The following is a 72,089-nucleotide window of genomic DNA, read 5'->3' as shown; positions in this document are numbered from 1 at the left end:
CTATGTCTCGAAACCTAATGTAATCTTTCTTGCTAGGTTCTGAATTTTCTTGGAACACATAAATCTTTTATTCCTTCCAATTTCTCCCTTTTGGAATGGGACTCCCTATGCTATGCCTGTCCCACTATTGTGTTTTGGAAGCAGATAACATGTTTTCTAGTTTAGAAAGTCCACAGATGGAGAAGAGTTTTGCCCCAGGTTGGATCATACCCAGAATATCACCCATCCGGGCTACTTAGACAATTAGATGATGAGATTCGGGAATTTTGAAGTGATGATACTTAAATGAGACTTTAAGAGTTGATGTCATAGTAGGTTCTAGCGTTGTTGGGGTGGGGTGAATATATTGCACATGTAAGACACATGTCAATTTTTGGGGACTTCCAAGGGTAGACCATAGTGCATTGAATGGTACCCCAAAAGATGTGTTGAATGTGACCTTATTTGGACTAGGCTATTTGGAGATGTAATTAGTTAAGATGAAGTGATACTAGATTATAGTAGGTCTTAAATTCAATGACTAGTCTCCTTACCGGGAAAGAAGAGTTTGGAGACACACAGACACACAGCAGGAAGAAGGCCATGTGAAGATGGAGGCAGAAGTTGGGATGTTGCAGCTACAAGCTGAGGAAAGCCAAAGACTTCCAACAGTCCCCCAAAGCCCAGAAGAGTAAAGGATGGATTCTTCCCTAGAACCTTCAAAAGAAGCACAGCCCTCCCATCACCTGGATTTCAGACCTATATCCTCCAGAACTGTGAGAGAATAAGTTTCTGTTCTTTTAAGTCACCCAGTTTGTCGTAATTTGTTATGACAGCCCTAAGAAATTAGTGCATGTGGTAATTATCACCACAATCAAGATACAAAATAGTTCCATCACCCCCAAAACCTCCCTTATGCTGACCCATTTCAATTACATCCCTACCTCTCCCCTAAGTCTTATTAACTAGTGATCTGTTCTGTCTCACCATAGTTTCATGACAGTCTTAAAATGTCATGAAAATGGAATCATACTATCATGAAAATAGAATCATATAGTACCTTTGAGACTGGCTTTTATTTTGATTCAGCATAATGCCTTTGAGATTTATCACATTGATACATATATCAGTAATTAATTCCTTTTTATGGCTGACTAGCATTCTGTTTTATAAAAATAGCATAGTTTGTTTATCTATTCACCCATTGAAAAACATTTGGGTTATTTTCAGTGTTCAGTAATTATGGAAAAGCTACTATAAACATTTGTGTACAGGTTTTTTTGTGTGTGCAAACATAAGTTTCCACTTTCCAAGGTAAATATGTAGGAATGCAATTGCTGGGTTGTATGGTGAGTGTATGTTTAGCTTTATAAGAAACCACCAAATCATTTCTCAGAATATGTGCCATTTGCATTCACAGGAATATATGGGAGTTTTAGTTGCTCTGTATTTTCCTCAGCATAGGGATGTGATTGTCAAAATTTGTGTTTGTTTTTTAGCCATTCTGGTAAGTATGTAGTGGCATCTCACCACAGTTTCAGTTTTCATTACTGTAATGGTAATGAATTTTAACAACTTTTCATGTGCTTATTTGCCATTTGTATATTCTCTTCGGTGAAGTGTCTGTTCATGTATTTTAACTGATTTTAATTGAACATTTTCCCCTTTACTCTTTTATTTGAGAGTTAGTTATATATTCTGCATACAAATTCTTTGTCACATCTGTGATTTGCAAATACTTTCAGTCTGTAGCTTGTCTTTTCAGGCTCTTAACAGTGTCTTTTAAAAAGCAAAACTTTTGAATTTGATATAATTTAATATTATTTTCTTTTATGGATCATGCTTTTGGTGTTATCTCTAAGTTCAGATCATAGAATTTGCCTCCTATATTTTCTTCTAATAGTTTTATAGTTTTACATTTTATATTTAGACCTAGGATCCATTTTGAGTTAACTTTTATAAGGTACAAAGTTTTTGTCAGGGTTGTTTTTTGCATATAGATGTCTATTTGTTACAACATAATTTATTGAAAGACTATCATTCCCCATTCAACTTCTTTTGAGCCTGTCATCGATAATAAAATTGTTCTATTTGTGTGAGTTTATTTCTGGACTCTATTCTGTTCCATTGTTTTATTTATCTGTCCTTTTATCAATATCTCACTGTCTCAATTACTACAGTAATCAAGATTACTATATAGTAAGTTTTAACATTGGATAGTGTGATTCCTCCAAGTTTATTCTTCATTTTAAAAATTATTTTAGTTGTTTTTAGCCTTTTCATATAAATTTTAATCTACAAATTTTCTGTTGAGATTTTAATTGGAATTGGGTAAAGTCTTTATATAAATTTGGAGAGAAGTAACATCTTTATCAGTCTTCCAATCCATGAACATGGTGTGTATCTTTATATATTTAGATATTTAAAAGTTTACTTCATTAGAGTTTATAGTTTTTAGCATAAAAATTTTATAGGTATTTCATTACATTCATACTTAAATATTTTATGTTTTGGAGCTATTTGGAATGATTTTTTTTCGTTAAAAATTCAATTGCTCATTCTGGTATACAGAAATATGATAGAGTTTTCTTTGTGTTGACATTGTAACCTATGCCCTTGCTACACTTATCTATTTATTCTGTATTTTTTGTAGATTCTTTGAGATACTCTACATGGAGAGTCATACCATCTGCAAATATAAACACTTTTATTTCTTCCTTTCTAATTATTCTGACTCATTTATTTTCCTTGCTTTATTGCAGTGGCTAGAACTTCTAATACAGTGTTTAATAGAAGCTGTGAGAAAGGACAACCTTGCCTTGTTCCTGATCTTAGTGATAAAGCATTCATGCTTACGCTATAAAGTATGATGCTAGCTGTAGAATTTTTATTGATGCTTCTATTAAATTGAGGATGTTCTCTACTGTTTCTAATTTGATGAGAAGTTTTATCATGTTTGGATGTTGAATTTTGTCAATTTTTTTCTTGTATCAATTAATATGATAATATTTTTTATATCAAGTCTTAATATAATAAATGACATTAATTTATTTTAGAATATTGAATCAGCCTTACTTTCCTAGGATTAACCCTCTTGATCATGGTGGAACTTAAAAAATACATATTGCTATTTTTGATTTGCTAAGAATTTGTTTAGGATTTTTGTTGGTATACTCATGAGGGATATTGGTCTATGTTTTTCTTTTTTGGTTTTATTTTGTTTGTAATACAAATAAAACAATATATTTATGGGGTACAGTGTAATGTTTTACTATATATATAAATTTTATAATTTTTTAGTTTGTTATAAAGCCCATCCTGGCCTCGTAGAATAAAATGGGATGTATTCTCTTATTTTCTAGAAAACAATATGTATAATTTGTATAATTTTCTTCTCTTTAGAGTTCACTCTTGAAACTTGGAGATTTCTTTTTTTGAAAGGTTTTAAACTATTAATTTCATGTATAAATAATAACAGTATGAGTTTTCTATTTAATCTTGGGTGAGTTTTAGTATTTTGTGGTTTCAAAGTACTGATCTAGTTTTTTAAGTTGTTGAATATATGTGCGTAGAGTTGTTGTAGTATTCACTTATTATTCTTTTACTATCTGCAAGATCTGTGGTGATATCTCCTATTCTATTTTTATCATTGGCAATTTGTATGTTCTCTCTCTTTTGTTTGTCAATCTTGCTAGAGGGTTTTTAGATTTTAAAAAAATCTTATTGCTATTTTCATTGCATATTTAGATCAGTCTTTTTTTCCTGTCCTCTGTGTGTGTGTGTGTGTGTGTGTGTGTGTGTGTGTGTGTGTGTGTGTCTGCTTTCTTTCTTCAACCTTCTGCAGGGTTATTTGAGCCTTTTGTTTAAATATAACATTTTTAATTTTCTGATTTATTTTTGACTTTATCTTTTTGCATAATTTCTTCTTAGTTGTTTTTTTTTTTAATTGCAAAAGATGTACTTAACCTTTGATAGTCTAGTTAGAATCAATACTTCACCACTTAAAGAGGAATTTGCAATCTTTTCATCTTATAGGTTCCGTTACCCTCCCCTTTTTATGTTGTAGTTGTTTTATGGATTATATCCCTATGCATAAAAAATCCCATCAGATGATGTTTTTGCTTTTGAGTATTACATTTATTTTAAAGAACTCAAGACGTGAATAGTCTGTTATATTTACCTAGATGTGTACTATTTCTGTTGATCTTCATTTATTTATCATTATTTACTTAGGATTGTTCCAGGTTTCCCTCTGATAACACTTCCATTCTGTTTGAATGACTTCCTTTAGTAATTGTTTAAAGTGGATGTGCTGACAAGATCCTCTTTGTTTTTCTTCACTTGAGAATGTATTAATTTCACCTTTATTTCTGAATGATATTTTTCCTAGAAACACAACTCTCAGTTGACTATTATTTTCTTTATTTTTTTTCTTTGGGGCTTGTTAGGCTACTTTATTATGCAAGTCTATGTCTTTGATTAAATTTGAGACATTTCTGGGTAATATTTCTTCAAGTTTTTTTTTCTAATCCACATTCCTTCTCTTTTCATCTGGAGAATGTTAGTCTTTTGTATCACCTACAGGTCTCTGAGTCTCTGTCAACATTTTCTTTATCTTTTCCCTCTTTTTTCTGATTAAATAATATTTATTTATCATCCAGTTCACTGACTCTTTCCTCATTCCCCATCTCTTGCCTTGGCACCTGGGTGGCTTGCCACCCACACTCATTCATCTCCATTCTGCTACTGAGCACATCTAGAGAAATTTTTACTCTGGTTATTGTATTTTGAAGTTCTAAACATTTTATTTGGTCCTTCTTTATAATTTCTATTACTTTTCATGCAAAAAGTTTTTAAATTTTTTCCATAGGTTATTGGGGTACAGGTGGTGTTTGGTTATACAAGTAAGTTCTATAATGTGATTTGTGAGATTTTGGTTCATCCATCACCTGAGCGGTGTACACTATACCCTATTTGTAGTCTTTTATTCCTTGCCCTTTTCCTACCCTTCCCCTTAAGTCCCCAAAGTCCATTGTATCATTCTTATGTTTTGCATCCTCATAGCTTAGCTCTCACATATCAGTGAGAACATATGATGTTTGTTTTTCCATTCCTGAGTTACTTCACTTAGAATAATAGTCTCCAATCTCATCCAGGTTGCTGCAAATGCCACTAATTCATTCCTTTTTATGGCTGAGTAGTATTCCATCGTATATATACCACAGTTTCTTTACTTGCTTGTTGATTGATGGGCATTTGGGTTGGTTCCATGATTTTGTAATTGTGAACTGTGCTGCTATAAACGTGTGTGCAAGTTTCTTTTTCATATAATGACTTCTTTTCCTATGAGTAGATATCTAGTAGTGGGATTGCTGGATCAAATGGTAGTTCTACTTTTAGTTCTTTAAGGAATCTCCACACTGTTTTCCATAGTAGCTGTAGTAGTTTACATTCCCACCAGCAGTGTGGAAAGTGTTTCCTGATCACCACATCCACACCAACATCTACTGTTTTTGATTTTTTGATTATGGCCATTCTTGCAGGAGTAAGGTAGTATTGCATTTTGGTTTTGATTTTCATTTCCCAGATCGTTAGTGATGTTGAGAATTTTTTCATGTTTGTTGGCCGTTTGTATATCTTCTGTTGAGAATTGTCTATTCATGTCCTTAGCCCACTTTTTGATGGATTGTTTGTTTTTTTCTTGCTGATTTGTTTGAGTTTGTTGTAGATTCTGGATATTAGACCTTTGCTTTATGTACAGATTGTGAAGATTTTCTCCCACTGTGAGACTTTATATTTTTGTATTTGTTTCATGATTGTTATTCCATACTTTTCAGAGCACTTTCATAATAGCTACAGAAAGCCTTTCTCTTATTATTCTGATACCTCTGTCATCTCTACATTGGTGTCTGTTGACTGATGTTTCCCACCTGGGTTGACTTTTTTGGTATTGTAAATAATTTTGGATTCTTCCCTGGACATTTAAAATATTTTGTTATGAGACTCTGGGTCTTGTTTAAATTTTTTAAAAAGTTCTTATTTTTATTCTAGCAGGCCATTTACTCAGTTGAGTTTAGGCCAGCTCTGGCCAGCCTCCTTTAGGCTATGGTTTTAATGCCCTTTCCATTTTCCAAGCCTTTGCAGTACTGTTGGGATTTGTCCAACATATGCATCACTAAGTGGCCAGTGCAACTTCAGTGTGAGCTCAGGAGTTCATAAACGACTTTATGGGGTTGACTTCTCAGTGTCCTCCTTCTTCATGATGTCTCACAGGCTCTCCAGTTTCCTGAGCTCCCTATTTTTTGTCTTCTAACTGGAAAGCTGTGGCCTTATTCACTCTGGGTGGAAGGGTATTACTACTGTATACGTCCCACAATTGTGCCCATGTCTATGCAAGCAACAGGAGACTGATGGGAAAAAAAGCAATGGGAGTTTGCCCCTCAGGGTTTTAGGTACCTGCCCCTGTAATTGTCACTGACTCTGTTACTATGGGGTTATCTGAAGACAGGGATATGAGACAACAAAAAGAAAAAGTGGGGAATTTCCTCTGCTGTCTCTGAGGGATTAGCTCCTTTCTTGTTTCTCAAACTAGAACCAGAGGATTTATCCTAGAAATTTCTCTGAGCTCCGGGGCCCAATTCTAGATTCGGGGATGCCTCAGCTCTGGGTCAGGAGATCTACCAGAGGAAAAATGGGAAATTTACCACTTAGGTAGCTTAGAATTTAGAATTCTGGTCTTCCTTCCCAATTTGCTTGCTACTATTTCCTTATTAGAGTCCTCAAATATCTGCTCCATGCATTTCATGCTGGTTTTATTGCTGCATTCAGTGGGAAAGACAGGGTGGAGTGTTCTTGCTCCATCTTACCTGGAACCAGACCATTCTTTTCATGCTCACAGGCCCCTTGCACATGTGGAAGTATAGTGCTCGCTGCGTTGAAGCATAGGTGGCTGTTGCTACTAGACTAGTCATTGAATTTTATGAAGGGATGTGGGCAAGAGTGGCCCTCTGTGAGTTAAAGGCACACCATTTGCACTTGTATTTCAAGTGCAAAGCAGCTTGTGCAGCTCTTCCCTAGAACTAAGCTCATTTTTTCTTTTCTCACACGGTCTTGGAAAGCAGTGACCACCCATGCCTCGATTATCACATGGAGATGTTTTCTTTCTTTCTTTCTTTCTTTTTTTTTTTTGAGAGATGGAGTCTCGCTCCATCACCTAGGCTGGAGTGCAATGGCATGATCTTGGCTCACTGCAGCCTCTGCCTCCCAGGTTCAAACTAGTCTCCTGCCTCAGCCTCCTGAGTAGCTGGGACTACAGACATGTGTCACCATGCCCGGATAATTTCTATATTTTTATTAGAGATGGGGTTTCTCCATGTTGGCCAGGCTGGTCTTGAACTCCTGACCTCAGGTGATTCACCTGCCTCGGCCTCCCAAAGTGCTGGCTGGGATTACAGGTGTGAGCCAGCGTGCCTGGCCGAGATGGTTTTCAATTACAAATTAAAATATATGTATATGAAATTCAGCTTATCTATTGATTCATTTTGTGTGCCTAGATTTTTACAGTTTGTTTAATTGAGATGTAATTCACAAACTATAAAATTTATCCTTGTATAGTGTACAATTCAATGTGTTTTCATATATTCACCCTGGGTCTATTTGTGCAGGCTGTCAGGGAACCAGAGCTCTGAGACCAGTTGCCTTTAGCTGCAGTCATCCTTGTTTGTTTATTCTTGTGTTCTCACAAATATTAGCATTTCCTATTTATAATTTAAAGTGTAAAAGGCTGGGAGTGTCACTCTAAATCTCCTTCAAAGTGCCTTCCCACTGTGCATCTCCATGTCTCCATGGACCTGTGTTTTCTGCCTTCTGGTTGATTTCTCTTTCTGCTGTGCCTTCATGGCATTGTGTGTGGTGCCACATTGCAGGTGAAAGAGTAATGGCCTGGGCTGACCCAAGTACACTGATAAACAAGTAGGCAAAACCTAGTGAAGCTGCAGATTCCCAAGCTGCTGTGATCTACCCACCCCACTACTCGGTCTACATTGAGGGAAGTTCCAGTGCAGACATGTAATGAGACACACAAGTGAATGCACAGTACAGCATGGTCTGCAAGAGCACGCGTCCCTCAGTGAGCAGAGAGCTCTCTTCAGACACTGGCAGACTGTGCCACAAACAAGAGGAATGAACCCAGCACAGGTATCACAATGGGTACATTTGAGAAACATCGAATAAGCAAGAAAAGCAAGTTACTGAATATGTTCATTATATCAAAGACAGTAGGGGTGGAAAACAATAGTCTATATTGTTACGGAGAGTTGCAAAGTCTTCAAAGAAGGGGAACATGCATGTCAAAGCTGCAAAGTAATTTTCGGAAGGTGGTCACCTTTGTGGAGGGTAGGAGAGGAATGGGTCATGTAGGGCATCCAGGAATATAACTGGTGTGCCACACATTGCAATGAAACAATGACATCATGGCAGAAGGTTTGATGAATTGCAGGCTGGGTTCTGGTCACACAGGCACTTCTTGTGCTACTCTTTTTTTTTTTTTTAAACTTTTTTTGGAAACATTAAAAAACAAAACTAAGCAATGAACTGAAGGGCTCCATGTCAAGCACTTAGCCCTCGTCCCAGCACATGAAGCTCCCATTGAACTTGAACTGCTCACTGCATCTTCCCAGACCTCCTAGAAGTTCATGATTTCACAGATGAGAGACAGGAGTGCTGTGGGGTTGTGTGGAGGGTCTAAGGTTGCACACAGAGTCACAGGCAAAACCAGATGTAACCCACATCTCTCTGAAGCCAGAGTGGGACCCTCAACACCACTCTGGTCCACAGGTTCTTGGGATGCTCCTGAGGCTGAGGGACCAAATAATGGGTGACATCAGTCCCTCTCATGGCCAGCCCTCTGGGATTGTCTAACCAGGGTGAGTGGTTAACAGTAGGCACTGCCATCCCCTGCATGGGGCTGTGCTGTTTTCTCAGTCCCAGGCGTGCTTCTGCTAAAGAGCAGCAGGGCGTTTGCCTCTGGCTATTGTGCAACATGATCTTGATTCCTCTTTTAAGGGGAGCTTTTAAGACGAGCTTACTCATGTCAGCCAAAGCCCAGCATCAGACTGAACCATGACAAGCCCCTCTGGACAAACCTGCCAGGGCATCTCAGAGAATCAGTCCCCAGCCTCAGTGGCACTTGGTGCAGACCTGTCAAGTGTCCCACAAAAGCTGGGAGCCTTGTGATGTCCCCCACTGCCCACATGGCCTCCAGCCGCTGTGTTCTCCCCAGGATCTGAGGGCCCGATTCATGTCCGGTCCCCTAGCAACTGGTGCGCGGCCCCGGACAAGTCATTCCCTCTTAAAATGCTCTGGTTTCTTTGTTTGTGTAATGAATGGGTGCAGTCAGCAGACTCTTGTGTCTCTACCACCTTCAGTATTTTATGGTGAGGAGCAAGCAAGCAAGAAAGGTTATTAGCAAGCAGGAAGCACAGAGGAAGGTGGTGTGTGCGTGTATTGTGATGTGTGTGTTTTGTGTGTGCTGTGTGTGTATGGTATGTGGTTGTGAGCTGTGTGTGCTGTGGTGGTCTATGGGTGTTTTGTGGATGGGATGCGTAGAATGTGTGTGTTGTGTATGTTGTATGTTGTGGTGTGTGTGTTGTAGTATGTGTGTTTTGTTGTGTTGAGGGGTGTGAGGTGTGTGTTGTGAACTGTGTGTGGTTTGTGTGCCGTGTTTTGTGTGTTGTATATGTGTTGTATGTGTGAGATGTGTGTGTGTTTTGGTGTGTGTTGTGTTGTGTGGTATGTGTATTGGGAGCTGTGTGTGGTGAATATTTGTAAAACTTGCACACAACAGGAAGTGCCTTCTGGATCTCAAACCTGATTGCTGGCTACCAGAGGAAGGGAAGTGTCTGATTAATTCAAAGGTCTTTTGTGAAAGTTGAAGATGCAAAAGGCTTGGGGTGAGAGGAAGCTTCACTGAGAATAAACCTGAGTTCCTAAAAATCCAGAGTGCCAGCACCCAGCTCAAGATTGATTCTGGATGCCCCGCCCTACAAAAGTCTGTGCTGTAGGTTCAGTAGGAGGAACACTGCCCTACATCATTCGGGAGACACAGTTCACTGTGCTCAGTCTTGCTGCCCAGTCAGTGTCTCCAGACATGCATGCGTGGGTAAAGGGCTGGGCAACTGAGAGGTGAGAGAAGTCCACTTGCCAAGCAAGCCCCCAAGTGTCTAGGCAAATCCTCACACGGTAGAGCAATCCGTAATCACCTGGAAGACAGGCATGGGCCTAAATAAATCATTTCCATCTCAAGTTTGGTCTTTTCCAGGAAGGAAGAGGCGCAGTCTCGCCATTGCCAGCCACAGAGCAGCCGGCCGGTGCATCACCGAGGCCGGCTCCGTCAGCTCGGTCAGCTCGGGTGGGCTTATTTCTTTGAGTGGAGGCACCACTCAGTTCTCAGTTCAAAGGAAAAAGAATGAGTGGACAATGTTGCTGTTGTTGTCTGCACAGAATGCTAGGGGAGTGAAAGGTGTTTAAATAGAGGAAGGGAAAGTGCAGAACAGCTGCCAGGGCAGAGCAGATGCTGGGAGGGCGGGAAGAGGTGAGAAGGCTGGGGTACAGGATTGCTCCCGAGACCCGCCCAGGCACCGGATGCACCTACAGCCTGAGAGGAGCAGGGGGCGGGGTGCCGAGAGGAGAGGGATTTCAGATCCCCTGCGCCCTGTGGACGTCAGAAAGCAGGACTTTCTCTTCCGAAACCTGGGCTAGTTCTCAGGTGCAACAGGCCCTGGGTGTGATGCTCTGACCAGGCGCCCCGGGTGTAAGTACTCAGGCTTCTCGTGCTTCCTCTTCATACTACACCTTTTGGAACCCAAGAACCTCGCCGCTGCTCCTTCTGGCAATGGAAATGTCAGAAAGCAAAGGAAATTTAAGCTCCACTCAGAGAAAAGAGAAGATACCAAAAAGTCCAGGGCAACAGACTGTGGTAAGATGAATGTGTCATATATGCTGATGGGGCTGAAACAATGATCTGGAATGCCAGGGCATGGTAATCAGAGAGTGGGGTCCATGATGAGACCCTGTCAGGGCAGGGCTGGAGTTACTGCTCATGGAAGTCTGGGAGTGGAAGGCCGAGGTGGGTGCAGGACAAGGTCCTGGGAGAAAAGAAGGTTAAGAAGAAAAGGAGGTCAGATAGGACAGGCTTGTAGACAAGAATTAAGGTAGCCAGAGTTTTGGAGAAAATGACAGAGGCACTGGAGCTAGAATCACCCAGGAAAGAAGGGGAGTGGCCCGGGGGAGGGCAGAGCAGCAGCAATGCGCAGTAATGGGCGAGGGACTCCACTAACAGAAGAGCGGTTCAGCCAGGAGCAATTGTCAGCGAGAAACAGGAGTGCACCTGCATCCTCTGCAGGTCGAGGGGTGCGGGAGCCGGAGCAAAACAAATTACAGTGGAGAGGCAGCAGCACCCTCTGGGGGGACCCATCCCCTTCAGAGTAGGAGTCAGCAAACTGCTGCTCAGGGGCCACATCCAGCTACCCGTTTTTGTAAACAAAGATTTATTGGAGCATGGTTGCCCCCATTCATTGGCAGTGGGTTTTGCTATTTATGGGATCAGAGTTTTCTCAGTATTATGCTCTGAGAGGGTTACTGCAATAAGTAAGATGACTATTTTTTCTTAGCAGAAAGGTCATATGATTGTGAGAGGTGAAGCCAGCTGGGATTCTGGGTCAGGTGGGGACTTGGAGAACTTTTCTGTCTAGCTAAAGGATTGTAAACGCACCAATCAGCACTCTCTGTCTAGCTAAAGGATTGTAAACGCACCAATCAGCACTCTGTGTCTAGCTAAAGGATTGTAAATACACCAATGAGCACTCGTAAAAATGCGCCAATCAGCACTCTGTGTCTAGCTAAAGGTTTGTAAAAGCACCAATCAGCACTCTGTAAAAACAGACCAATCAGCACTCTGTAAAATAGGCCAATCAGCTCTCTGTAAAATGGACCAATCAGCAGGTTGTGGGCGGGGCCAAATAAGGGAATAAAAGCTGGCCACCCGGGCAAGCAGCAGCAATGTGCTGAGGTCATGTTCCGTGGTGTGGAAGCTTTGTTCTTTTGCTGTTCACAATAAATCTTGCGGCTGCCCACTCTTTGGGTCCGCACTAGCTTTATGAGCTGTAATGCTCACTGTGAAGGTCTGCGGCTTCACTCCTGAAGTCAGCGAGACCACGAACCCACCAGAAGGAAGCAACAACTCCGGAAGCACCACCTTTAAGAGCTGTAACACTCACTGTGGAAAGTCTGCAGCTTCACTCCTGAAGTCAGCGAGACCACAAACCCACTGTAAGGAAGAAATTCCAGACACATCTAAACATTGGAAGGAACGAACTCCAGACACGCCATCTTTAAGAACTGTAACACTCACTGCGAGGGTCTGTGGCTTCATGCTTGAAGTCAGCCGGACCAGGAACCCACTGGAAAGAACCAATTCCGGACACAATCGTATGTAAAATTTTACTTCCTGACGTGGGAGTTCATGAAAATGAATTTAAACCTAATTTTAATTATGCTTCTATTCTTACCCCCTCCTGTTGCCATTCTGTCCTATACATGACCCCAAACCAACAAACACTTGAATTGTTTATTTTTAATTACACCACGAGGCTACATTTTTATTGTTTTACAAGGCATAGGTAAAAAGCAAGGAGTTGAAAGCAAGTGGACTGGTGCGGGGAGGTGGAACTGGAGCTCACTGCAGTCAGAACCGTGGGTTGGAGGTTTTGCTTCTGTCTCTGCCAGAAGCCATCTCTCTTAACTGTGGACAGATCTTGTTCCTGAATGTGCGCTTTCAATATTTCTTCCTGAAGTCTGATATTTGCTATAGATTTTATTTTTTTCTGTGGCTGTAGATACCCTTTATATGGTTAATAAAATTATTGTCTATTACTATTTTGCTAAGTTAAAGAAAAGCATGACTTGAAATGTATCACATACTTTTCTCTGTACCTACAAATATGAAGAAATGAACTCACCATTGGTTTATTAATGTTGTGAATGACATTGATTTTGCTCCTAATGTTTAACCAATCTGTGTTCCTGATCATGATCAAACCTGGTCTTTATTCTTCTTCCCCTTCTTTTCTTTTACCTGCTCCTGCTGCTTCTCATCCTTCTCCTTTTCCTCCTTCTTCTTTGAATATTATTACATTAAGTTTGCTAATTATTTAGTGTGCGATTTTTGGGTTTACATACTTTTCTTTCTTGTACTGCTCTTCACTCTTTAAAAAATGTTTATTTTGAAATGTTAGATTTCTGGGAGAGTTATAAAGATAGTACAGAGAATTCTCACATAACCCTTCACTCAGCTTCCTCTCATTCATCTGACATGACCGTGGTACATTAAGATTAAGAAATTGGCTAGGCGTGGTGGCTCATGCCTGTAATCCCAGCACTTTGGGAGGCCAAGGCGGGTGGATCATCTGAGGTCAGGAGTTCGAGACCAGCCTGGCCAACATGGTGAAACCCCATCTTTACTAAAAATACCAAAATTAGCTGGGCGTGGTGATGCGCACATGTAATCCCAGCTACTTGAGAGGCTAAGACAGGAGAATCGCTTGAACCCAGGAGAGAGAGGTTGCAGTGAACTGAGATCACGCCACTGCACTCCAGCCTGGGTGACAGAGCAAGACTTCATCTCAAAAAAAAAAAAAAAAAGAAAAAGAAAGGTTAAGAGATTAACAATGGTACAACGCCGTTAACTAACTGCAAACTTTATTCAGATTTCTGCATTTTTTTCCTCTAAGATCTTTTTTCTGTTCTGGGATCCCAATCTAGTATACCTTGTTGCATTTAGCCATCATGTTTCTTTATTCTCGTCCAATCTGTGATAGTTTTATGGTTTTTCCTTTTTTAATGACTTTAATTTTTTAAAGAGTAATGATCAGGTGTTTTGAAGAATGGCTGTCCATTTGGGCTTGTCTGTTATTTTCTCATAATTAGACTGGGCTTACAGATTTTAGGGGGAAATGTCATAGAAGCGAACTTCTCTTCTTCACATATTATATCAGAGTGTCATTACCGGCATGTTAACTTTGATCACTGGCTGCAATGTTGTCTTACAGAGTTTTGTTCAGGTTTTTCTAGCCTGGTAAAATAAGTTAGGGAGTATATCTTCTCTTTCTTTTACTGTAGAAGAGTTAGTGTAAGGCTAGATCATTTAAACATTCTAGAATTCACTGTAGAACCATCTGAAGTTGGAGTTTTCTTTGTTAGAACATTTTAAATTTCTGATTGGATTTCTTTAAAAGTTTTAGGACTATGTGTTTTCTCTTTCTGCACTTGTCAATTTTGGCAGGTTATTTTCCCTTGAAATTACTCTTTTCAACTAAATTGTGTATTTATTGACATAAAAGTTGGTTACAATATCTCCTTGTTGTCTTCTTAACGGGGACAGGATCTCAAATAATGTGTTCTTTTTCATTTGTGATATTGATTATGCCATCTCTCTTGTTAAACAGTTTTGCCTGAGGTTTTGAGTTTTATTATTAGTTTTTGCAAAGAATAAACTTTCTGATTTCTTTTGGCTCTCTATCGTTCTATTATTTATTTTCTGTTTCGTTATTTCTGCACTCATTTTTTATTATTTGCTTCTTTAAGCTTATTTTAGTGTTCTTTTTTAATCTTTGGGGACATACGTTTAGATTGTTAATTTTTAGCTGTTCTTTTCACACACGCACACCATACACACACACACCATACACACACACACCATACACACACACGGTAAAATTCATGTCCTACTAGGAATTATTCTAAATTCATTACTCAGTTTTGATATGTAGTGTTTTGTTTGTAATCTAGTTCAAAATATTTTCTGTGACCCTTACATTTTCTTCTTTGACCCATCTAATATTTAGAAGCATGTTTCTTAATTTTCAAATACATTAAATATGCCTGATTTTAAAAATGTATTTCTAGCATGATTACACTGTGATTGGAGAACTTTCCCTGAATGATTTCAGTTCTTTAAATATTTAAAGGACTTCTTAATGGTCTTGTATACGGTTAATTTTTTAAGAAGCTCACATGAGTTTTAACAACAGAATGTACTCTAGAATTTTTGGATGCGTTGTTCCTAGGTCAAGTTTATGAATCATGTTGCTCAGATTTTAGGTAAGATCTGTATTTTTTGTGTGTTTTATTGTTACTTAATGAGAGATACGTATTATAATCTTCCACTCTTATTGTGAGTTTGTCAGTTTCTTCTCATGGTTCTGTCAATTTTTGTTACATATTTTTAGGCCATGTGAATTACGTACATATACATTTAGTATCTTCCTTGTTTAGCAAATCATTTATCGTTATAAAACAACTGTATTCATCTCGAGTAATTCTTTGGCCTTCTTTAGAATTCTTTGCATCTATTCTCTTCTGATGTTAAATAGAACTACCCCAACTTTCTTTTGGTGAGTTATGTATGCTATCTGCACAGTTATTTACTCTTACAACTTTCAATATGTACCCAGTAAATTTAGGCATGTCTTCTTCGCACAGCACAGCATTTGATTTTGATATTTAAATCTAGTGATTGATATTTCACTCAAACATCCAGTCTACTTACCATTATTGTACTTACTAATATATTACAGGGTAAACCAACCGTCTAATTATGTGTTTTCTATTTGTCTAGTTTTATGCCTTTTCTCTTTCTTGCCTTCTTTTTTGGGTTGATTATTTTTTTCTTTACTCACAGTAACACCCACTCTTTTTGGTGTACAGTTACATGAGATTGGCGAATGCATGCACTTATGTAACCACAAGGCAGCGTCATCGCAAAACTCTCCCCTGCGCTGCCCATTTGCACTCAGTCATCTCCTCATCTCCACTCTCTGGCAATAACCACTGTGTTTGTGTTCCTCTAATTTTGAATTTTCCAGAATGTCATATAAATCAAATCATAGTTGAGCATGGTTTCTGTCAGTTATAACGATGTGTTTGAAATTCATTCATGGTGTGTGTGTGTGTGTGTGTGCGTGTGTAATAATAATCCATTCCTTTTTATTGCCAAAGAGTATCGGCCAATAACATTAACTTTGGATGCACCACAGCTTTTTTACCCAGTTACTAGTTAAAGAACATTCAGTTGTCTAAGCTATATTCCAGGACCAGGCACCCCCTGAGGGGATATCTTGGAGAGAAAATAATGAGGAAAATAGGGGATTCCCATGTACACTCGTTTAGCCTCAGGAGCCCTTTTGTTGGTTTCTCAGGCCTAACACACAGAATCCATGAATTCTTAACCACCAATGTTGAACAGTCTATGATTAGCACTGCCTTTGGATCCATGTTGTAAGAGAAAAGAGAAAAAGCAAAACTAGAAAACACCTCCTTTTAGGCTACTTTTCCGTGTTTTGACTCTCCCCACAATTGGTTGATTTTTGTTTGCTAGATATTTTAGTTGTAATCCATGATTTTTGTAGCTGTAGAGGTCTAATCCTAGCTAGAAGGAGCTTTCCTAGTTGATTAATTTTATGATTTTATAATGCTTCTTCCTGGTAGTTTTGAAGTGTTATTTTTTTTTTTTAGTCATCCTGTAGTATTTCCTAGAAATTACAATAAGCCTTCTTAATTTATAAAATTCAAATATTAATTGATAATTGTACTCTAGTCCTGTGAAGCAAAAGCACACTCAGACATTTCAGTTCTATTTGTCCTTTTCCTGATTTCTATGCTCTTGTTGTCATGTATTTTAATTTCACCTGTATAATCTACATCCTAAAAATGTTAGTGTTCTTGTTTTAATACAGTGTTCATTTCAATATAGTCTCACAATTCTTTTGATCCCTTTCTGCATCTTCGGTTTTTCATCTGTGATAATGCTCCTTCTGCCTGAAGTACATACTTTTTTACATTTTTTAGTGTTCTATTCTATTGTATTTAGTATTCTATTCTAATAAATCAGTTATTTCAGTTTTTGTTCATCTGAAAACTTCATGTTACCTTATTTTTTACCAACCAGTCAAGTGTCCTGTGTAAAATGAAAAACACGCATTGATTGTAGTAGATTCTGGCTAATGTTATGTAGAATAATATAAGATTATTTTTTCTGTGGAATAAGCCTCATATTTTTGATCCTTTAAATTGAATTGCAAGAGCCAGATGATGTGATCTATATATTTCTTTTTTGTAATATATTGATATATCAAATTATTTAAGCAATCTCAGTTTCTTTTCTTTTGCCTTCTCACTTTGGTTCATTTCATAAAATAGGTGTTATTTTCAGTTTTGCTGGTACAAAGTTAATTCATGATTGCTTTATGTTTTTTGCACCACGTCATTTTCAATATTTATTCATTTCCCATCGTTTATATGCTGCAAAGTGTTATCACTAACAATGTATTTTTCTGTTTGCTTGCTCTTAAATGTGTAGACTTCTAGTTAGGTGTGGTGTTTTTTACATGAACAGTGAATAATGACTTTATAGGTTTCCTCATCATTCTCTTCGAATACCATTGTGGATCCTAAGGTTCAAGTCTTGATACCAGTTTAGTGGGTGGAGGGAGGGAACTAAAGCTTTGATTAATTTTTGGAAAGGAAATTTGCATCTCTGTCTGTGTCTTTTCTCCTCTGGGTTTGGCAAATCTCATTTTTTTTTTTTTTTTTAGTACCAGTCTTGACATGGCTGAGTCCCATTCCTGGTGGAGGGTGGAGAAGCATATTCCTTTTTCTCTTTGGAGAGGAGCTAACTCCCCACCTTGCCTGTTGCCTTCTCCTGCTGTCTGCATAAATGGAGAACTCTTGCAGTCCTGGGAAACTGTCCTGGGAGACAAAGTCTCATAGACCTGAGCCTTTTCATCACTACCCACAGGTTCCACTGCAATGGCCGTCAAAGCCATCTCAGATGTAACTCAGATGTAATTTTCATTTTCTCCTCTACCCTCCAGTTTGGGTGTGCATTGGAGTCTCAGATCTTCCTTCGTATCCCTTGGGTCCATACTGCTTCTTCAGTGTGGTGAAGTTGCAAAAAGTTCCAAGAGTTCTTAGTAAACCTGGTCCCATTTTCACTGTTCCTAATAAAAATTCTATTGAGTTTTGGAATTTTTTGACTTCCAGTCTTAACATTTCAGTTTGCACATTTTCCTTATAGGATTCATAATTAACATATAATTTATTTTTTTGTATGAAGGTGGGAGAATAAAACTTACCTCCTAGATTTACTATATTTTCCAAGGACTTTGTTTTAGGTGACTTTTAGAAATTTTTTCTCTCTTTATTCTTTATTTCGTTAGTCGTTTTTACTGATCAAGTAATCCATGCTTATATAAAACAATGTAGAAAGTCAGAAATAGTGTAAATCAGAAAATATTATCTTAGACTTTGTTGTTTAGTAAAGAATCTATCTGGTCTTTGTCCTTAGTTCATGGGAGGCAGCCCCTAAACCTTTGGAATCTTCCAAGTGGTAAGAATGTGTATTATTCATTGGAGGCCCCTGGGATAACACCTGAGTTTAGACTATTAGAGTAACCCCTGGTGGGCCCCCTCTGTAGCTTCAGGTCAGGTCAGAAAGACCAACAAAGTGATTAGAGGGTTGGTGCTTTAAGCCACATCACATCATCCCAACCTCTGGAGAGGAAAGCTGGAGACTGAGTCAATCACATGGGCAGTGATTCAATCATGTCTAGCTAATGAAATCACAATAAAAACTCTGGACACTGAAGCTGGGGTAGGCTTTTCTGGTTGATGGTACACATCAGTGTGCACAGAGGGTGCCTTGTCCTGAGGACATGGAAGCTTCACATTTGGGACCTTTCCAAGGGTCATCCTACAGGTCTCTTTTTTTTGGCTGGTTCTTATTTACATACTTCTTTTTTCTGTAATAAAACTATAATCATAAGTATATCACTTTCTTGAGTTCTGTGAGTTGTTTTCTGAATTATTGAACCTCAGTGGATGGTGGAAGGCTCTGGATTTGTAGCCAGTTGGTTAGGGTTGCCTGGGAACCCCCAAGCTTGTGGCTGGCATCTAAAGTGGGGGCAGTCTTGTGCTAACTGTGCCCTTAACCTGTGAAATTTGAGCCAACTTAGTTAGTGACACGATTGCATTGCAGAATGCCACCCCTCAGATCCCCTACCTATTTACATGTTGAAATACTTTAGTCTTTATGAATTTTTCTTCTTTATAATTGAGATCAGCCCACCCATACAATTTTCATATCCCTTTTCTTGTCATTGGAGACTTCCAATTTGAAATAAGGTGTACAAGACATAACTTTACCTACTTAATTTTATATTTGTAAATTAAATCTTGCTCCTCATCGTTAGACGTTATTTCTTGAACTTATCTTTTATGGCTAATTCCATTTTTCTGATATACTGAAATTTATTTTATTGTCTCCTTATTTGACATTTATGTTGCTCTCAAATTAATTATAAGAATATTTTTACAACTCCTTTGTACATAAAGCTTTTATCACATTTTGTATTTTTCCAATAGATACTTAGTAATAGAGCTATTAATACTTTATTAAAAGGCATATCAGTTTTAAAGCTCTTTGCCAAGACTTTTTAAAATTTGCAAAGTACCTCTTTATTGAGGTATAATAAATGCGTGCATTTGAGATCTGTGCATAGAGGAAAATGCAGAGATCTTAAATATACACTTTGCTGGATTCTGACAAACGTGTACACCTACCTAACTGCAACCCACCACTTGTCAAGATGGAACATTTTCTTCACCCTAGAAATTTCTCCTATGCCTCTTTCCAATCAACACTCACCCCCAACATCCTAGACAAAACCCCTAATTCTAATTTTAATTATTATAGTTTTTGCCTATTCTAAGCTATTAATGGTCATCATAAATACAACTTATATGAACATTCATTTTTTAAAATGAAATTTTTATTGTGCATATTTGAGATTTGCAATATGATGTTATAGGATACATATAGGTAGTAAAATGGTTACGATAGTAAGGCAGATTAACATATCTCTCATCTCACACAGTTACTTTTATATAAACATTCTTGTACAAACCTTTATGCAGACATGTCATTTCCTTTTTCTTGGACCTCAATTAATCTATATATTCCTTCTCTATTTTTTCATTGAGTTGTATTTTTTGAAGAGTCTGGATTCTTTATCTTGCCTTTTCCCAAAGTCTGGAGTTTGCCAATTGTACCTCTAAGATGTTAACATGTTTCTCCATCTCTTATAATTTTTCTAAATGGGTAGATGTGCTCAGAGGTATTTCATTCAGTTTTTTAGGAAGAACTCTTTGTAGGTAGTAGTATTTCTATTAGGAGGCATAAAATAGTATTTCTGATATACCAAAATTTATTTTATTGTTTTCTTATAGTTTGACATTTATGTTGCTCTCAAATTAATTATAAGAATAGTTTTACAATTTCTTTATACATAAATCTTTTATCACACTTTGTATTTTTGCAATAGATACCTAGTAATAGAGCTATCATTACTATTCAGACAGCCACAAAGGGCTGACAGAGCTATTCAGACAGCCACAAAAATGCTGTCTCCTTTTTGTGATATTAGTAGGCATTTATGAACATTGCTTAGAACCACTAATTTATACCACCCTGAAAAGTGGTGATATTTCAATTCTATTTTCTTAATTTATTAGTCAGAATACCCTTGTGAAAAAAAGCTCTTAAGTAACAACCTTTCTGAGAGACGCTAGGGCAGGTGACCACTGGCAAGTGGGACACCACTACCATTAGCAGCACAGTCCTGGTGGCTTCCTCGTCCCAACTGGACTGAGACTCTCTTTCCCCATGGCCCACTGGAGAGCCCCATCCATCCCCTCAATCAGCAGGGATAGCAGTAACCCCAGTAGTACAACACCAAGGAAACAGAAATAAAACTACAAGAATTGGAAAGTAAAATTCTCATTCAAACCAAAGCCCACAAAAGTAAGCCAGCACCTGTATGATACATCTAAAGAGGTGACTAGATACTGAAATAGAAGATGTAAATAGGACCCAGAGCCTCCAAAAGTTGACATGCAGTATGATTCCATTTATATTACATTTTTGAAATAACAATTTTAGAAATGGAGAGCAGATCAGTGATCCAGGGTTAGGGACAAAGGAGGGGAAGACAGGAGCAAGGTAGGTGTGGTTATAAAAGGGCATCAGGAGGGGCTCTTGTGGTGATGGAATTGTCCTGTGTTTTGACTGTAGTGATGGATACATGAATCCACACTTGGGGTTTAATTTTCTAGAATGAAATACACACACACACACACACACACGCTTTTAGAAGTAAAACTGGCAGAAATTACCTGAATTCAGTTGTTGGATCTATGTCATAATATATTGGTTTTATAATATTGTACTATAAATTTCAAAATGTTACCACTGGGGGGAGTTGGCTAAAAGGTACATGGGGTCTCTATGTATTATTTTTTACAAGTGTATGTGAAGCTACAATTATGTCCATAAAATTTTCAGTTACTTCAATCAATGTTACCAAAACTCAGTTTTTTGAAAGAAAAAAAAAAAAAAGAACCAACAGAGCCTTAGCTAGATTGAACAAAAGAAAGAGAAAACACAAATTAGAAATATCAGGAACTAACAAGGGGACATTATTACAGATCTTTCAGACCTTAAAAAAGCTATGACAATATTATGTAGCATTTTATGCAATAAATTCAACTACTTAGATGAAAAGAATAAAATTCTTGATTGACAAATTTACTAAAGTTGACACAATAAGTGACAGAAAACTGACACAACAATTTAAGTTCTAGGTATGTATATTTATGGCCCATGAGAGAGGAGGGTCTCAGACAAGATGAAACAAAAAGGCCTCCAGGACTGGGTTTCTAGTTGAGTGGTATTGCAATTGCCAGTGGTCTCATGCCCCAGTTTCTCTCAGTGTAGGTAAGAAGAGGCCTCATGAATATTCTCCCAGTGTCTCTTCATGAAGAGAAGAGTATGGACCAGGCAGAGAAGTGCATATCACCTGGCCCCTCATTATTAGAGGGCTTCCAAGCAATCTTTTTTGCTGATGGTACCTGACTCCCTTGTGTTGTGAAGAGACTTCTGATAGATCCAGGGGAAGATCTTACCTTAGATGCTCTTTAATGGTAGGTTAGGGGTTGGAAAGTGCCAACTATGGGTCACCTTCTATTGGTGGGAGTCATGAGATATCCTGTCACTGTGCTGTTCTTTTAGTCTGGGGAGTGCAAACCAGTTCTCCTTCCTCTTACTACTTTTTAAAGTTCTCCTTTGGTTGGCTCTTGCATTACTTCCAGACGTATAGTTGTATCTCATGGAGAGGAGCAGGGAAAAATAGTCTGTTTCATCTTTTCCTGATCAGAAGTTGTTTTGATTGATTGTTTCTACTCCTATTTAATTTCTATTTCTTTGATTCCTACTTTTAATTATTTTTCTCTTCGTCCTAACTTTAGGTTTAACTTGCCTTTTTCTCGAACTTTTTGAGTTATAAACGTAGATCATTGATTTAAGCTTTTTTTCTTTCCAATTTAAACACTTCAAGCTATAAATTTCACTCTAAGCACTGCTTTAGTTGTTTCTTACCTACTTTGATATAGTGTGCTTTCATTATAATTCAGTTCTAAATGTTTTCTTATTTCCCTTGTGATTTTTGTCATTGAACCAAGGATTATTTAGAACTGTGCTACTTAATTTCCAAACATTCATAAACTTTCTTGTTATCATTATGTTATTGATTTCTAATTTAATGCCATTTGGTAAGATAAAATATTCTGTTGATTTCATGACTTTGTAATTTATAGAGGCTTGTTGTGGAGCCCAGGAAGTGGTCTATCTTGGTGAATGTTCCATATGCATGTGTAAAGAATGTGCATTCAACAGTTGTTGAATGTAGTGTTCTGAAACATGTCTGCTGGTTATGTTAGTTTATAGTGTCTTCATTATCTACTGCTGCCTAATGAATTACTCTCAAAGTCAGTGACTTAAAAGAACAAATATTTATTATTTCATATAGTTTAGGAGTTTCAGGAATCTAGAAGAAGCTTATCTGGGTGGTGTTGGTTCAGGGTATCATGAGGTTGTAATCCAACTGCAATCCAATGGGGCTGCAGTCAGCTTAAGGCTTGGTTGGGTCCTGAGGACCCACTTCCAAGATGGCTTAGTCATATGGCTATTAAGAGGCCTCAGTTATTTACCACATGGGCCACTCCATGAAGCCACTCGTGATATGCTGATGTCTTCCCCACAGTAAGTCATTTGAGACAGAGAGAGCAAGCAAGATAGAAGCCATAGTGACTTTTTGTGACCTAGTCTCCAAAGTCACAAATTGTCAGTTCCATTACTCTATTCATTAAAAGCAGGTCCAGCCCATACTCTAGGGGAGGGGAATTGGGCTACACATTTTGAAGGAAGGAATATCAATCAATTAACTATCAAGAGAATAATATTATAATTTCCAGTTACAACTGTGTATTTATTTCATCCTTTAGTTCTATTGGATTTTGCTTCATGTATTTTTAAGATCTGTATTAAGCATCTATGCATTGAACATTGTCTTCTTGATAAATTAATTCTTTTTAAAAAATGAAATGTCTATATTTATATGATTTGTATTTTTAATATAAATAATGTAATAGAAATTTTAATATCTTTAATGTAGCTTAAAGAAGCGACCCACATGGTGAGAAACTGAGGCCTCTTGGCAACAGCTATGTCGCTAAACCAACTTGGAAGTGGGTCCTCCAGGCCAACCAAGCCTTAAACTGACTGAAGCTCCACTGGGTTGCAGTTGGACTGCAGTCTCATGGAAGTTTCTGCCCTGGGTACTTTTCTTGTCATCTACTTGATGTGGTATTAACTACTTGGTATATATATTTCATCATTTAAATTTTAACCTAATGGTGTGTTTATGTTTGAAGTTTGTTTTTTATAAATGTAGTTGGGTCTTGTCTTTATTTTTATTTTTAAACCTAGTCTGATAATCTTTGTCAGATTAATTGGAGTATTTAATGTAAACTTAATATAATTATTCATTTAATTGGGTTTAAGTCTACCATCTTGCCATTTATTTTCTATTTGTCCTGTTGAATCTTTGTCCTGTTTCTTTTATTCTGCCTTCTTTTGGGTTTATTATCTTTCAATATTCCACTTTATGATTGCTATTGATATTGAACTATATGTTTTTGTATTGTTTTTAGTGTTTAGAGATTACAATTACACTTTAAACTTTTCTCAGCATACCATTATTTAATAATATACCATTTCTCAAACAACATAAGACTATTAGACCATCATAATTTTATAATTTGACTTACTATGACCTCTAATCTTTGTGCTATTGTTGTAATAATATGTTATAAAACACACAATACAATATTCTTATATATTGCGTGTATGTTATAAAACATAGTGTTCTTACATTGTGTGTATGTTATGCAATACACAATACAATGTTCTTATTTTTTCTTTACAGAATCAATAGTCTTACATGTTTTGAATTTTATCTTTATTATATCTAAACTCACTGATTCACTCTGGTGTTCCTCATTCCTCCCTGCAGATCCGTGCTTTCATCTTGGCTCATTTCCCTTCAGCCTGAAGATCTTCCCTTTAGTATTTCCTTTGGTGTAGACCTGCTGCTGATAATCCTCTCAGCTTCCTTTATTTTCTGAGAATGATATTATTTCATTTTTATTTTTAAAGAATATTTTTGCTTACTGTAAAACTTAGGGTTATAAATATTGTTCTTTCCACACTAAAAAATAATTGTCTTAATTCTGGCATTCCTTGTTTCTAAGGAAAAGTTACTTGCCTTTCCTATTGTTGTTACCCTGAATACAATTTGTTTCCTTTCTGTGTGTACTTTTACCATTTTCTCTTTATTTTTGGTTTTAGAAAGTTTGACTAGGGCATACTTTGTTATAGATTTGTGTGTGTGTGTTTATCTTTCACTGAATTTGTTGAGCTTTTTGAATTGTTGGGTTGATGACTTTAAACAGCATTGGAAAATTTTCATTTATTATCTTCAATTATTTTGCTTCATTATCTCTCTCCCCTTCTGAAAATTTAATTTCATCCTTATTAGACTTTGATGTTGTCTATATCTCTCTGATATGCTAGAATATCTCTTTTCTATCTTGTCCATATTTTTCGTACTTCAATGTGAATGCTTTCTATTAAGATGTTTTTGAGTTCACTAATTTGTTTCTTATTGTCTTATTCAGCCCTTTTTTTAAACCAACTGAATGTATTCTTAATTTTACCTATTTTTTCATTCTAAAATTTCCATTAGGATTTTTAAAAAATAGTTTTTAATTTTTTTGCTTAAATTATCTCTTTTTAAATACTTTTTCATATTTTTCTTTAGTATTTCAGTATATGTATCACAGTTATTTCAAAGTCTTTGTCTGTTAATTTCAGAATCTGTGTCGTCTTTCAGTGTGTCTCTACTACCTGCTTTCTCTCTCTCTCTCTTTTTTTTTTTTTTGAGACAGAACCTCCTTTGTGGCCCAGGCTGGAATGCAGTGGCACAATCTTGGCTCACTGCAACCTCTGCCTCCCGGGTTCAAGTGATTCTCCTGCTTCAGCCTCCCCAGTAGCTGGGATTACAGGCGCCCACCACCACGCCCAGCTAATTTTTGTATTTTGTAGCAGAAATGGGATTTAATCATGTTAGCCAGGCTGGTCTTGAACTCCTTACTTCAGGTAATATGGCTGCCTCAGCCTCCCAAAGTGCTGGGATTACGGGCGTGAGCCACTGTGCCCGGCTTGCTTTCTCTCTTTATTATGGGTCTCATTTTCTTGTTTCTTTGCGTGTCTTATGATTTTTGATTGTATGCTTGACTTTGAATATGAAGAACGGTAGAGAGGACATATCTTTTCCTTTGTCAAGCAGCTAGAGTGAGGAGCTAATCACTTTCCTACAATTATGAAAAGAAGTTGAGCCAGGCCATGGCTGGTTTGCAGTTTATTCGTAGCTCATTCTGGTTTGAAACATCTTCAGGGTGACACCAGGTTCTTCTCGGTAGTAGAAGATTTGGATCTAAATATTTGAAAACAGTGATGTCTCTCTCACTCTCGTCTTTGTGGTCTCACTTCCATCCTCTCAACTGGGAGAATAGGCAGGATAGGTGAGCTAGCTCCATGTCTGAGAGTCCTTCAGATTCCAACCCAACAAGCCAAGCCAGTAAATCTCCTTACCCCAGCAAAGTTGCTCATCTTATGTTCTGCAATTGCCCTCAGAAAGGAAAATGGCCATTGGCTTTTTCTTACCTGGAAAGGGCTTATAAGCCTTCTGGAATTTAGTAAATTTAGACTTCTGTGCATATGCAGATCTCTGATGGGTCTAAGTAAAATACGATATTTTAGAAGTTTATCAGCTTATCTTCTTTTCTCATTGCTTTGGTGAGAGCGATGTCTTGTAGTTGAACATTCTATCTTGAAGCAGACATCTTAGTTATTTAAGTATGATACTCCATTAAGTGACTGTATGATCATTTGTTTAATAGTCCCCTATTGATAAACATTTTGGTCATTTCTAGCGTTTCCTTTTGTAAAACAGCACTACTATGAGTAATCCTGTGGATGTCTTTCCAGATTTTTGCCAGTATATTCTTAGAAGTGACACTGCTGAATTCAGAGGGTAAATGAAGTAGTGATTTAGTTATATCCTCCTCCATAGGATCTGTTTAACTTTGTATTCTCACTAGCTATAGATGAGGAAGCTTCCCCTTTGTCTTGCCCACGTTATAGGTCATCAGTCATTTGGATTTTCTGACAATTTGATACGTGAGAAATGGTAACTCAGTATACTTGGAATTGGCATTTCTATTATGAAAATAGTTAGTTGAACATCTTTCATTATATTCAAAAGTTATTTGCAATTCTTTTTTTGTGGCCTGTCTGTTCAAACCTCTAGCCCATTTTTTTTTTCTGTAGGATTCTTATTCTCTTTTCTTCTTTAAGAAACTTCATATTTTAAGGATATTAATCATTTTTATATAGGTTGCAAATGTTTTTCCCTTTTTGATTTTTTCTTTCTTGTAAGATTAAGCATAGATTTTTATTTATTTATTTTTTTGAGACTGAGTCTCACTCTGTTGCCCAGGCTGGAGGGCAGTGGTGTGATCTCAGCTCACTGCAACCGCTGCCTCCCAGGTTCAAGCGATTCTCCTGCCTCAGCGTCCCGAGTAGCTGGGATTACAGGTGTGTGCCACCATGCCCAGTTAAGCATAGATTTTTGGAGATTTATTTTGTAGTATGATTGTTTAAGACACCAGTTGTCACTTCAAACAGAAAGGTATTGATACAATTTTTTCTTTTCTTTTTTTTTTTTTTTTTTACTTATAACATAGATTACAGACTTATTTTGGTATCCCGGAAGGTTCCCCTTCGTACCTCTCTGTCTATCTTTTGCACATTGTTGATTGGATTGGCCATACTGAATTATGTCTTGAAGATATTACACTGTTTTCTGCCATTTTGTATAAGCTCTCAATGACATTTTCCTTTCTTAGAGCTTCAAATCAAAGTTGAAAGGTCGCCGTTTCTACAAGTCTTGCCTGATGCCTCCAGATTTTTCATTACCTTTTACATGATTTTCTTGTGCTCTATTATTGACCTCTATAATGGAGCTTATTCCACTTTTAAGAAAATTGATTTTATGTCTGTTTCTCCTCTTCAAAGTCAGGGACCAGGCCTTACTTTCTTTTTTTTTTTTTTTTGGGACAGAGTCTCCCTCTGTCGCCCAGGCTGGAGTGCAGTGGCGCGATCTCAGCTCACTGCGAGCTCCACCTCCTGGGTCCACGCCATTCTCCTGCCTCAGCCTTCCGAGTAGCTGAGACTACAGGCGCCTGCCACAACACCCGGCTAATTTTTTGTATTTTTTTGGTAGAGACAGGGTTTCACCGTGTTAGCCAGGATGGTCTCGATCTCCTGAACTCGTGATCCGCCTGCCTTGGCCTCCCAAAGTGCAGGGATTACAGGTGTGAGCCACCGCGCCCGGCCTCTTTCACCTCTAATCCCAATTCTTCCAGATAGGTGCACTATGGATATTTTAACAATGGAGAAAACCCTGTTCATGGGCTATGATGCCTGGGAAGCTGGGCTGCCAAGTGTTTAAACATGCAATGATGGGACCAGGTGCCTCAGTGGCTGGGATCTGGGGTGGACATAGAAGTCATGAGTCCCTGGAGACCAAGCTGGAGCTTATGGCTTTGGAATCAGGATCAGGATGGAATGCTGCTGTGGCCCTCTAGTAGCCAGCCACATAAAAGCAAGACCAGTCATTCATTAAACACTTATTAGATGTCAGTCTTTACACTAGGCATTTCATGTAGTTTATAATATTTAATCCCTACCGCAGTTACATTATGAGGATTTTACAGATGAGGGATCAGACCCAGGAAGCCCTTTCTGAAAATGTCATTTCAATGGGCAATGACAGCATAAGGACCTGTTCATTTGAAGATTTCCTAGCCCTGAGGTGCATGCCCTTCTCCACTGTGCTGCCACGCCTTCATTTAGTATTGTTCTCCAATGCAATTTCAAATAACTCTACTCGATTCAGAGATGATCATTTTTGCTACATAGATGTATGAACTATGCAGTTACTTTCTGAGTTTGAAGACCTGGTATAAGAAAAAGAAACCAGATATTTGATAGAGTCAAACCTGGTAAGGTATTCAAAGGCCAGGGGTTTACAGAAAGTGTGGGAGAGAAAGAGAAGGATGTCTAGGTAAATATTTCAAACTAGAGATTTAAGACAATAAAAACTTCCCTTGTTGTATGAGCATGCCATCTCCTTTTAAAGAGTTGGGTGGAATTTTTGGAGGAAATCCTGTTTCTCAGTAAGGCAACAGAAGAGGTTTCTGATGATCTGAGATACATTTCTTATTCCATTTAAAACAGCCTTTGCCTGAGGATTGTGTATGTTTGGGTGAACTTGTGTATGTGGACATGTGCGAGAGCGTGTGCACGCCTGTGAGTGTATGTACATGAGTGTGTGTTAGTGTCTGAGTGTGAGTGTATGTGAATCTGAATATGAGTTTGAGTGTGTGTGTGTTTGATGCAGGCACAAACTCACATTTTCTCATTTTATCACTTGTTTTTAGTTGAACAAAGTATTAGCTAGAGGCATAATGAAACAATAATGATCAAGATTGGCAAAAATACAAGTATCAATTCAATTTGAAAACAATTTTACTGGCCAAAGATAGGTTGTATTTTGTTGAAATGCAGAAAATAATTTTCACTAATTTTAGGGTGGAAGGGTTCAAAAAATAAAGCTTTTTGTAAAGACTTCTGAATATCCCCCTGAAATCACCCAATTATAAGAGGATGATTTAAAATGTCATTGTTAACTTCAAAAGTTCAGAGGCTTCTGAGCATGCCCCAGAACATGTTGAAGTATGTGAAAAAAAATTAAGAATGAGAGCAAGTAACTTTTCTAACAAGCCGCAGGCAAACAAGCAAAAATCCCAGTTCAACAGGGGCAGGCCATGTAGGCGGAAACCTCAAGCTGTACACAGCCTACTCCCTACCGTAAGGTTTGTAGAGTGTTGATCCACCAAAGTATAGAGATTGGGCTTGGAAGAGCCTCCAAACCTTGCCTAATTTCCAAACGTGTGAGCTTTTTCAATTATAGTTAGCTTGATGAGGAAAAGGTAATTAGGCAAATCCCAAATACTCTGGTAGCACCCTTTGTAGTGTGGCCTGTCCTGGGAGGTGTGGACTCCTGACCTAGAGGGCGTATGAGCTATGTGGCCCTCCCTACCTCTGTCAGCCCTCTGAGCTCAGGCCTAAAATCTGCCTCCTTGGGGTGGTGCTGGCATGATCCTCTAACTTGGGACACATTAACAGGTTTAGGGGCTCTCATCAGGGTGGTGGACACGATGCCTCACCTCCTCACAGGGGATTCAACAAAGAAATAATTCTGAGATCCCTGTAATGAAGCATAGAGATGATTTTATTATGTAGATGTTGACCCCTTTTGCCAATACAGCTTGGTACAATATTTGGGGGTTTCTTGGTGGGTCAGTTTGGTTTACTCATTCAGAGTGGGACTGAGTGGCCTGATCTCATAGGTTGACGATCAGGCTGGCTGTTACCCTCTGCCTGGGCATGGCCCACATAGGGGAACAAAGGCAGAATTTCAGAGGCAACGTACTAATGCTGGGGGTTGGGGGTCTTTCCCGCTGACACTCTCTCTTCCCCTGCTCTGGCCTCCTGGCTGGGCCTCGGGGTGAATCTGCCTCTTCCCCACCTGGTTAATGTGGTTCTGCAAGTGTGTCATTACAGTTCTGTGACTCTGCTCATCCAACCCTATGCTGGGCCTGGGTTTTGGTCTCCATAAGAGGCCCTGTGTGGGCAGACCCCAAGCCAGCAGATGGGACCCCATCTGGGGTGACAGCTTGCAAAGACGGCACCCTGACTCTGGGTCTGCACAGTGTCTGTGTGGTCTGCAGAGCTAAGTCCTTCTCCATTTGTAAGGACACAAAGCGCACAGGAGAGTGAAGACACACTCTGTATATGTTTGCTTTAATGCTTAAAGGCTTGGTTTGGGGCTTGGTGCAGTGGCTCATGCCTCTAATACCAGTATTTTGAGAGGCTGAAGTGTGAGGATCACTTGAGGCCAGGAGTTCAAGACCAGCCTGGGCAACATAGTGAGACTGTGTCTCTCCATGAAAAACAAAACAAACAAAATCTAAACCAAAAAACTTAGCTGGGTGTGGTGGCATGTGCCTGTAGTTCCAGCTACTCCGGGAGGCTAACTGGGGAGGATCCCTTGAGCCCAGGAGTTCGAAGCTACAGTGAGCTGTGATCACACCACTGCACTGCACTCCAGCTGCGTGACAGAGCAAGACCCTGACTCAAACAAAAAAAAAAAAAAAAAAAGAAAAAAAATATCTAGTTCAACTTCCTTTGAGAGAGTCTTTTCCCTGGAGCTATGGAGCTGGCAAAGCCTTCAGGAGTCCTGAGATATTTTCTCCCTGAGAGTCCTAGGACACCCTTTATCATTGGAGCCTGCAGAGCCCATAAGGAATGTTTAATTACAGCTTCGGTCCTTAGAAAAGAAGGTCCATCTCCTGGGTCTGTCCCTGCGGCTTGAACCCACCATGCAGGTCTGGGCACGCATGATCACATATTTCTACAAGTACATACTCATATCCAACTTACCATTTTAAACAAACAAAAAATACATCAAGGAAAAGTTATTTTATACTTAGCAATCCACACTATCAAAATTTTTCAGTCAGAAAAGTCCTTACTATGTGAATCAATTCCATCATTTTATAAAACCGATGTTACACACCTTGTCTTGTCTCATAGAACTGAGCCTTTTTATCAACCTCTTGTTGTTAGAACCTGGACTGTTTCCTCTGCCTGCCTGGCATAGTTAGAGACAGGACACATTTTGGTTCTTTGTCCCCTTTGTAAGATCCCCATGAGGTCTTGAGGGTGAATCTCAGAAAATAGTTTTGCTCAAAAACCAGACACCCTCTAAGATCCCAGGAAGTGGCGGTGACTTTGCACTGTTTTCAGCAGTGCCTATTCCAAGGAAGGTTGTCAGCATTGGTTAAAACCATTAGAAAATCCATCATGAGGGCGTTTTCAGCTTTACCAGAAGCAGGAAGTTACAGAAATCTCTGAACTATCGTCTGTCCTGGTGCAGCCCGGCTGACTAAATGGGTTTACATGTTTTGGTTGTGGTTTGAGGATATAAAACCTCTGAATGGGATGTCAGGTGAACCTGCAGTTTGCTGATGGCTAGTAGGGTTTGAGTATTTCTCTGTATGTTGCTAGCTGTCTGTGTGTGATGCTCCTTTCCAATTTTGTCTTCCATATCCCCTCCTCTCCTTCATGAATGTGTGGACTTGTGCTGCTATCTCCTCAGCCCTTTGCAGAGCTGGGGGTCTCCTTTGTATTTTGTGATGTTTCAGAGTTTCTGGGGCTTTGTGGGTTGGCCTCCCTTTGCTTGAATGCAGGCCATTGTCTTGTACGCTGACTTGCCCCAACTATTGTATGGCTGTTCCCCAAAAGTAGACTCCACAGCTCACTTTGTTAATCCTACCAAGATGTACTCTATAAAATCTTGGGGGGAAACAGCTGAATACGGAGGATGACATTACCTCCCTAGAACCGGCTGCTGGTAGAACCACACATCTGGATCTGGCCCTAACCTTTCCCAAAAGGAATCTCTGCACTTTGGGATCCAGGCCTAATGTGCTGCCCCCTCTGTCCTGCAAGGAGAACCTGCTTCCAAGTTGCAGCATGGTTGACCATGAGGACCTCTGTTTTCTCAGGGATGATCTTTTCCTGACCCAGGGGAATTGGGACCTCAATGAGCCAGGGCAAGGTCATCATAAAATATAAGTTTACTTATATTTTTATATATAAGATGGAAGACTCCATCAGGCTTCCCTCCCACTGTGGGTGCTCTCTCAAGCCCTTCCTGCTGTCTCTCCACGGCTGGTCTGGCCCAGTCTCCCCAAAGACTTTGCCTCAGATTCTCAGTGAGAACACACTTGAACCAAGAGAATAGATTCATAAATTAGTAGGTCATAAATAGGTCATAAATTCATAAACTGGGAAAAGGAGTAAGTTCTTAACCTTCCAGGGCTGTGTTCTTCCTATTCCAACCACAACACCGAAGTGCTCTATCCTCCCAAAGGTGGATTAGAAGGGATCCCCTGGCTCAGAATCACGCACAGAACGCTGCAAAAGTTTACTCCAGGGCAATCCCAGCCTCCCTGAGACTCACTTACAGCCTTTCCCCTTCAGAATGGACCCACTGAGCCCTTAGCTCTGACTTGAACCTGAACAAGGTGACCTTGGGCAGGTGATCTTCCCCAGCCTGAGTCTGACCCTCAAATGTGGAGGTTGGAGGTGGCTAGGTCTGCCCCTTGCTGCCGTCCTGTGCTCTCCCTCGCTGCTGGAGAGGGGATTTGCCGGGGCACGCTTGCTTTTCTGACCCAGGCAAGCTTCTTCTTGGTGCCTTTCTGTAACAGATAAAAAAAATGGTATGAGAGAAGAATTGAGCACCTGTGAAATGCCTGCCCATTCCCAAGGGTTGGGGGCTTAGCCTGACTCTCACTCCCTGGGCGGGCCTGGTTGCCTCACCCCCAAGGTCCCCACAGTCCAGGCCACAGAGAGTGAGGGCTGTGGCTGTTCTTTTTCCTGTGTCATCTCAGCAAAGGGGGATCCTGCCAGTTAATGCAGGAAACAGACTGGAAAATATGGCAAACCCAAAGGTAAGGGTGTCCTGCCAGAGCTCCCCACGGCTCAGGAGACTTCCCACCCTTCTCCTGAGGGTGGGCCTGGCTTTCCTGCCTCTCCCAACCCTGGTGCCTGCTGCTCACCCGACAAGACCCCATTTGGTCAGTGCCCACATCCTCTAAGGCACACAATCCTGGGCCTCCAGACAGGGCCTTCTGCTTGGATTGACAGGCGGGGCCTAGGGGAAGGAGCTTGTATTCTCCCTCTCTCTCTCTTCTGATCCTTTTTTGTTTTTCAGAGAAACTATTCCAACAATACAGGAATAGATAGACTCAGGTGTGCTGGTTCTCACTCACCTGCCCTCCCAGCCCTCTCTCCCCACGGAGGTGAACAGAGCCATTGCCTGGTGAGCCCCTGCAGGCTCCATAAGTGCTGCTTCCATGCCCTTCCTTTAAATGGGCCAAGGGCGGGCTCTATTGATGTAGCAACTTGCTTTCCACAACATGTCCTGGCTCTTTCTATGTGGGTGGACACACATCTCTTTCATCTTTCAAACTTTCCCCCTTTACCCAGGTATGGTAACTGTCCAATGACTACAGAAACTTGATGAATAGACTGTATTAAGCTTCTGATTAGCTATAAATCCTTGTGCCTGGTGTTGGAGATCTGGGGTAGTATCTGTTGTATGCTGACCTTCGCAAGTCAAGATTTTTCTCCCGTCTGATTCTCCTTTTTCTGATTAACGTCCAAACATGGGAAATATTCAGTTCTCATTAGATGAAGAATCTCCTCAACTAAGAGTCATCTAGATGGAAGATTTTGAAAATTTAGTTGCAAAGAGATGAGGCTGTGTCCTGTTTTGTATTCTGCTTTCTGTCCTGTGGGAACGTCCCCACCCTTCACGGAGCTGCTCTCCTTCCTCGAGGCCGGCAGGGCGGATGCCAAGTGTTCTGGAGAAACTGAATTAAGTACACATTGTTTTCTACCCCTCTGTGCACTCATTTTGTTTCATATCAGATGATATCATTTTGTTTGGATATATGTTAGATTATACCATTAAATCTGAGGGGACCACCATAAATATCGCAAAGTGAATCCCTGGCTAACATTCTGACCTTGCCTACCTGCCTGGATTCTACACATAACAGAAAGTAATTTATTCCAGGGGTGACAGGGAATTTCCATGGTGCGAGTGGAGAAGAATTCTGAAGGCTTGCCCATGGTGACGGGAAGGAGTATCTTAATGATTAATTGTGTCCTCTAGTCACTCTAAGGCCAGTGACAAAGGCTGGGCAAGTATTTGCCATCTTCTGGAGTGAGTGACTGTTGGTACCCTCTTGGGCCCATCCAAAAAGAAACATCAAAGCTCCCGAGGGACAGAGAGATGCAGATCACAAAAGCCAGTGGGTGTGTGCTTTATCGCTTAGTGCTTAACCTGGTCATCTCCCTGCCAATCAGCTGAAACATACCAATCTACGTGGGAAGCTTCCATTCGTATAGTCCTGCCGCTTCCTGTGGCCGCTGCATATTGGATGCTCCTTGCTGCATTATTTCTGGAGTTGAGGTGGCCTTGTGCCTTTATAGGACAGCAATTGACACATTTGCCTTGGCAGCTGAGACAGCCCCTGAGGAAAGAAGCTTTGGGGTCCACCTGTGCTATTTAGAAACAGTTACACAGTGAGTTAATTTCCAGGTGCTGGGTTCATTTTCAGATAGTCTTTTGGGGGCAGGAAAAAGAGTGGTTTGGAACCCTTGGCCTTTTGGAGTTTTTTGGGGAGAATGGAAAATAACGTCTGGGCAGTTGTCTTTGTGTCAGAAGCCTTGTATCAATCACCAAACAGTTATCCAACATTTACCCGGTCTGGAGCGTATGGGGCTCTGGGCCAGAGCCCAGGCACAGAGCCCTAGTTGGGAGGAGCCCATGTTCAGCAGGACACATGGGAAAAGGTGGTACTCATTCAGGTCAGGGCTGGGAGATCAGCAGTATAGAGAGACTGGTGTGGCTGCCCAGGCAGGGGGTGGCTGTGCCTGCCTGGGGTATTGGGAAGGCTGCCGAGACCCAGTGACACTTGGGCCTGGCCTTGAAGGTAACTAGGAGTTTGCAAGCTAGAGAGTGAGGGAGAGGAGAGGTTGGGAAGGATGCACAGAGGCTGTGTGTTTCGGACTTGGGGAGAATTGGTTGGGTTGAGGGAATGTCCAGAGAGAGATTTGGCAAGGACACTCGGAGACTGGTGTGTGGGTGGCCTCCTGGGCTGCCTTAGACCCTCATCTTCATGCCCTGCTGCTATGAATTTTTTATTACTGTATTTTGTTTCATTTTGGCAGGATATTTTGATAGACTTCTAAAAATGGACAAGACTGTTTTTCTAGCCTTTTGTGATAAAAGTGCCCTTTGTGCTAAAAATTCTAGCCCATGGTGTGTTGCATCTGTAGGTCTCTAGCTTGGCCAGGCCTGCTTCTGTTTGGGGTTTCTAGAGCTGATACTCCTCTGCTGAAGGCTTTATAAGCTCAGATGGCATTTCCTGCCCTGAATCCAAGTCTGCTGCTTAAGAATACGCCATTAAAGGCTCACTGGGTTTGGGTTGGAGTGTGGAATTCTCATTCCACTCAGAATGAGCACGGCTGGGCACAGATTGCAAGACCTGTTTTAGATTTGAAGGTCTCAGCTCTTGCACATGGAAATGACTGAGCTCCTGGTGCTGAATTGAGAGCTGACATGAGACAGAGGAACTGTGGGCACCATCCATATTCACCTGGATCCTGAGTGCGGCTTCTCTTTTCCTCTGCCCTTCTCAGTTTGAAGTTTTTGAAGCTCTCATTTCTTCCTCCAGTTCTGTTTACTTTGCTTTTTATTTCATTTCCTTTATCCGGTCTGTTTCTCCTATTTCTGTGTGAACTATCCTAGTTCAACCTCTCATTTGAATTCAGTGAAAGCTGTCTGCCTACAGACTCCATGTCTCTTAAACCTCTGCTCCTTGGAAACCCAGGTTCCTTCTTCCCTTCAGAGCTCAGTTTCATCAGCACTTCTGGGAGATTGCAATGTTGTCTGCACAGAAAAATGACCCCTTTATTTCAAGGCACTCCTCTCTACCTTCCAGAAGCATGATTTTGGGTGTGAGCTGCCAGTTACAGTCCTTAGCATGGTTTGCTAAGGTCTGGGCCTGGGCACATGACCCATCCCAAGCCAAAGGCAATCCTTCCCTGGGACTGCATCTGGAGCTGGTGTAGGGGGTATATGTTTCTCTGTGGTCCTAAAGCCACAAGGTCATCGATTTGGAGATGCTTCCAGCCTTGGGGTGGATGAAAGAACTCCTCCCTCAGAGAGTGAATCCATCACCAACAAGGAGAAACACATGAACAAGAGACATGGGCCTTCACCTTTATATCCAGGCCCATTCCTTTATTGCTTTGTCCTTCAATTCACCCACTCTTTTTACCTCCTCTCCCCCAAACTCTTGCTACAGCATTGCTCCTTTGTGGTATGCTCTTTGGAAGATTTCTGTTGAAACTAGAATGAAATCTCGACTCTCATGTGGTCAACAGGCCTGGCCTCCTGCCTGCCTCCCTCCCTGCTCCCTGGGTGTCCTAGACCCATCTTGCAGCATGTTCCTCCCCCAGGGTCCCTTCACAGGCGTCTTCAGAGAGGCCTTCCCTGGCATGTCCCTGAGGGAAGCCACCCTCCTCACTCTAAATCATCAGGTCCCAGAGATTTCTTTTAAAGCACTTAGATCATTTTATATCTGTACCTGCCTTCGAAGTTTACTTGCTTTGTTCCCTTTTTATCTGTCCCATAAAGAGTTCAGCCCCATGGTGAGCCCATGTGCCCAGGATACTGTATCCCTAGCGTTTGGCATGGATGGGCTCCAGAAACTGCTTGTTGAGTGCATGAATGAGAGTGAGAATACTGGAGAACATCCACCTGTGGCCAGGGGCTTGTCCCCTAAGCCAGCCAGCTCTGGCTTTCCCAAGGTAACGCTATGTGCACCAATAGCATCTGGGTGCCATCCTTTCCTGTTTCACTGTGGTAAAAGTGGGTGAAGAAGAATGAATTTCACTGGGCATGGTAGCTCATGCCTGTAATCTCAGCACTTTGGGAAGCTGAGGCAGGTGGATCACTTGAGGTCAGGAGTTCGAGACCAGCCTGGCCAACATGGCGAAACCCCATTTCTACTAAAAATACAAAAATTAGCCAGGCGTGGTGGTATGCGCCTGTAATCTCAGCTACTTGGGAGGCTGAGGCAGGAGAATAATTAGAACCCGGGAGGCAGAGGTTGTAGTAAGCTGAGATCGCACCACTGCACTCCAGCCTGGGCAATAGAGGGAGACTCCGTCTCAAAAAAAAAAAAAAAAAAAAAAAAAAGAGAAAAGAACAATGAATTTGAGGGGTGTAGTCTTTGGGCTGGGCCCTGAAGGGCACATGGGATTTGGGCCCAAGAGATATTCCCAGCTGAGCGGGGTCTCAGACCTCATAGCCGTGTGAAACACCTGAGTCTCAGGAAAGGCCTTTCAGTACACCCCATTCACATTGACTGCCACTCCCTTCCCCTACCCTCTGATTTATGAACTTTGGCCTCACTTGTTACCTTCCTGATATGAGAAAGCATCTTTTGTTCATTTCCTGCATGGTTGGACCCAAGGTCCGTGAGACAAAGACAAGGTCCAGCCCAGGATGTGGAATGGCCACAGAAGATGATGGTGACAGCTTGGGGCTGAGGGAAACCGCGGGAACAGAGCACTCATGGCGTGGGCTGGGCTCAGTCCCCAGGCAAGGTGACTGTGTGGCTGGGATGCAGGAGTGTTGGGTGCTAGTTGGCTGGGGAGGCACAAGCCCCTGTGAGCAGGGGGAATGCAGGCAGCCCTGTGGTTGGTTTATGGGGCCCTGGGGAGCTGTGGAACAAGTGAGGGTGTGGTCAGGCTGCATTTGGGGAAGACAAGTGGAGGGGGAAGACAGAAGCTGGGACAGGGCAGGCGGCTGTTGGTGTCAGTGGAGAACCGGGCAGACACCCCAGGTCAGTTGTGACCAAGAGTCTTTTTGGAGGTGAGACCCAGGATGTGGGTGTGAGTGAAGAGGGCTGAGCCAGAGGAAGTAACTCTCCTGTTTTCTGAAGGAGCTGCCTGATTTCGTTTCCACTCGGTGTCTTCCTGCACCTTTCTTATTTCTACCTGCACTTTTCTCATTCAGAAAAGAGCATAGGCACGGATGCCACCCACAGCAGACAGTCCCGAGGGGCCTTGAGAGACACCAACTGCAGCTTCTGCTGTCCTGGGGCTCCCCCACCCCCAGAAGCTCCCCCGCCTCACAGAGGCCTGAGCTAAGCACAGAATATTCTGGAACATTTTCCCTGTACACCCTGGGGGAGTGGACACAGAGCTGGAATTATCACGGTTCATCTCAAAAATGGTCACATAGTTTGTATTCTGTTCTGTAATACGTTTTTATTTAAAATAAATACAATGCTTTACATTTTTATCCTAGAGAAAATTTCATGCTGCAGCATCTTATTTAAACTACACTGCAGCACCTTCGAGTGGGTTCTAGTGTTATTATTACTACCACTAAAACTTCCATTTGACATTGATGTAGATTTTGGTAGACTCAGAAAAGTGAGGGCCCATCAGCACTCACGCCAGAACCGAACCTTAGGTTGTTGGCCAGGTGGGGATCCTGAGGAGCCAGTTGCTGAGGATCAGGACCTGGGAGGCACCCACTGCACAGTTATTTTATTCATGTCATTCCATCTTCTCAGAAATGCCGTCCACAGGCAACCGTGGCTGTCCTTACACCCTCAAGGAGGAACTGGAGACTTAAAGGTGCCAGGATCCTCTAGGGAGGCCTGCCTGGGAGATGGACGGGATGTAGCCGCTTGCACCGGCTGCTTTTCCAGCATCCACTACTGTCTACTGGGCGTGGGCCTGGCCTTGGAGAACCAGCTCGATCTCTTGCCCCCTGTGTCCCCTCTGTGGTCATTTGTTAATTGTGCTTTCCTTTCCCAAAGTCAACAGAACAATGCACAAAGCCCCTTTCATTCTGGAGAGCCTATTTATTTGTTTAGATAGAGCTTCAGAGAGTTGGCAGCCCTCACGCAGCTGCCCGCTGCCCATCCCAGGCAGGAAATGGAAACCCCCACACAATCGGCCTGTTGTGTAAAGCACAGTGATGACCATCAGGAGGTGGCTCAGCCTCCCGGGATGGGGGTGTCTGCTTGCTATGCAGCATCTCCAGATGCTCCCTAGTTACTAGTATCAGTGTGCTCTCCCCCTCCGGGGGTTTCCTTAACAGCCCATGTGCTGACACATGGTTCTCAGCCTTTTTCTGCTTCCATGCTACACACACTAAACCCTCTGGTCAATGTCAGTGTCGCCTCTCTGATGGTCAGTGATGCTCCTTTTGTCCGTGGGGGCAGCACCCAAGGAAGGGCTGGGAAAGTTCTCTCCTCCCAGAGTTCTTATTCATAGGGAGTCATGGAGAAGGTCCCAGAATAGAAATATCCTACACCCCCACATACCAGCCACATAGCCCCCCCTGCCTGCGGACTGAGCCCAGCCCATGCCCTCGGTGCTCTTCTCCCTAGGTTTAAATTCAGAGCCCTGTTGCCTGAGTTGACCCTGCTCTCACCTTGAATGCACTGGCAGATTTCCGTGGGCTTCCAGCACCTCCTCTGTGCCCACTGGGGCCTGATTCTGGGGATGACAGCAGGAGTGAAGAGGGGATGAAAACTGTCCCTAAAGAGCCAAGTGATGTTGAGTGCATGGGGAAGGGAACAGCATGATCTGTGGGTACACACGGGCCATGCGGGGCTGACAAGGAAGGATATGGCTGGGCTCCTTGGGGGTGCATGAGGCACATCGAGCACCGTGCTCGAAGGCTGAGATACCAATGAGGAAACGGGTGCATTTAACACAGTGACAGCTTTTAAAATGTGCCCTGAGGCAGGTGGCCAAGCTTATGTGTGATATTGATCCCTCCAGGGGTAGATGAGGCAGCACCACAGACTGAATGCTCACCCGGCATCAGCATCACACATCCTAATTCTCAAAGTCATCATTCGAGTGGGGTTGTATCTACTTTTTAAAGATGAAGAGATTCAGTAATGTTTTTGCAGACATGGTAGAGCTAGTGGATGGCAGGAGCCCCTATCTCTTCTCAAGGGTGTCTGTCTTAGTCCATTTAGTGTTGCTATAACAGAATGCCTGAGACTCCGTAATTTATAAAGAAAAGAGAGTTGTTTTTTTTTTTTTTTAGTTGGGGGATTGCTTTCCAGCAAAACCTGAAAAGCCTGCTAGACAAATTCTAAAAGAGCTCTAACACTTAAGAAAAGAGGTTGATTTGGCTCATGGTTCTGGAGGCTGTGAAGTCCAGGAAGCATGGTGCTGGCTTCTTGTGAGGACCTTGTGCTGTACCCTAACATGGCAGAGAAGCAGCAGGGGAAGCAAGCATGTGCAAAAGGCCAGCCATGAGACGCTGCCTCAATCTGCCACAAACTGCTCTTGTGAGGGTGAGTCAATTCCCGTGAGAACTGACCCAGTCTAGTGAGAATGGCATTAACCCATTCATGAGGGTGAGTTCTCAAGACCCAAACACTCCTGTTAGGTTCCACCTCCTATCACATGAACTTTTGGGGGACACACTCAAAATGTAGCAGTGTCCTTTTCCTCAGGCACCCCTCAGGTGGGGTGAAGGCTGGGCACAACAAAATTGGTGTGAAGACTCATCCCAAATGAATGGGGCACCCTCTTCTCTACAGGAGCATCCACATAGCAGCTCCAAGCACTCAGCTTCCAGGGCCAGCAAGCTGCATGGGCGGCACCACTGGGCTCCCGAGAGGGCTGGGGCCTACCAATGACATTTGCACTTCCCTTCAAAGCACCAAGGCACCGAGACTCTGAGGATGATGCCCAGAGGGAGGGTTTGGAGGAGGTCCAGGAGGAAAGAAAGCTGAAGCCTCTTTGGACAGGTGAGGGAAATGGCAGGAGCTTGTGGTTTTAGAGGCTGTGTGAAGTGAGATTGGACACTCAGCTGGGTCAGCCCAGAGGCTGGGTCCTGAGGTTGGTCTCAGGGCAGCTCCGGGAGACTCCACGTGCCCCTTCTGCAGGATGATTCCCTCTCCCCGAGGCCCATCAGTGTGGAGTGGAGCATCCACCAGGGCCCCCAAGAACATGGCACTGAGGGCACTGGGAATGCTCAGCAGGGCAGTGCCCAGCCTCAGCATGACAGGCTCGATGGCCCCAGGAGGATGCTCCAGCACATCCCCTGCCATCCTCACCAGGGCTAGGAGGTGGAGATAGGCACTGGTGCTGCCCATGCAGTGCCCTGGGTTCTACATCTGGATTTCCGAGCAGGATGGGGTTTCAGGAGTCCCCTTAGGGAACCAGCTAATTTAACCTTATTAATCAGATGGGAATCAAAGGTCCTGGGTGGGGAAGTGAAAAGCTGCATGCTACAGACACCTGGAGGTGGTAGGGGCTCCTCCAGCCACCTGGGAAAGGGCTCTAGGTGGGAGTCCCTGCTCTGCCAACCTTGGGAGGTCTCCATCCATCTCCCTGACACTCCCAGGGCCTGAGGAATCCTTGACGTCTCCTCTAGGTGCAACCCGTGTCCCTATGTGCATCCCAGGGGTCATCCTCAAATACCACCATGGTCTTGGTGTCCAGAATCTTCTTAGCAGGTGGGGCTCTCCTTTCTTCACCAGCCTGTTGGGATCAGCTCAGCCAGCCTGGTTAAAGGACAAGTGGCTCTGAGCTTTATTGTAGAACTTACTTTGTTTTCCTCATAACTTTCTCTTTCCATATCTGCAGCTGCCATTGTGTGGTGCTCCTCAAGGATGGGGACCCCCTGTTCTCTCAGCTCCACTCCCCAGCATGAGTCATGGTCTCTCTAAAGACCCCATGGCCTTAAAGCAAACATCACCAGGTGCACCCAGCAAGGCTGGTGTCGTCTCTGGATTCTCTTCATAACGCTATGGGAACACAGGAAGATAAAGCTCAAAGTGGAGGGAAATTTTTGGTAGCTTTGGGTGTTGGAAGTGGTGCAGCTCCCCAGGACTCCAGCCCCTCAGCAAAGCCGCCCTCAGATACTGTGTATGGGCTGTAGCAAGTCTGTTGATTTCTCATGGGGTAATGCCCTCCTTGGATGTTACTCTTTGCAGTTTACATAATACTAGACACATATTATTTTCCTTTATCTTCATACAACCCTATGTTTTCAGCATTCTGGGAATTAACCACAAGCCCCACTATCTGGTGCTCAGAAAGACATGGGACACCCTTGGAGAGGAGCACTTGGCCTCTTTGCTGTCCTCGGACTTAGTGCAGGGTGGTGGGCGCTGGGTGCAGTGGATGGGGCTGGGCAGCAATGATGGTGCCCTTTACTCTTCTCCATTTACCTCCAAGGTTCTTCATGGTCTATGACTCCAAGGTTTGAAATGATCTCATTTACCCCACATGATAGATGTGGCCCTTCCAGATGAGGAGTTCAACAAGACTACATGGTAGAGCAGCCAGAGAATCCACTAGAAATAAGGCTTAAAATAAGGAGTAACCACAAAATAAGGTGATTTATAAAGATGCATTAACTTGTTTCACTAGAGAGGCAGCATTTTATTGAGTAAAGAGCACTGGGTTTTTAATCTCAGAGTCAGCTATAGTTAGGGTTCTGCTGTCTGTCTAAAGATCTTGGTCAAGGTGTGTCTCCTTTTTTCCCTTGTAAAGGGATGAATGGGAATCCCCACCTTAGAATCTCTATGACATTATGAAGCTAGAAGTAAATAAGGGGCATAGACAACCTTTCAAAATCAGCAAGGGTTGTCCCAATAGGGTGTTGGCTACAAGAATTATTTCATGAAAGAATATCTCAGGGATCACAGTTGAGCTGAATCTGGATCATTCTTTTGACCTGTACTGAGGAAAAGACAGGAATTTGAGTGCATTTAGGGTGAGCTGGCATTTTTCAGTTCTCGCCTCTCCATGCAACGATGCTGTCTGCTGGCCCCAAAGGCACTGTGTTGGCCATCCCTGACCACAGCCTTGTCAGAGCCTGCTGCAGCCGGGGGGCTGGGCTTGCCTAACAGCTGGGAGCCACTGGTCCCAAGTGGGCATTACAGGGTTAACTTGTGTCTGTGGCCAAGGCATAGAATCAAAGTAGGATGAGTCACCTCTTGTGCATTTCTTATTTCAGCCCTCCTGCCACTTTAGAAGTTTCTATGTTTAATTTCCTCGTTTCATTCCAGAGACAGAGAATGCTGATTCACTATGCAGTGAAACGTGCCTAACGTGTCAACAACTAAATGCCCAGTGACAGTGTGGTTGTCTGGGCAACAGAAGAAGTCACCCACGCAAACACTTAAAGGTGAGCTGTGAGGGTTAAGCAAGCGGGAGCTTTTCACTGAGTGAACTCACGTCCACACGGGGTGCATGTTCAGACTCACGGGGCAGCTCCAATTATGGGGAAGGTCGGAGAAATTCCAGGCTCTGAGGAGTCCAAGACAGCATTCCAGCTCATTCCTAATTTTATATTCAGGTTCCTTAAAACAAAAACTTCACTATGAGACATTCAAACCCTTTGCATGTTACAGTCTGCAAAGTTTGAAAAGCATTTCCTTCCTTAGTGTCTCTGAGTTGCCCTAAATACTTTCTTTCAACCAGCAGGATAGGGGACAGTAGGTTTTTGTGACTACTTAAGTCTTGGCAGCAAGAATGGGGCCCCAGAAGGCGCTAGTGTTTCTAGAACAACCGATATCAGGGCAGGTGTCTTGTGCTTGGCCCGTTTGCGGGCCACTTGCCTGGAGTTATGGGACAGGGATGAGCACGTTCCTGCCCCTAAGGAGGTCATGGTCAGTAGGGGAGGCTGCATAGACAAAACTCAACCCCTGGACTATGGCTGTGGCCCTGGATGGCCTGGAGGCCCAAGAAAATATTGGGCAAGAGTACCTCTTTTCTTTCTCTGTAAAGGGAGTAATGGGAATTCACACACTACAGTCATTGTGACAGGATGTGTGGGTGGGGGTGTGCAGGGGACTTGAAGAGGCCACTGCATCCCAACTTTCTCTTCTGTTGATTATTTCCTTTAGATAACTTCTCATGGATATTGCTTATGAGCAGATGCCTTGCTAGGTGGGAAGGGGGATGGACGTGAAAATACATAAATCATCATCTCTGTTTGTGGAACTCGAGGTCAGGTGTGGAGAGGGCTGAGCAGGTGAAACTGAGTTTCCAGGTTGGGGCATGAGCCGGGGGCTGAAAGGGGCTCTCCCTGTCCTGGCAGGGAGGATTCTCTTCTTCCCTGCTCTGTGGTTGCATGTGGCCCGCCAGCCCTTTCTCTGTCACACCATGATGCAGTCATGGGTCGTCCACCCATTGATCTCAGGCATCTGTGGTCCTCCTCAAGGGAGAACACATGTTGGGTCATCTTCGTCTCTGATCTTTGTCCCTGCTGTGCGTGACCATGCTGGTGGTCAGGAGGGAGCTAAGCTCACAGGTGTGCCCAGGTGTTTGGTAGGGCAAAGGCCTGGGCTGAGACTCTACAATCTTAGGCTTGAGTTTTCCCATCTGTAGGACAGGAGCAGGGCCAGCATCCTAGGTTTGTGGTGAGGACTGGTTGAGGGCCACACCAGGCTCCTGGATGTGGCCGGCTGACCAGGGATGGGTGTCTCACTGGCTCGCAACAGGGAAGAACAGAAATTGAGAGTAAATCAATGTGAACTTTACAGCAGTTAGGCAGAGTAATTTCATATCTGTTGGGATTTGTGTTTTGTCTTCGTTTTTCTAGGACCTTATTTATTTTACAAGAGGAACAGATTTCAATGGAATGGATATTAAAAGACACACCTGGATCCCTTTACCGCCGGTGCTTTGAGAGGCACCATCAAGGGCAGTGAGCTAACGCAGGTAACTCAGGTAACTCAGGTAACAGGGCAGTGAGCTAATGCAGGTAACACAGGTGACAGAGTCATGGGCTAATACAGGTAACACAGGGTAGTGAGTTAACTCATGTAATATAGCTAAGCCAGGTAACCCAGCTTACACAGCCAACACCTGGCAGTGGGCTAACACAGTTAACTCAGGTGCTCACCTTGGGCACATCCCCAAGGCCCTTCGTGAGGTGGTCTGATGGCTGTCTACATGTGCTCCTGGACATCTGTATCCTGGTGCAGGGGAGCCTGGCAGAAGAGTGGACCCTCAGACCCTCCCTCAGCCACACAGGGCAGACATCCTCCACGTGGCTTCAGCCGCAGCTATCAATTGAGTGGTGGGCAAGGCCATGCTCTGGATAGTGTACCTGGTCCTCGGTGAGGCCCAGCCCCACTGACAAGCATTTGGGGTCTGTTTAATTGCTCAGCCTGTCTGCTGCTATTTGTCACATGCTAGTATTGGTGTGGCAGCTGCTTCTCTGAGTTCTAGCACAGGAAAGTCCTGGAGACGAGGCCACTGCCAATGGGGGACCCTGCAGCCTGGAAGGGAAGGTGCCTGTGTGGTCCAGCCCTAGTGGCAGAAACTTGGGTCTGCTCTGTGTGTTGTTGTGTCTACAAGTGTGTCTGCTTGGCTCCTCACTGACAACAGGAGTCTAAGAGATTCCTAACAACTGACTAAACAACACAGAGTCTGAGCAAACGTTACAGAAATGGGGGAAATTGCAATGAAATTCTGGAAAAGGAAACAGGCACAACTGAGACAACATGGAACCTTGCTTCTGAAGGAAGGGGTGGGGTGCTGTCCAGAAAGTTCTAGAAGACAAAGCACTAGCAAAAGGCAAGAACATATTGTGAATGTCTCAGGAGAGGGATTCTGCAATTTTTTTTTTATCCACTAGGACAATCCTGTACTGAAAAGAGTGTGGGGCTCTGGGCAAACCCTTCTCTATCCCGAGTCTCATTATTTTCAGTCTATAGTAGGGCAGTAGTGGGTAAGATGCCGCTAAAGTCCCTTCCAGGACCAATGCTGGGAGTTTTCTTTGAAGGGACACGGTGGCTGCTCCTTTCCGCCCTGATGGCTTCCTCATGCCTCCTCCTTCCTTGCCAACCCACATCATCTCCCTGGGACTTTGCTTGCAGTCAGCTCAGAGGCTGCCTCCACGCCTGCATTCCTACTGTGCTGTAAACACAAAGGATTCATGCCAGATAGGGTGGAGTGGGGTGGGTCTTACCCCTCCTGAGAGAAGCCTGTGAACTCTGACTCAGTGAGTTAAGGAGAAACACTTCTCAGGTGTGGAGAACACCTACGCTGCTGTGTTGAAGGTGGTGCTGGGCAACACTTAAGTCTCCTCCAGGAGCCCCAGGAGCAGCCGCTGGGGGATGACCTGCACGTGGTCCGGTAACCTGTGTCAGGTTTGCAGGATGTTAGGGCCTTCAAGTTGTTTAGCTCAAAAATATTCAAACTTCCTTAGCGCAAAAATATTCTTTCTCAAACAAAATCTTATATGGAGTCCGAATATATAAAATTTCTATATTAAAGACAGCGTTTTGTAAATTTCTTTATAATTTCTCATTAATGATGCTTATTTATTTTTAATTAAGCCAGTCAACAAAACTGTAAAGGACCTTTTGGTCAACCTGGATACTTTCAGTTGTTTCAATATTTTCGTATCTTGATCTTCCTCATGTGGTTCCCGAAAATTCCAATTCATAAAGATAAATAGCAGTATAATAATTTCTATAATTTTCTTGAATAGATATGTCCAGTTTTAAATTTCAGGGAAATAAAAGAACCTCCTAATCAAAGACATGCCTGAAAGAATTTGACTCGAACTCAAAATATCTGAGATGATGGATATGCTAATGACCCACATCTGACCACTATACATTGTATGTGTGGAAGCTTCACTCTGTAGCCCATACATATGTACAATTATTTTATGCCAATTAAAAAAAGAAATTTGAAATATACTTGTGTAGGAGTCATGAAAGAAGTATTTTTTAAAATTGAGGTAAAATTCACATATCATAAAATTCACCATTTTAACCATTTTAAGGTGTACAATTCAGTGGCTTTTACATTCTCAATGTTGTGCCAGCATGGTCTCTATCTAACTGCAGAACATTTTTATCACCCCCAAAAGAAAACTGTCCCTATTAAGTATGCATATTTTCACTTAAGTTTTGAAGTAGTTACAATATATTAAAATGAAATGGAGGCAAACCAGAATAACCAAGATGGTTTTAGGTCATGGTAAATGCCGTGAAGGGAAAGTGATAGAGAATGAGAGGGAAGAAAGACCCTTGATTTAAGACCCAGACAATGGGAAGGTGTCAGCAATGGAAAGGGCAAAGGATGGGCCTGAAGAGGGGAAAGAGAGGGTGTGCAGAAGCCCTGAGGCAGGAATGAATTCAGCAGGTTTAAGTATAGAAATGAGACCTGTGCGCTTGGAAGGGAATGTGCCCGGGAAGGATGGGAGGAGCCAGGGTGGGCTGCTGGGGTCTGGGGTGCACTTTAGAATCCCCTGAGCAATGTGGGAGCTCTTGGCCTGGGGCCTAGCCATGGTCGCTGGCAAGCTCTGCAGGTGATCCTAGTGAGAAGCCGGGACACAAATACCTGATGGCCGCTGACGGGTTTGAGAAGCAGATACGCAGAAATGGTCTGTGAGCGTCAACCACAAAACTCAGGAGTTGAGCTTGGTTTCTTCTCAGTCTATGCATATAACACCTTTAAAATGTTTCTTTCTGACATTATGAATCTTGACTTCATGAAACTAAGAAGAAATATAAAGAAAACAAAGCCATTCTGGGTGAAATATTGTCATGCTGGGTCATTAGCCGTTACAGAAAAAAAAAATATCTCATTATCTCCTTGCTAACTATTTTCCAACAACGTTAAAGATTTTATGACATTTATTTTATTGAAAATAATTAGTGCCCGCTGGCCTGGCAGGCAGCTGAGAGGAAGGCACTGTCCCAGAACCCTCTGCTGCAGCCTCTACCCAGGTTCAGGGGCTGCTGTTCCTGCATCTGCTCTTATCCCCACAGGTGCTTTTGTAGCAGGTGTTAGTGGTTCTTGGCTGATTAACAAAGATAAGATTAATTCTACCGTTAGATGGGAACACGGAGATTCAGTCTTATCTGACGCCTGCCAACGTCAGGCTCTTGGGTCTAAATTATGGGAATTTGGATTTCCTTGGCTTTCCACCAGCAGAAATCAGTAGATTTCTGCAAAGGAAACCAAACAAGACTCCAGCTGTCCAGGTACCATCTGCCAGAAATTGGTTGATGCTGCTTCTATTTACAAAAATACTGGCTGTGGAGTGTGTGTCTGTCCCACAAATCCAAGGCTTTCTAGCCTGGCCCTGGGGGTCCGATGTAGGGAGGGAGTTCAGCTGTGAGGCGCAGGCCAAGCCTGTGCTGTGCCTGGGGGAGATGCTCAGGGACCCGGCAGCCACTCATGGAAACTCTGCGTGGCACATCCTCAGGAGAAATCCAGGCCACCCACAGCCTGTGGGGCTGTAAGCAGACAATTTGCTGCTTTGAGTCTCAGTTTCCTTGTCTGAAAAAGGGCCTGATGATAGAGCTTGCTTCTTAATTTTAGCTGTGTTTATCCTATGCTCTGCCACATTCACTGGGGCAGCTTGGTTAGAAGCAACCCTGGCCCCGACCTGATCCCCCTCACTGTGGGGCCCTGGCCAGTTCTCTGTTGGGATGGGAGCCCCCAGCCAGGCTGATCCACAGCTGCCCTCATGGGATTGGTTGAGTGATGCAGCACTTTGGCCGCCATCCCCTGACCACGCCTGGCTCCTAGTGCCCTTGGGGGTCCTGAGCTTTTGGCTGTGGGAGCAGAAGTCCCAAGGGAGGCTCTAAGAATAGAGTCCTTTCCAAAACTCTCATTTCCAAAGTCTGAACTGACTTTGCAATACTAAATAAATATTGAACGAAGTTGACCCTCTCTCTCCTGCCAGAATTTCCGGCTTCTTTTTCTAAAATCCATGCTAATAGCTTCTGAACCTTTTCCTCTGTGAGAAGCCCCCTCTTTTTCAGAATACTTGCTGAAAAGTCGATATCTCGTAAAAGACAAATGCATGAAACTACCAGAAACTTAGGAAGTCCAAGGGAGTCTGAGAAAAATCATAACTTGGTAAGAAAATCTTAAAAAATATTTTTATTAGCTCCTTGAGTAATGGAATTTAGTCAGGACTTCAGACAGAGCCAAATATGAAATTTGTTGTTATTTAATATTATCCAACATGAAACTGCTCTCCATTTTAAGCAATGGTTTAAATGTTAATTTTCATTAGAGATCTTTCTGCTTTCAGGAAAAATAACAGTCAAACCTAGCGCAAACTTGATTAGGTGATTGTTTTGCTTAAAATCCCCAGAGAGTTAAGGTTAGCGATTTCATTCTCATTGTCCTTTGGCTCTGACTGAGGCTTCTCACCTTTCAGTCTTGCTGTTGACTACTACCTACTGTCGACCTGCCTCCACTCTGTGCCTCCACAACCACCCCCAACCAGTTTCCAACTGGAGGGGACTGGCTCCTCCATGGAACCCTGGAAATCTTGCATATATCCACCAGGCCACTTGGCAAGACTGTCACTGTGGCTAAATCCAAATCTTTGCAGAGTGTCTTGTGGTCCTCTGAGATCGTGGGATTGATCATGGAGGCTTATGAGAAGCTGCCATTTCTCATTGCTTCCCTGGGATTGAGGAGGCTGTGGTGAAAGTTTCTCATGGCCTCCTGGCTTCTGACGAGGCCTCCCTTTGGGCACAGCTACAGGTGATAGAGCTGCTTTGCCACAGGGTGGCAGGGTGTCCCATCCCTCATTCCTGTTGCTGTTGTTTCTGTGCTGTCTTGAACAGGGACCTGGGGAGCTGGCATGTGCAGCTCCTCTTCTTTTTGCCGTTCGTGGGCGCAGTAAACCCTCCCGGCCTGAGAAGGGCTCCTTGTTTCTCTGCCTGCTGAATCAGTCCTGTCAGCCTCTGCTTTGTCTTGTGCTTGATATCTCCTCTCCTCCCTGCTCCCAGCCCCCTCCCTGAGATTCAAGTCTGTGTTTGGGGCTCTTCACTTGCTCTGTGGCACTCTTTCTGAGATGCTGCTTGTCTATCCTAACTTCAAACTGTGGAGTGGTCTGTCTGCTCTGTAGTGTCTTTGCTCTGCCCTGCCCAGCTATGGGCTGGAATCTCCAAAGTTTCAAGTGATGAAAGTGGTAGAATATGTCACCTTTGAAAATGGGGAACCTGCCCTGTCTCCCTCAGCGGCACAAAGCACCAGCAGGGGCAGGACACCGGGGGTCTAGGCTGAGGTCCTTTTCAGCTCTGAAAGCTCAGTATCCATCCAGAAGTGCACCAGTCTCCTTGGGAGCTTTAGAGCAGATGACAAGATTGTTGGATACAGGTGGCCAAAGGAGCCCTTTTTTCTTGGGACATTGAAGAAACAGATTAAAATGCTACCTGCACAAGTGGTACTTAAAACCCCACTGTGCTCCTGAATTCCCTCATTCGCAAAATAGTAATACTAATACTTATCTCTCCACTTATTGAGAGGACCCCAGAAAGGTGTCTAGGAGGACACTCTGCCCCTCCAGGACCTGCCACCACACGTCCTATGGGAAAAGCACAGACATGGGATCCAAAGGATCCTAGGTCTTGTTCTAAGTCTCTCCCTCAACAGGTGGGAGAAAACCTTAGTTTTCTTATGTACCATATGAATGTAGCATTAATAGCTAACTTACGAGGTTTCTGTGAAGATCAGTGAGATTATTAGCAAAAATATATATGAAAGTTCCCAGGCCATAGGAGGCACATAATAAATGTTAACTGAATTGATGTTTGAAGTTGTAGGCTTTGCACATCCTATTGGCTTGAAACTGATTAGAGATATGTGCTCTCGCCAGGAAATAGGTACCGAAAACTCCTACCACATCGTCTTAGGAAGGTAGTGTGGAGCTGCATGATGGCCTTCTGAGTCACATTTCTTCCCTAGAAGCTCATCGGCCAGAGTTGCAAAGTTCTGCTGCCTGAGCCATCCGAGGGCTGTGTCTGCTCTGCTGGTGCCCATCCATGCTGGAGCAGAAAGGACCCTAGCTGAAGCTCAGAGGCTGTGACTGGAGCCACGACAGGAAAGGCAGGCTGCTGCTTCTGCAGAACCAGAGGCCTGGGGGAGAGGCCCCAGAGCTCAACACAAAAGCCCCAGATGAAGCCTTAGTGAGGCCGAGTCCTGTCTGAGACTCTGCCATTGGGGTTGCCTGTGAATGGCTGACACTGACCCCTGCCCCCAGCCCCTTTATTGGGATTCTGCTGTTCTCATCCCTGTCCCCTGGTGCAGCTACACACATTTGCTCAGAAAGAGAGCCCCCAGCAGCTTAGAGTTCAAGATTTTCTTGTTGGAAAAACACAACTTCTGTAGAAAATAAAAATGGCAAAATGCTAAATGCTGGTGTGAGCCAAGCATGTGTCAGGTGTGTGTCAGGCATGTGCCACACAGATCATCCTCTGTGTTGTATCTATGGTTCCTTCCCACCATGTTGTGAAAGACGCATCATTGTTCCCACATTGAAGAGGAAATGGAGGCCTGAAGGGTAAAGTGTGTGGCCACCTTGCATGGCCCATAGAAGGCAGGCCCAGGACGGGTGGCCCTGGTCCTGCAGACTCTGAATTCCTTTGCTGTGCTGTGATCACACCCATTGTAATCATGATGCCATAGCCACTGGCACTTGCGTAGCTCTCTCAGCCTTAGAGACTGTCCCCCTGACACTACGTCCTTGGATCTTAACTTAGCCCAGTTGGTAGACAAGCTGGTCATACCCATCAGAGGATGAAAGAAGCCCATGGGAAGTTGGCTGCCCTGCCCTGCCCCTGCCACCTGGGGAAAGGTTGGGAGGAGAGGACTGTTGGAGCCACCCATAGGAGAGCCAGGTTGGGACTGCCAGTGCAGACCGGGTGTGGTGATGCTGTGTGGAGAGTGCCTCTTCCTCCAGGAGAGTGGCTCCGTGTTGAAGAGGACTGAGAATATGGCTGGAACAGGCAATGAGAACCGTTGTCAGCAGGATGTGCCCACGCTAGGGAGCCTGGTCCTGAGCCCAGGGATGTGGGTGTGCGGGGAGGGGAGGTGCAGGAGGTTGGAGGTGGCAGAGGAGATGGACCAGCTCCTTCACTGCATCGGTGGTCCCGACGGTTGACAGGATGGGCTGGATGGGGCTGGCAGTGGACAGAGAGAGGAAGTGTGTCTCTGAAGGGCAGCACAGAGCCATGTGCCCAGCCGAGGGGCATGCAGGATTCTGAAGCCAGCTCAGAGATGGTGTGTCTGGGTAGCAGGGAACTGGGGCATGTTGCAAAAAAAAAAAAAAAACAGGAAGTGGGGCATGCAAGAGCCTGGATGGCAATGATCTATTAAAGATGGAACTCTGGGCTTCGGATACATGACCTGGGGCCCGGAAACATTTGGGTGCCCCACAGGACAGAGCATGGTGTGGCAGGCTGATTGGGGAGATGACCTCGAGGGGAGGGGAGACTGGAGAAGGTGAGATTAAGCTGTGGGAAGTCCCTGCGGCCGACAGCTCCAGATGTGAGGCTTGCGGTTCACAAACAGGTTCACACCTACAGCTGCTTGCACCTGGGTCCCAGAGGACCCTGAGGTTCAGGAAGTCTCCTGGAATTGCCTGGGGTCACAGGACTTGTGGGGGCAGAGGTCACCAGGCCTGGCTGTGCCCTGTCCTCCCATCCCCTCTACCGACTGGACACGTGATTTCCTGTCTACTGCAGAGGGACATACAGGGGGAGGGGCAGGGGTGCAGAGACTGTGGGGTGGATGATCAATAAGCGCTTTTACCTTAGACCCTCGGAGGCATTTCAAAAACAACTTTCCCAGTGTTAAAATGAGTGAAGTCAGAAGCTGAAGCAGGCCTGTCCCGGCTCCCTCCAGTGTGTGCGTTTTCTTGACGTCACTGGGCTCCTTGCCCTGCTGGCAGCTCCACACCGGCCCCTCAGCCTGGAGGCAGCAGCCCCAGTGGTTGAACCAGGGGTGCTCCCCCAAGGACCTTGTGCATGTCCCATCTAGGGAGAACCTAGGCTGGCAGACGATGAAGTCACTTTTATTTCTATTAAATACTGTGCGGCCTGGAATAGGGACACATGTACAGATTTTAAACCACCCTCAGCCAAGACGGTTCAATGATATGTCAAAGACATCTGACAGGGGTCACCTGTGAGAACAGCTGATGTTGACCTTTGATGTTGGAGAGTACACAGGACACTTGAGTTTCTTCTCACCCATGACACAAGTTCAAACCCAGAGAGAAAGTTAAGCCCATTTTAGTCCTTCCTAGTTTATAAGCATGGACCTATATTCTTCTGAGCTGGGGGAAGCAAAAGATACTGCAGAATTTAGCTGGGAAGCGCACATTCTCTGAGGTCTGATTGTCCACTCTGGTGCCAAGGATGCTCATGAGCACTTTCTGGCTGTTCCATAGCCAGCTTTGACGTGGGGCATTCAAGGACATCCAGGGACACGGCTCACCTTTGGGTGTCAGCCAACCTGGGGAGCAAAGATTCCCCAGGCAATGCAATTGTTCAGTCCCATCCACAAATGCTTACTGAACACCTTCTACAATTAGTCATTGCACCTCATGGAGTGACAGGGACGTGAGGAATCCATAGCCCTGTGGTCTGGGGGCCAGATGTACGTGTGTGTGATGTTAATGATCGCCTCAGGAGGTGGAGCAAACTCCTCACTCCTCAGATTGGGGCACACAGAGCAGCTTCCATCCACAGAGCACAGCATGGAAAATGGGAAGGGAGAGGCACTCCATGGTGGAAAAACTAACAGGACCTCCTCCCGGTGCTCAAGGCCAACACCCATAGTGATGAGTCACACTGACAATGTGTACCGTTTATGTGATGTGAGGCCCTTCACCGCTGTGGGCTTCCTCCTGAAACCCATATTCCAGTCTAATCATGAGAAAACCATCAGACAAACCCTATTTTGGAGACATTCTGCAAAATACTTGACCAGTCCTCCTCAAAACTGTCAAAGTTGTCAAAAACCAGAAAAATCCTGAGAGCCAAGAACTTCCAAAAGAGATATGACAACTAAATGTCCTGTGGTATCCTGGCACAGGAGAAGAACATTAGGTAAAAACCAAGGGAACCTGAGTAATTTATCAATATTGGTTCATTAATTATAACAGATGTGCCATACACATATAAGACATTAACGATGGGGGAAACTGGGTATGGGTTACATGGAAACTCTTTTCACTATTTTCATAAATTTTATTTACTAAATTTGTGATTTTTTAATCTAAATCTGTTCTGAAATAAAAAGTTTATTTAAAAAAACCACTCCATCCAGTAGGCGATAGCAGGTGACCTGCCAAAGAGGTGGAGCCAGTTGATGGCTGGAGGCAATCGAGATGCTCGGGGGATGGTGACAGATGCATCTAAGACATGACAGTGATGAGGCAGTGTCCCAGACACCAAGGGCAACACCCCCAGGAACCTGGACCCCTTACGGTGGCTGAGATCCTTGCAGGATCAGTACAATGAGAGTTGTTATGGCTACTCTGACCCATCAGTAACCAGGCTTGTGAGATTGGCCGGAACCTGGGATAACATAAAGCTATGAAGGCAGAGGCTCGAGAAACCTGAAGAGTGTAGTCAAAGTCATGTTGAGATCAGAGCTCACAGCTAACAGATAACACAGCAAAGGTATGAAGCCCAGCACGAGTGAGGGGCATCAGTGATGCAGACACCAAGACGACAGTAGAAAGGGTCCAGAAGGGTCGTCCTGAAAATTAAGTTGATGTAAGTGTCTTCTGGAGAATTTACCTTTCCTTTGTATCAGCAATCAGCATGCTTGCTCTTTCTGACACAGGGATCCAAGTTCATTCACTAAAACCAATCTTAGACATAGGAGAGGACTGCTCTTTCTGTCGGATGAGTCCCACTAGAGCCTGAAGTAAAGCCAAAATGCAAGTTGGCAAAACTATGGTTTGGAGAGAGACAGACTGCACACACACTTGACAGTGTTTAGTTCCTGGATGGAGCTGTTCCTGAAGTCTACACCTGAGCTTGCAGTATAACTTGTGTTTGTATTTTGCTTAAGCCAGTTTGAATGGAATTTATGCTACTTAGAATAAAAGGGTCCTGAGAATCTTCCTACTACTGAGAAAGATCGCAGAATAGTGAGTGCTTCTGTCCCCAGAGGCACTCCTGGGAGGCAGTTTGCAAATGTGTTTGGGAGGAGATGAGATTTTCTGAAGTCAGATTGTGGTGAACAGGGCATATCCTCAGGAAAGTACAGAATGCCACAGCTAGCCAGGCTGTGAAAGGCTCTCTGGAGCCTGGAATGCCGTCATTGTTCTGAGGTTTTGCATCATGTCTAAAGTCACTGTCCTGTCCTCCTAATAGGAGAATGGAGTCCCAGAAACCTAGGAGGAGAAGACGAAGTGTCAGCCTCTTGGCATCTGCAGTGTTGCCAGGAAAAGAGCTCTGATCCCAGGGGCTTACCCACTTCCACAGGTAGGAAGCATCCCTGAGAGGACTGGAAAATTAGCATATCTCAGATCCATCTGCAAAACTTTTGCAAACATGGAACTCCCTCGTTCTAATCTTATCAGCAACTTCCAGAGCTGAACCTTGATTAATCTGGATACAAAGAGGATTGAACCGCCACATAGTAAGCATTTACAGGAGGGTGTTTCCTTTATCAGTGAAGCTTGATGGATCCATGATGATCTAGTGCATTCTCCTCCCCAAAATCAGGATCATCCTCTGCATATGAAGGAACAGACAAGCCCTCAGCTCTACCACTTTGGAGAGTGGGGGATTGGACAACATGAGCCTTCAATCGTATCTCTTGGATGACCAAGGAAGGCTGGATTTCTGCACCTAAAAAAATGGAAGCACCAACTGTACAACAAATACTGTCCATTCAAGTTGAAGTTCTCAAATAAGGTATCCAATTAACTGATGTATTAATAATATTGAAAATAATAATCTCATAGGAAGATTCCAAAAATTTCTGATTTTATATCTAGCAAAGACTTCATACAGTATGTTTGATTTGTATGTAGAACTCAGGGTGAACATGCCAGTGACAGTGGCAATGAGAGGGGTAACTGGGAGCCAGAAGCAGTCTGAGGGAGAGGAGAGGAGGGGGCAGAGCATGCTCAGGGAACCATGAGCCATGCAGGATAAGCAATAGGGCAGAATAAACACGACATACCCATCTGTTTATTCTCTCTGTATAATGTTTTGATTCTCTTTGTACCCTAACTAACCAAGGCACAGCTCAGGAAGTTGCTGCCAGGATTAGAAAAAGGGAGTTGCGCATTCTCAAAAAGCAATAGTACAGTGCAAAGAATGGTAATTAATCCCCCCAGCACACTTGACCCAGCCCCTAAAGAACTTTGTGACCTTGGGTCAGGCAGGCAGCTCCCAGGCTTCTGTTTTGTCATTTTTGACCTCTTCTGGCTGCAATGATTCATTTCCAGATATAGGTTGCTTCAGCTCATCTCAAACTCTTCTTGTAGCCTGTTCTTTGAGAAATGGTAATATATCTCTTGAAAAGTTTGTTTTTCTTGCAAAGTCACCCAATTCATGAGTTAATGAGGTCCCACCAGTGATACGATTGCAGAGTCACAAATATCACTAACTGAAAGGAGTAGAAGGAAGGTGGGAAATGCAGACACACCATGAGTGGGTGGCTTCCAGGAGATACACGTGAGACCAGCCCTGTGGTGGGCCAGGTCAGAAGGACTTCTGCTTAGACTAGGTGGAAGCTTCTCAGCATTCTGAGGAGTACCACCATCTGACTGGCAGTTTGAAGGTATCACTTGGGCTGCTGTATCAAGAATAGACTTCAGAAGACAAGTTGAACGTAGCAAGACCAGTGAGAAAGGTGTCATAGCAGTCCAAGTACAGGGTGGCAGTGGAGATAGGAGTTATATTAAGGAGAGAGTCATCAGGATTTGCTGATGGGTTAGGTGTGGGCTGTGGAAGAAAGATCAAAGTCAAGAATGACTCCAGTGACATTGTCCTAAGCAATTGGAATGATGAAATCACAGTTGTTGAGATGGGGAACCTGCACATGGAATGAGTCTGGAGGAGAGATTAGTTGTTTGGCTTTGGACATGCTGAGTTTCAGATGTGTTTTGACACACATGTGGAGGGGTTACGCTTGAATATCTGAGTCTGACCTTTGTATTGAGATGTTCCTATCCTACTTCTTCCTACCTCTACCCTGCAAAGGATGACCATTGTATCTTCAGTGCCCCCACAAGGCTCTGTGCAGATTCCTGGTATGTCACATTTATTTCAAATGGCTTTACTGAGATGTAATTGATATATAGTTCACCCATTTAAATTGGACAATTGAATGGTTTTTAGTATATTCACAGAGTTTTGATCATGTGTAACATGGTCTATTTTTAGAATATTTTTGTCACCCTTTCCCCTCTAAAAAACCTCATAGCCATTAGGAAACATTCTCCATTTCCTAGCATGGTATTTTAAAATAGTGACAATTCCTATTTTCAGGTCTGTCAGTAAGCCTCTTAATGGTAGGGACTTCCATGTTATTTGTTTTTGCATTTCACCCTATAACAATTACTCAAAAAAGCTGTTGTATGAATGAACTACAGTTTGAAAAATACGACCCCAAGACTGTGTGTCTTTAAGAGAGAACCAGCCCTTTGCATTCTGGTGCTCTTCGTATGGCTGACTGTAGCATTTTTCAGATCTAGTTGAGAAACCGATGGGAGAATATGGAGATAAGTCTCATTACTCTTTTCTTTCTTGGCTATACTTCTCTAGCATCTGTTGTAAACAAAACAGAAAAGAGTCTTTCTAAACCTGGTGAAAATATCTCAAATGCAAGGAAGCCAGTGATGAAAAATGCAATATCAAATTTCGGGCTGTTATAAACACATGGCACAAATCACATCTGCTCATTAAACTTATTACAAAGAATGATAACAAAAGCAAAGAGATGTCTGAAAATGTCTTGGGAAAAATAAAGTAGCTGATAAATTCTTGGTTTTACTGTTTTATGTCATAAGGATGGATATAATTTTATTTGGGACAAATGTTTCTGGACTCAGACTACAGACTACAGATTTGGAGCTGAAGGCTACTACCAAGGCAGTCTCCTCTAACATCTTCATTTCAGAGCTGATGAGCTAGATAGTCATGCCCTGTGACCTCTTAGCTGGTTATGGCAGAACTTGCCCAGGAGCAAGGGGCATAATGTATTAATTAGTTTAAACTGATATGCATTATGTACTAACAGGGTCTGGGCAGACCAGTAGCATCTAAATATTATTCTAAGGGTCAGAAGCTTTTTTTCCAATAAAGCCGTATGCTGAAAACAATAATTATGGCAGAATCCTTCTGATGGAGCCTGGGGGGTGGACTGCTTTTTCCCTCTGCTGCTGCATCCCTGATGTGGTTTAGTGTGTCCTGGGACTATCCCTTTGACATCTGTCCTCTGTGTTCTTCTGAAATACAGGACCCATCCGCCACGTATAGTCACTAGTTTACTTGCTTCTCTTCCCTCCTAAACTGTGGAATCTCTCAACATAATGATTGTGTCTTACACAAAACTGCATATCTCAGTTTCTGAACTCAGGAAATATTAACTTTGTTCTTTGACTTGCCAGGTTCTTTTCAAGGTGTTGGTAATACAAATATGAGGAAAACAGAGTTGACTCATGGTGATGGAGCTTACGTTCTATGGGGCAAGAGTGAGCAGAGGGTAAATCATCAAATAAAGAACCTACTATAGACACATATTGTGGGGAAAATACAGCAGCAGAAGATAATAGGAAGTGTCAGGACATTTGGAGTGGCTAAATTTGCTGGGTTTTTTTTTGTTTTTGTTTTTTCTAGAAGGTGGACAAGAAGACATCTTCAATAAAGTGACATTTATATAGAGACATAAAGAAATGAAGGGGGAGCCATGCATATCAAGGAACATAAGTGCAAAGGCCTTGAGTTAGAATCCTGTAGGGTGATTTGTAGGAACAATAAGGCCAGAGAGGGACACAGCTGGAACAGAGTGAATTAGGAGATGTGGACAGAAAGGTTGCAGGGAGTCAGGTTATTTAGGACTCTGTAGGCCATTGTAAATATTTGGGATGGGACACTGGGCAGAGGAGTAACATCATCTCATTTCAGTTTTGAAAGGTTCACTCCAGCTACTCTGTTGACAATGGATTATAGAAGACTGAACATGGAATCCAGGAGACCAGTCAGAAAACTTCTTCAGGAATCCAGCACAGTAATGGCAAATTCATCCTTCCCCTTTATTAGGCCTCTCCGCTCCACATTTTTCATTGCCTACATTCCAATCCATCTACAAATCCTTTGGCTGTACCATCTAAATATGCTCAGAATCTAATCACTTCTTATCACCTCCACTGTTCCCCATCTAAGGCACCCTCATGTCTCATCTCATTATTGCCATTAGCTTCCCAGCTTCAGTCCTCTCTATTGCTTCCTCTTAACACAATAGCCTGTGGTTCTTTGCAAATGTCAGTCAGAAGCAGAAAATGGCAGAGTAGGGAACTCTAAAACTGTTTCTTCACTAACGCAACAATAAAGTTGGCATAAACTATTAGGATTAACTTTTTAAAACTAAGGAATCTAATAAAAAAATACAACAATGAAAGAAGTGTTTCACAAAGAAAGAAGCTCCTAAATTTCAGCAAAAGAGTATTGTGGTGCTTTAACTTACCTATACAATTTACCACGTTCCAGGTTGGTGGTAGCTATGGGGCTGGCTGCCCATGTTATTGACATAACTTGATGGCCCCAGAGGAGGCACTTAGTCTCAAACAATTATGATTGTATGTCTGTCTGGTGGCTCCCCGAGTGATTGGTGAGGGAATTCCCTATGTTTCACATGCCTCTGAACTTTCTCAGGCCTGAAGCAGCCTCCTGGGTGGCATTTAAAGAAATGATTTAAGGCAGACATACTCACTGCTGCTGCCTGGGGAAGGTTATAACAGATAGCAAAAGCAGCAGACAGACTAGAAAGGTTAGGAAAAGTCAGGGAAAGAATACAAATGTGAGAATAAATATTTTAATAGATTCCATGTAATTGGATAACCTGGAAGTCCAGACAAATGCCCAGGACTAGACATGCTCAGTAAAGACTGGAGAACACCATGTACTTTCATCTCTGGCTCCTGTCTTTAGGCTCCCGTGAAGCTGAAAGTGGGCATTAAGCAAATGTAAATGGCCTAGCTAAGCATTAAAGGAATACTCAAACACATAGCCAGTCCACAAAGACTTGAAGTATTTTTTGTTACGTTGGGTTTAGGCATTTAAGAAAATCTCTGTTAAATCACCAGCTGACCAGTAAGTTAACAGAACTGGAACTTTGGTGACTACACATAACAGAGAAAACAGTCTTATAAAAAGAATTTAGAAGAGTCACTAAACAACTACAACCTACAAGTAGCAACAGCAAATCCTGGGGAGAAGAAGATTATGATTTCTAGAGTTACACATTATGATATTCAAAATGTTCAATTATCGAAAATTTACAGCACATGCAAAGAAACAAGAATGTATGGCCCACTCACAGGAAAAAATAAATGAACCGAAACTGTCCCCAAGAAAACTCAGACATTGGATTTACTATAAAAAGACTTTAAATCAACCATCTTAAATATGCTTAGAGAGATAAAGAAAAACCATAGACAAAGGAGACCATAAATATGATGCCTGACAAATAGAGATTACCAACAAAGATAGAAAATATAAGAATAGACCAAACAGAAATTCTGGAGCTAAAAAATGCAATCTGAAATGAAGGCTTCACTAGAGAGATTCAGCATAAAATTTGAACAGAAAGAAGAAAGCATCCTCAAAATTTCAAACTATACTTAAGATAGCTCAATGTAGATTGTTCAATTTGAGAAGCGGAAGTGGAAAGAAATGAAGAAAAATGGACATACCTTAAGAGACCTGTGGGACACTATCAAGTGTACCATTATATGTATAATGGAAATCCTAGAAGAAGGAGAGAAAGAAGCAGAAAAGTTATTTCAAGAAATAATGGCCCAAATTTTTCAAATGTGAGAAATAACATAAATCAGCATATCAGAGAATCTCAATGGACTTTTAACCAAAAAAGCACAAAGACTGCTTTAAGCATTATAATTAGACTTTCAAAAGGAAAAGCCAAAAAAGAATCTTGAGAGCAGGAAGTAAGAAGCAACTTGTCATGTTTTTGTACAAGGAATCTTAAATAAGAATAAGAGTCAACATCCCATCAGCAAGCATGAAGGGCAGAAGGAAGTAGGATAATATATTTAAAGTGCTGATAGAAAAAAAACTGTTAACCAAGAATTCTGTCTGCCAAAACTAATCAGTGAAGAAGAAATTAAGACATTCCCAGATGAATAAACTTTGAAGAAGTTCATCACTAGTAGGCCTGTCCTACAAGAAATGCTAAAGATATTCCTTCAGGTTGAAATAAAAGAACACCAGACAGTAACTCAAAGCTGTATGAAGAATTAAAGAAAACCAGTAAAGGCAACTACAGAGATAAATATACAAGCTAATATTATTGTATTTCTGGTTTGTAACTCTTCTTTTTTTTTCTTTTTTCCCCTATATGGTTTAAAATTCAAATGCCCGAAATAATATAAATTTGTGTTAATGGGCACTCAATGTGTAAAGACAAAATCTGTGACAATAATAACATAAAGAGATGGATCAGGCTGTATAGTAGCAGAGGTTTTGTACACAATTCAGGCTAAGAGGGTATTGATTCAAGCTACATTGTTATAAATTTAATATGTTAATTACAATCTCCAGATCGTGTGGTAGAAAATAATTAAAGAAAATAACTTAAAAAAGTGAAGAAAATAATTAAAAACTATGCAGAAAAGAAAATAAGAATTGAACAAAAATGGACTAGAAAAAATCAATTACACAAAAAACAAATCCATAATGAAGGAATTGAGAAAAAAATATACAAAATCTATGGAATATAAATAGCAAAATGAGGGAAGGAGGCCTTTCCTTGACAGTAATTGCTTTAAACATAAATGAATCAAACTATTCAATTAAATGGCAGAGATTTTCAGTATGTATTAAAAAATGTGATCCAACTATATACTATGTAAAAGAGACTTATGTTAGCTATAAAGACACAAAAATGCTGAAAATAAAAGAACAGATAAGATATTTCATGCAACTACTAATCAAAAGAGATCTGGAACATCTCCACTATTATTAGATAAAATAGACTTTAAATTTCTTTTTTTTGCTTGCAAAAGCTTTATTTCAATTTGATACAAGGCTTGGGAGAGTGCTCCAGGGTAGTTAAAAAGCTGCCCAGTGGCTGGAGGGAGAGGCTTAGGCAGGAGCCCTGTTACTTTGCAAGGGGCCCCCCAGAAGTCACTGGGCTCAGTAGGCTCCTAGTTGTACTTGAAGGTGAGCCTTTCAAAGAGATACTCGCCCAGCCCAGCCTCCAGGCCAGCCAGCCTGTGAGGTTGGTCGGGTGGTCACCCATCTTCTTGATGAGTTTAACTTCCTCATCTAGGAAGTGACTCTCAGGAAGTCACAGAGATGGGGATCTGTGCAGGCAGAACTGAGGGCATGAAGATCCAAAAGGGCCTAGTTCAGATTTTTCTTCAGGGCCATTGTGGCTTCCGTGGCATCCAAAGTTGTACCCCAATTATCTTGAGCTGGCTTCTGGATGTCCTGGAAGACAGCATGCTGCCACACTGGTTTTGTATCTTTGAGCGATTCTCGGTGCTCTCATGCTTCTCCTCAGCTGATCTGCAGAAGAAGTGGCCCATGCCTTCCAGAGCTACATCATCATGGTCGAAATAGAAGCCCAGAGAGAAATAGGTTTAGAAGACCCACAAGTACAAATTGACCAGGTGGTTGATGGCTGCCTCCACCTCAGTGGAATAATTCTGATAAATCTGGGAGCTCATGGTTAGTCAGCAAGAAGGAGCTAACTACAAAAATGGTGTTGGCTGGTCCCAGAAGCAGGAGATGACCGAGAAGATGGTCCCGAAGGTTGAAAATGGAGAGAAGATTGGAAGGTGGCTGGAGACTGGAAGAAAGAGAGTTCCTGGATCTGTTCTATCCAAACACTGTTGAAGCAAGAGACAGATCCACAGTACTGCTGAATGTGCTGCCTAGACTTTAAAATGTATCATAGAAGACAAGAAAATTGTGTATTCAAAAAAGGTTAATCCATCAAGAATATATGACAATGATAAACATATCTGAACGTAAAACAGAACCCCCAAGACACGTGAAACAAAAATTGGCAGAAATAAACTGAGAAAAAAAAATTCTACAATAATATTTGGAGACTTTAATATCCCACTTTCAATAATAAATAGAACAAAGAGACAAAATGTCAGTAAGGAAATAGAGGACTTAAACAACACTATAAACAATTGGAGTTAGTAGACATATAAATAACACTCCACTACCACAAACACCAGAATATGCATTCTTCTCAAGTGCACATGTAACATTCTCGAAGCTAAATCTTATGTTAGGCCACAAAACAAGTCACAGTAAATATTAAAAGGTTGAAATCACACAAAGTATTTTCTCTGACTACGAAGGAATGAAACCAGAAACCAGGAACAGAAGGATAACTGGAAAACTCAGAAATATGTGGAAATTAAACAACATACTCATAAATAAGCTATAAGTCAAAGAAGAATTTAGAAAATACTCTTTTTTTTTTTCAGGATAGATAAACTCCTCTTAGGAAGCGGGCAACAAACAGCTGCAGTCAAAAATATACCTTATAACAACAACCCAACATGCTAGAAGATTTTCCAGTTTAAAAGACACAAAATCCTAAAATGTGAAACTAGAGAGGAACTCAGAGGCCACTGTCCAAGTCTGTCACAGTCCTCCATATGGCAAAGATGAAGAAAACTGGCAATCTTTTTAGGGGTACCAAGGATCTCAGTTTGTACGGTCTTTATAAATGCAGAGCAGGATGTGGCTTTCCTGCCCCAATTTCACCTCAAGGCATCTACAGCAACCCCACATGGCTCCCCTCTGTGCTCATGAAATAACTTGAGGCCAGGGTCTCTCCGCTTTAAAGCCTTGGAATCCTACGCATAGTTTGTTTGTGTGTAGATATGCAGTTTGAAGGGTAGCTTCTGTAACAAGTTGTTGAACTCCACAAAAGTTCAGAATCATGTCACTGGATCTCTAGTCCATCTCCACAGACCAGAGTGCCGGTCAGGTCAGTTGCTGTGGTAACTGCAGCAGATGGTCCCTTTAGAGATGGAGTCCAAGGATGTCATGGCCAAGGCGCAGAGTTTCATATCAACTGAAGAAAGTGAAGACCAGCCAGAGAGGCTGAAGTTCAGGGAATCCAGAGGCTCCTCCCCCACCATGATACTAGGAAGGTCTATCCCCAGGGTGACAGAAATGAGGCACTGGACTGATTCAGGCATGCTAGGTTCCCAGCAGAGGAGGGTGAGGGAGGAATTCCAGGGGGCCTGGCTCAGTCATCTTATCTGGTGCACCTTTCTCCCCCAGAGATAATTCTTTCAAAAAAGTTTGGATCCTACGTAGACCAAAAATGCTGGTGTCAGGGCTTTTACAAAGTACCTGTGGTGCTGTAGATCCTGCAACAAGGTGCTCTTGGCAGGCACCCAGTACAGTTCTGCCCTGTCCTCATCCTCAATATAGACCTCCAAATTATCAGGGCAATATTTTTGCTCTAGGTCCCAAGAGGGTGTTTCACCAGACATCACCATTAGATGATCAATAAACCTGGAGTCCTCATGAAAAGCAGAGATGAAGTCTGATTGGGCATACTCTGGGTACAGAAAGAGCACAGGCCAGCTCAGCCTGCCCTGGTCATCTAGACTCAGTCTGGCTCCATGGGGGTTCTCAGAGCTGAGTCCATCCAGGAAAAGCTCACCTAGACTTTCTGAGGCTGAAACTTCATCCTCACAGGCAGCTTCAGAGAGCCTGATGTTCCTAGCCTTGATATCCTGGAGTGAAACCTCATTCTGATTCCTCTCCTTTTCTTCCAAGTTGGCTTTCCTCACATCCCTCTGTTCAATTAGCTTCAGCTTGTCTACTTTAGCCCTCATTTCCAGAAGCTTCTTCTCTTTGGCATCTATCTGCAGTCCTTCATCACATCAGTTCACAGCCTTGGCAAAGTGTTTCAGTTCCAGATGGCATAAGGCACCTCTTATTATTGCTTCGAGGTAGCAGGGTTTTAACTTTTTGGCAGCTATCACATCACTGAGAGCAGAACGAAAATTGCCCAGATAGTATTGTGCTGCTGCCTGGTTGGTATAAAGGACAGCATTCAAATCAGGATTTGCACATTTCTTCTTTAATCCTTCAGCGTAGGAAATTACAGCTTTCTTGTAGTCTTTTTCTTTAAAATAATCATTGCCCTCATCTTTATAGGTCTTGGCCTGTTCTAGAGAATGCTCCTCATCAAAAATAATTGACTGGAGACAAGCCAAGTCAGGATTCTCCCTGGGATCAATTTCTGATGGCGCTTTCTTCATAAACAGGGGGACCTTTTCAAATTCCTCTTCCCACTGGTCCTCATGAAAGCCGCCACGGTAAGGCTGGCTCTGGAACTTTTCCAGGAACGAGTCCATGGCATCGTCTGAGGTGGGGTCCTGCTCAGGTTACTCCATAACTGATGCCCTGCCCTCCAGCCCAGGTCCCGGCACCGTGAAGTGTAGAAAATACTCTACAATGAATAAAAATAAAATACAATATCCAAGATTTATGAATGCAATAAAAGCAGTGGTCAGAAGGAACATTTAAGGTCTAAACACATTAAAAAAGAAGAATGATATTAATAGCAAATCTAATTGTATATCTTACATAACTAGAAAATGAAAAGCAGTCTAAAGCCAAAGCAAGAAGGAGGTAGGAAATAATGATTAGAAGAAACATAAATGACATAGAGAATAGAAAAACAAGAGAGAGTATCAATGAACCTAAAACTTGGTTCTCTAAAAATATTACCAGATTTGATAAACCTTTAGCTATACTAAAAATAAAAGAGAAGACTAAAATAAATAAAATTAAAAATGAAATCATAGACATTATAACTGATACCACAGAAATACAAAGGATCAAAAGAAACTACTAATGAACAATTATATGCCAACAAATTGGATTACCTACAGGAAATTGATAAATTCCTACACATACAACCTACCAACACTGAATCATGAAGAAATAGAAAATCTAAACAGACCAATAGTGAGTAAAGAGATTGAGTCTATAATCAAAAATCTTACAAAAAAGAAAAGCTCAGTATCAGACAGCTTCACTGATGAGTTCTATCAGTCCTTTAATGAAAATTTATACCAATCATTGCCAAACTCTTTCATAAAATTGAAGAGATGAGAATACTTCATAATTCATTGTATGAGGCTGGCGTTACATAGATACAAAGCCAGACAAAGACATTACAAGATTGTCTCTTATAAGTATAGATGCAAAGCCTCTCGATAAAATCCTATCAAACTGAATACAGCAGCATATTAAAGGGATCATACTCCATGACAAATGGGATTTATCTCAGTAATGCAAGAATGGTTCAACATATGAAAATCACTCAATATAAGAAACCACATGAATAGAATGAAGGGAGAAAAAAGACCCCAACATATATGAAAATTTCAGTTGATGCAGAGGAATCATTTGATAAAGTTCAGCATTCTTTTAAAACACTCAGTAAATGAGGAATAAAAGATATGTTCCATAACATGATAAAGGTGATATACGAAAAACCCACAGCTAACATCACACCCAATATTGAAAGACTCAAAGCTTTCCCTTAACAATGGGAACAAGAGCAGGATTCCTACTATCGCTATTTTTACTCAATATAGTAGTGGAACTTCTAGCCAGAGCAATTAGAGAAGTCAAATAAATGAAAATCGTACAAATTGATAAGAGAGAAGTTCTCCATTCACAGATGACCTGGTCTTATGTGTAGAAAGCCCTAAGGATTTAATAACAAAACTATTAGAGCTAATAAATGAATTAAGCAAAGTTGCAGGACACAAAATCAATAAACAAATATCAGTTGTGTCTCTATACACTAGAAATAAGCAATATGACAAGGAAATTTTTTAAAACTTTCTTTTTATAGTAGCATCTGAAAGAATAGATACTTAGGAATTTAATCAGGGAAATTAAAGACATGTACTGAAAACTACAAAACATTGCTGAAATAAAGAAGGCATAAATCAATGGAATGTGTTAATGGTGTAAGATTTAATATTGTTAAGGTGATAATGCTACTCGATTTGCTTTGCTAATCAAAGCAATCTACAGATTGAATCCAACAATGTTTTTTTTTTTTCTTGTGGAAATAGAAAACAATTCTAAAGTTCATATGAAATCTTAAGGGACTTTACATAGCCAAAACAATCTTGAAAAGAAGAATAAATGTGGACAACTCACATTTCCTGATTTCAAAACTTATCACAAAGATACAGTAATCAAAACAGTGAGCTACTTGTATAAAGACAGACATACAGACCAATAGATTTGAATACAGATTCCAGAAGTAAACTCTCACATACACAGACAATTGATTTTTGACAAGGGCACAAAAGCCATTCAATGGGGAAAAGGACAATTTTTTCAACAAATGGTGCTGGGAAAACTGTGTATCCACATGCAAAAAAATGAAGTCGAACCTTTTCCTCAAATTCACCAAAAATGAATAAAATACTTAAATATACTTAAATATAAGAACTAAAACTATAAAACTCTTAGAAGAAAACATACAACTAAATCTTCATGATATTAATTTCTTAGATATGACACCAAAAGGATGAGGAATAACAAAAATAGATAAACTGAAGGGTAGAAAGCAAAGTGATAATGGAAGAAGAGAGTGATGTGACCAGGAGCCAAGGAATGCCATGTCCTCTAGATGTGGGGAGTTAAGGGACCAATTTTCCCTGGAAACTCCTGAAGGAACTTGCCATGCTGACACCTTGATTATAGCCCTTTGAGATACGTTTTGGACTGTTGACCTCCAGGACTGTAAGATAATACATTCGTGTTGATTTGAACCACTGAATATGTGGTGATTTGTTACAGCAGCAATAGTAAACTGATACACAATCTCAATGAAAGTAGGGATTTCTGTCTTCCCACACCCTGTTCACTTCACTGGAGAATTTATAGCACTTAGTATATTCTTCTATAAATATTTGTTGAGTAAGATGAATGAAGCCAGACTTTAGAGTCAGATTACACTTGGTTGGTTAACTGTTGTGAGGAAAGAAGATGGAAGTTCTCTTGGCCTTGCTTCTACTTGCACTGGGAAGCACTGACATCAATGAAGGGGTTGCTGTGGGTTTCAAGAGAAAAGAAAAGGTGCGAGAATCTCCCAGGTACAGTGGGAGCTCATCTGGACTAGGGAAATAAAATAGGATTGCTTGGTTATTGCTCGCTTGGTCACTAATAGAGCATGAATTGAGACAGTATGGTTGTGTATTTTTCTCCAATTAAGGTTATGGGGAAGCATGGTCTAGGGGAAGTTACTTATTTTGCAAGGGTGATTTGATAGAGGCAGCAAGCCAGGTAGCTGGGGTGTTTGCAAGGGCATGATCATAATGGTGTACCATGCAATTTAAGCAGGGGCAGGAGGAAATAAGGACTTGACGTGATATGTTCAGATCCATGAATAAGACATCATAACAGGAGTCACAGTATTGTCAGACTAGAGGTACTGGAGGAAGGGAGCGGGACATTTGAAAGAGATGGGAGGGTGGAATGTCTGAGATTGAGTGAATGGAGGTGCTGTGGTCATCTGGTCATGCTAAGGTCTTGGGGTGCCCATGGGAGGGGTGGGAGGCTGAGGGGGGGCAGAGGACAGACTCGTCTGGAGATGATGCAATAAATGAAGAGGAAGGCTAGGCCCTGCAAGGAGCTCTCTTGTGTGTATTAAAATCATCAAAAACTGTGGCAGGAGTGATTGCAGAGATCCTAGTGACCCATGATAAAGGAATGAAGAGGAAGACCAGCGGTCTAGAGATTACTGCACATGTGGGGTGGGAAGAGGGCGGTAACGGATGACAATCATTAATTTGATAAAAAAGCATTGAATGTCTGCTCTGTGCCAGGCTCGTGATGGTAGGGTCTGATGGGAGGTTAAAGGGAAGAGAGGTGGAGAATGATCTGGAGATTTCAATGAGCAAGAAGGGTATTTACCCCACATTGAGGCCCAAGAGATTGAAGCCTTAAAAGAAAACAGCAACACCTGAGAAGGATGCCAGGAAATGAGTCCTAGAGGTACATGTGGAGTCAGCTGGAGCACACCCAGGAAGAAGGACAGAAGAAAGACTGTGAAGGATTTGAGTCAGGGAGGGGTGTGAGCTGGCTCAGAAAGGGTGATACATGGGTAGGCCAGGGAGTGAGGGATGAACGGGAGTCTTGGATTTCCTGTGGTCACTCAGGGAAACCCAGCAGCTAAAAGTAAGCAATTTAAGCAAATGAATGGACAGATGAATTAATGAATAGACTAAAGATGGCCGAATGCTTCCACCAGCCTTGCTTCAGGCCCTATTTAGAACTGAAGTTGACTTCCTCTTTCTTTTAATAGCTGCAAAAATGATGAATTTGATTTTAGTCTCTAGAAGCAACTTCCTTTTGAAATCAGGTGAGGAACTTGGCAGATGCGAGGAATCTTTCAGAACCTGCATGTATATGAGAAAGGGATATGACAGCATGAAGTTCTCCTGTTTGAAGAAGCTAAATGGAGCCACTTTTTGACTCAGTTGACTGGGCCCTGGAGCTGGTGCACTCTTTGAATTGCATGGTGTGCCTGCCGCTGCCTTTTGACTTCTCCAGCCTGTACACCTGCCTTTTTGGGGAGAACTGTGGTAACATATAGAGAGGCATCCTGTATTTTCTGCAATATCTGACAAAGAAAAATTAGTTGGTTCATATGTATATATGATCTTTCAACACGAACTTCAAATAAATGTCTTCACTCCTTGGGGAGAAGCAGGGCAGAGCCCCACTGTCTCAGCTAGCTCTCACTTGGCTGTCTTGTTTTGGGGCTGGAAGGCCGCACTGTGTTTCCTGGGATAGAGGCGGAGTCTGGGCATTGTCCCTTTGTAGCTGAGAGCTAAGAGCAATTGTGTCTGCTTTGATAAAATAAAGTTATTTTTTAGTTTAGTCTGATCTCCAAATCCTTCCCTTTCAGATACCTCTGCCATCCAAGATCAGGGGACACTAAATTTTCAGAGCATTTTCTCAGGAGTTGCATGAGCAAAACATACACCTGCTCTTGTTTTCAAGGGGTGTGTGCAAGAAGTAAAAAGGACAAACTGTTAATGAGAACACTTTCTGTATTCCTCCCTCCCCACCGATACATACTAGCACCATAAAATTTAAAATGAGTCAAATGACTGCAGTAAGACTTTACTTTGGTATACGAGGCAAAATGTTGGACATGGGTGCTAATTAATCATCAGAGAGTTACAGGGGAACCTGGACGAATTAAGACTGGGGCAAGAGACAGCTCATCAAGGATCTTGCATTGTAGCTCAAGAAGAAAATGTTTAACTTAGTGCCTGGACACTCTGAGGATAGAATGAAATGCTGTGTGCGGCCTGTTGGCCTCAGAAGCCGGCATGGTTTCAGCACCCAGGGTTGGGGTGAACCTTCTCTCCCTCACTGTGTCAGGCATCTCAGTCTGCCCCAGGATGTGCAGGCTGCCTGTCCCTGGCCTCACATCCTGCTGTAAGTGGGATTGTGACCCCCTGAAATGCATATGTTGAAGCCCTAACTGCCCCGTGATGGTATTTGGAGGTGAAGCCTTTGGGAGATAATTAGGGTTAGATGAAGTCCTAAGGACCTCCATGATGGGATTAGTGTCCTTACAAGAAGAGGAAGAGACACCAGAGCTTCCCCTGTCTCACCTGTGAGGACAGAGGCAGCAGGTGGCTGTGTAAAAACCAGGAAAGGAGCCCCCACTAGGGAACCAATTGGCTGGTTCCCTGATCTTGGACTTCCAGCCTCTGGAACAGTAAGGAACAAATGTTGGCTGTTTAGGGTGCCGAGGTAATTTGTTACGGGAGCCCAGGCTAAGATATGCTCCTTCTCAGCACCTGTGTGCGACGGAACACAGGCTTTGGTGCCAAACATACCTGCACTCCATCACATACCTTGTTATGTGGCCTGTGGTCAGGCACTGCCCCAGGGACACCCCACGTGGATTAGAAAGTCCTCCTCATGCCACATGTACTCCCTGTGCCATAGATGGTTCCCATTGTGGTTTCTAAGGCCACCAGCCATTCAGATGCTTACACAGCAAGTGTGTGGGGCTGTGGTTGGGCTCCTCTCCTCTCAGTGGTCAGGGGCATGAAGAGCCGCCTCTCACCACCTTCCATTCTGCTATCACATGCCCTTTGTATTGAACTCTTGTAAGTCTGTGTTATGAGCCAAATCCTGTCACCCCAAATTTCATATGTTGAACTCCTAACCCCCAGGAGCCCAGAATACAGCTAGATTTACCAATTAAGGTAAAATGAGGTACTTAGGGTGGGTCCTAATCCAATATTACTGGTGTTCTATTAAGAAGACGAAATTAGGACTCACACATTCACAGAGAAATGACCATATGAGGGCACAGGGGAGAAGGCACCCCATCTACAAAACAGGGAGAGAGGCCTCAGGAGAAACCAGCCTTGATCTCAGACTTCCAGCCTTCAGGACGGTGAGAGAATACATTTCTGTTGTTTGAGCTGCACAAGCTGCAGTGTTTGTTACAGCAGCCTGAGCAGACTGATACAGGCTGTCAACGCTCAGGGCCTTCAGCTGTACTTCTTGTCAGGATGCCATTTCCTCAGTCTCCATGGAGCTAACTTCGATTCCTTTCTCAGGAATTCACTTGGGCATTCTTAAATGCTCCAGGAAGGCTTCTCTGCACCCCTCAGGCTGGGCTCTACCTTCAGGGTGCCCCTGGCTCCCTGGGCGGGCTGTGTTTGCAGGGCTGATCC

General features: G+C 42.5%; 1 long non-coding RNA gene, 1 other non-coding gene and 2 pseudogenes across 3 annotated transcripts; 1 reads left to right on the top strand and 3 right to left on the bottom strand.

Moving 5' to 3' along the window:
* The first annotated feature begins 12,032 nt into the window (after positions 1–12,032).
* LOC129060315 (uncharacterized) lies at positions 12,033–48,264 on the top strand. 2 transcript variants are annotated; one of them, XR_008526920.2, is made up of 5 exons: positions 12,033–12,465; positions 23,601–23,805; positions 43,384–43,502; positions 44,922–45,040; positions 46,844–48,264. It is a non-coding gene; the product is annotated as an uncharacterized LOC129060315 (long non-coding RNA). The 2 variants fall into 2 exon arrangements; XR_008526919.2 differs by lacking the exon at positions 46,844–48,264 and having other exon boundaries at positions 44,922–45,044.
* LOC112134468 (U7 small nuclear RNA) lies at positions 40,407–40,468 on the bottom strand. The gene has a single exon (XR_002915894.1). It is a non-coding gene; the product is annotated as a U7 small nuclear RNA (small nuclear RNA).
* A 14,240-nt stretch (positions 48,265–62,504) lies between the features above and the next one.
* LOC100448428 (ferritin light chain-like) lies at positions 62,505–63,029 on the bottom strand (annotated as a pseudogene).
* Positions 63,030–64,583: 1,554 nt separating this feature from the next.
* LOC100448067 (tetratricopeptide repeat protein 4-like) lies at positions 64,584–65,741 on the bottom strand (annotated as a pseudogene).
* Between the last annotated feature and the right edge of the window lie 6,348 nt (positions 65,742–72,089).

The sequence above is a fragment of the Pongo abelii genome, chromosome 6 (assembly GCF_028885655.2).
Source record: "Pongo abelii isolate AG06213 chromosome 6, NHGRI_mPonAbe1-v2.0_pri, whole genome shotgun sequence".
NCBI classification, from domain to species: Eukaryota; Metazoa; Chordata; class Mammalia; order Primates; family Hominidae; genus Pongo; species Pongo abelii.
This window is presented reverse-complemented; position numbering and strand designations above follow the sequence as displayed.